Below are 63,982 nucleotides of genomic sequence, written 5' to 3'. Positions count from 1 at the left end.
ACAAAAAAGAGCTTATTGTTTGAGAAAGTCATTTTTTTGATGTGTGCAAGTTTGAGTACATTGAGACATGCAACAGATGGAATATATTCCATTTACATCTCACACAAAAACAAACGTTTTTAGTTACCAACGCCATTGCAGAAATGTGCTATTTGCACTCAGCCATGATTAATTTATTCTGTGAGTGTAAGTGTCCAATAACAGGGAGGCTATATGTAGATAAAGTAAGTAGTATTTTGCTAGTCATGTAATCTCAATATGGTGCTATATTAGAAAAGGAGATCTGAAATTAAAATTTAGCCATTTCTATTTGAGGTGCGCAGAGTATTGGACACAAACAGATTTTTCTGTATAAAATTATTTACCAATTATTGTTTTTTACAAATTCCTATACACACAATTCTATAAGCTAAGTGTCTAATAACAGGGAGACTATAAAGATAAAGTGAAAAGCATTTGGCTGGTTATGTGATCTCAACATGGTGTGCCATTAAAAAAATTAAACATCTACTATTTTAACTGGAGTCTTCATCTGATCTGAACGTACATTAAACATATTTTCAAAAATACTATTCATTTCCTTATGTGTAATGCCGAATGCAACTTTAAGTTCCAAAAAAAATGATATGGTATGTTTTTCAGTTTTCTCCATGATGTGGTTTTGACAATAAAGATGCAGACAGAGAGATACCATCACAAACTCTTCAAAACATCACCTTTTTACACTGGACTGCACTCCAAACACAGACCACCAAAATGTAAAACCATAACACAACTCAGCTGTGAATGCTGCCTCAAGCCTCAAGTGAAGCATTCAGGACTATTTTAAAGTGTTCTGAGTCCTGACTTCTGTTGATGTACAAATGCTACTTTAGAACCGAACTTAATTTGCATGCTTTTATGTTAATACCGCCAAAGGAGGGAGGCCTATAATAATATACTAAGATAATCATCTGCAAGCCTTTCAGAGTTTAAACTGCTGAATATGGCATATTGAAAAGGTTAAAGCTTTAAATTGTGTTTGACTGTTCTGTTAATGTCTACATATTTCCCAGATCATATTACAGATGATCCTCAGGGCAGCTGCAGTCACCGAAAGTGGATAAAAAGAATATTGCTCTGGGAAAAAAAAAAAATCAAAAAAAAAACATGATTTATATCGGAGCATTATAAAAATGTTCTGTTCTTGACATGAAAAAACAATCCCAGAGCAAATCTGATTATAATACATTAAAGCATAATTCTCATACTCTCTCGCATGTTCGATAGTGTCTTACAAATTTGCCTGAAGGTCTTGGAGAGTCTTCTGTGCTAATGCAGCCCTCATATTTTAGGATTTAGCAGCAAGACTAGCTCTATAGCATAGCAATTTATTAAAAGTCCTAACAGGCTGTCATGTCAAAGAAGTCTGCTGGAAAGCTGGAAAGTGAAATACATACACAAACCAAACTCAGCTATACATCCATCTTGGCATTTCTATTTCACCTTCTTTTCCCTTTTTTTATTTTTTATTTTTTGGAGAGTAGAAAGTTCATCTTTTTAAGACTACTTTCAACTTGTCCTTGTAGATGTGCCAATTACACTAATACCTACACAAATTTTACGAATGTTTAGATACATATAAATGCAACTACCCAATCATTTTTTAATTATACAGGGCTGATAACAGGTTGAGCATGAATGTGTGCATGTTCGCACTGATGAAAGCGTGGCATACACAGACTTGAACAACATGTTTGTTTTTTTTTGTTTGTGTTTTTTTTCTTCAATATCATCAATTACACATTCATCTCTGCATTCATCCATTCATTTATTTTCATTTAAGATAAAGAGTACACGAAAGAAAGCAGGAATTGGCTTGTTAATATTGACTTTTATGTTTATCCCTGAGGCATGTCATGTCAAAGTCCTTGTCATTGCTGTCTTGAATGGAAGAAGAAGTGAAAAACATTGAAATGAACTGCGTAGGCAGAGGACCAGTGACATCTCTACAGTTTTCCATAACACTAAACTTGTTTTACATTCCTTACACAATATCAGCAGTGATTTTAGATGCTGAAATTCTATTTGCTAAACCTTGCCAGTTAAGTCTTGATCAGTGAACACACTTATTACAACTAATTTATTACAACTTACAACTTTAATTAATTTTTTCATTTTCATTTATGCCCTTTAAAGGGATAGTTTGAAAAATAAAAATTCTGTTATAATTTACTCACCCTCATGACATTTCAAAACTGCAAGACTGTCTTCGTTCTGTTGAACATAAAAGAAGATATTTTGAGAAATGTGTCTTGTTCTACAATGAAAGTCAATGGTCACCAAAACTGTTTGATTACACAACATTGTTCAAATGATTTTTTGTTTGTGTTTCAGCGGAAGCAAGAACATGATACAAGTTTGAAGCAATATTAGGGTAAATGATGACAGAATTAAATTTTTGGATGAACTATCCCTTTAAAGCATTACCAGATGAGGATGAACTGGACTTGTCCATGTTAAAAAAAAAAATGCAATTGTCATACTGCATTCATATTCTTGTGTATACACATACGCTTGAAGTGCTTATGATAGAAACTTTAACAGCACTAGCTGCTTTCAAATAAATAAATTAAAAAAAGACAAAAAAAAAAGATGACCAGATCTCACATTAAAGGCACAATATGTAAGATTTTCGTAAAATATCCAAAGGAAAAAAAAAAAAACACTTGCACATTGTTATATATTTCATGCAGATAGGTTATCCCAAAAGTTCCCAAGGATTTGTAAATCCAGAGAAATTCCAGTTTTAGATAATGGCTGGTCCCGGTTCATTGTCGCCTATCAATTACAAAGGCCTACTATCCGCGCTAACTATGGCAACATACCTGGACAAAAATGCAGCTGCAGTTAAACTAAATCCATTACGGCAGTAACGAATAAAATGAAAATGAAATGAAAAGTGTAGACTGCAGCATCAAATTTAGATCTGCTCAATGTTGCACCATGAATCTTTTTCCGCGCTTTTACAGTGTTGCGCGTTATAACCAATCACACATGAGTCTGTTGGGTTTATGAACGCACCGACCAATCAGAGATGTTAAGATGAGTCATCGCTGAAACACCTTAAATTCGCACACTCACCAAGCACACTCACTAAAAAACAACAAAAACAACAAATATCATATAAATAATATAATAATTCAACAAACAGTGTAAACACAGACAGCTTTACTGATTATAAGGTGAGTTTTCTGAGAGTGCTTAAACTCACGTTAGACAGGCATACTGTTCTTTGACAATGTAACGTTAAATGTTCTTTGCTCGCTTTCTCTATATAATTTATTCGCTGTTTGAATAACTTTGGAAGGTACAGGTAATAAAAAAATTAATTCATTACATCCGTGAACATGATTCGGACATCTCTGGATGGTGAAAATGACATCACCCATGTTTCACTCTCCTTCCACTCAAGCTTCGCCTTTGTTATTGTTTTTGTTATTGTTTTGAAAACTGCTCAGTTCATCATCAGCTCTGCTACAGACTGTCATGATGGTCTAGATGCAAACTCGTGCATCAGCAACATTTCTGCATACCATGTGTCACAGCAGAACAGACCCTCACAGGCTTGTCACCTAAATTCACAACATTAGGGAGAATACCCTGCTGAAAAAAAACAAAAAAAAAACAGATAAAACCAGCCTATGCTGGTTTGCTGGTCATAGCTGTTTTAAGCTGGCTAGGCTAGTCAATCGGGGGAATTGTGGCCTAATGTTTAGAGAGTTTGACTCCTAACCCTAAGGTTGTGGGTTCCAGTCTCGGGCTGGCAATACCACAACTGAGGTGCCCTTGAACAAGGCGACGAACCCCCAACTGCTCCCCGGGAGCCGCAGCATAAATGGTTGCCCACTGCTCCGGGTGTGTGTTCACTTCTGTGTGTGTGCACTTTGGATGGGTTAAATGCAGAGCACGAATTCTGAGTATGGGTCACGTCACTTTCACTTTTTTTTTTCACTTTTAAGCTGGTTTTAAATTGTTGTTCCAGCTGGTCTCCCAGACTGACCACCTAAGACCACCCTTACCAGCTAAAGAAGTTGTCAAACCCCTCTAAAACCAGCCTGCTGACCAGCAATGACAATGCTAGACGACCAGCTAAAACCAGCTAACCACTTAAGGCTGGTTTTAACTGTTTGTTTGTTGTTTTCAGCAGGGATGTTATTATGACTGGCCCTGTGGCCAATATAAAGATTATAATCTTTTAAAAATGCACAAAATCATCACAATTCTATACCTTTGTGTTGGTGGTTTGCCCGTTTTGTCACATTAAATGAATTTCATTTTATACCTTTGTGTTGGTGGTTTGCTCATGTAACGTGCTTCTTTTCCATTTCAGTCACTTGTTGTGTCCACTTCATCTTTTTCAGACATATATTCATAAACTATTTAGTACTCGAATTTGTATCTTCAAGTGTTCCTTTTTCTTCTTCTTTGACTATGTCTGCAGCTCACGAACGAACTCTAGTAGAGCTTGTCTAGAGTAGTTTCAGGCCCTTGCGTGTTGCTAGGCAGATCAAAGCAATTTACAAAATTCCCTGAAACTAAGGTACATGGTTTATTTGTAGACCATATTTCATATTAAAGTTTTAAGTAGATAAATTTTATTTATAAAATATATTATAAATAATTTACTATATATTAATTTATCATTTATTTCAGTTTCGTAGAAGGACTGTTCCTGTTGTCACCCATCATCAAATGTTACTCACCAAATGCACCACTAGGTGGGGGCAAAACTTAATTTGTTTTCCTCCTTTTTCAGAACTTGGATGCATGGATTTATTGCTCCAAGAAAGTGTTGGTGAATGTACATAATAAATGGAAAAATAAGATAATCTGATCATATTAGTTAATGGACCAGGATCACAAATATTAAATAGATCGTTTGGCTTGGTTTGGATGATGCTATAGTGTATTTTCAAAGGAATGAGAGTAATGGAGGATACTGTGCTATTTATAGGGACTGCCATCTCTCTGAATTAATCTCCATTAAACAGATGTTTTAATTTTCATTAGAGGGTGAATACTTTGGACTCATAGTCAGAGCTCTCAATAATATTCCAGTGTATGTATGCCACATTATCAGGGTTTGTGTGTGTGTGTGTATGCGTGCATATTCACTGCTTTCCACATTACCCATGTGTGCCAGTGTGCCAGAGTTTGTGTTTAAATATATTTCCTTGCATTGCAGATCATTGCAGGACATCTCCCCCATTCCAAAGGAAATGAGAGTTCCTGCAGCTAAGGATACGCTTTTTTATCATGAAAAACAAACAGATAACATCAGTATCAACATCATCCCCAACTATTTTCAATAATCTCACATATAAACTGGGTTTAAATGGCATGTTAGGCTACTTTACAGAGCAAACATCCACACTGACATGATAACAAACCACATACTTAACAACTAGCAACCTATAAAAATATCTAATTTAAACTGATGCTAGTAAGAATATAAGGACTAAAATATCCTAATTGTAAAATTGAGTGCTCTAATCTTGCAACCTAAATACAGTAATGGGAAATAAATTGTTGTATTTTAACAATTATATTTAATTGTTGTAATTTTCAAATATGGCATTTTGACAATTTTACTCTGGAACAAAACTTGTACAGTATGTGCATAGCCCGGGGCAAACACTGTAAAATCACATGTCCTTATTTATGCCTGTGTTTGGCAGCGAGACAGTGGTTAGTTCTTTGATGTTGATGTTCTCAGGAGTTGCAGGCACCAGTAAAGAGTAAGTTTGTGTAAGCACAGCTTCCTCACACAGTAGGAAACAGAGCAGGATAAAACCTCCAATTCACTTACACAAACACCAGATATCAAGTGCACACAGAGGTTATGAGGCAAAAGATGTTTTAAGGAAGTATATGATTCTCATTACAAAATTTACACTGTGGTCTAAAATTCAAAAAGATTTAATTTAAACCAGGAAATAAAATATACTAGCTTGGGGTAAAACATAAAACAAATATAATACATGTTGTATGTAAAATGAAATATATATTGAAGAAGGCATATTCTGCACTCTTTCTAGATAAATCATGCTGGAGAACATGATCAAACCTGTGTTGTTGTAGCTTGAGAGCCTCTTATAAAAAAAAAAAATAGACAAAAACAAAACAAAAACATTAATAAATTAATGTCAATTTTACATGAAACAAAAAAAAATTTTGATCAAAAATGCAAATACTTTTTTTTTTCACTTGTGCAGTTGCACTTGTGTTCATAAGGTTGTTTTCACCATGGGAGTGACACATGATGTGAATCAACTAACCTAGTTTTTCATTATTATTAATACAATAATAAATGTAAACAATAGCTGGATGTAAAGCCAGGCCCAGAGCGCAGCTTTGATGACCTTGTGCATGCTATTCTGGGCAGACATTTTGAGAGCAGCACTCCTAGGAAAACAACCAAGGCTGTGTGAGCATTGTATCCTCAGGCCCAACTACACATACACAAAAAATACAAACGCACGAATCCCAAAATGCACATGCTAGTAGAAAAAAAACAAAAACAAATCTTATTCACAGAGGCTGAAACGCATTGTCCTGTTTTCTCAGATGCACACAAAGAACTGGAGATATGAGTACACTGTCTCATCAGGGTCACTGAGAAACAGATACAGGAAGAGAGGGGTCACAAAAGATTGGTGCAGTCTTGTGCACGCAAACACGCACACGTAAATGTTGTTTTTAACTGGCACGAGTGTTTATTGTAAAAAACTAATCACATTAATGGATGTATAACTAAATAATATAATCATAATGGCAAAATACTGACATTTTTTTTTACAAAGACAAAGGAGGCCCTCATTATAAACTGTACAATCAAAAGGCTTCGAAAACAAAATTCAGACAGACTGTTTGTTGCTTGGGGGAGAACAAGTCTGGTCACGAATCGTTTAAAGACAATGCAAAAGATGAAGAAAAAAAAGAGGAAAACATTCACACACTCAATTGTCTGCCATTCCAGTTGCTATTTCCTGTGTGGTAGGAAGAGGGCATGCATTTGCTCAGGAAGTGGCGTGGACACACTGAGAGACCACTCTTGCTCCGCAGTCTGTGTAAACATGATTGTATTGCTAAGGCTTTCTCAATCTCCAACCCCCCCTGACATTTAGATGAATAAAACTAAAACATACATCTTATCTGCTCCAAAACAGTCTGTTATAAAACAATATATTACATTTATTTCAAAAAGTGAGTGTGAAAAAAGAAATAGTTGACAGTTCAAATGAGTTAGTGTTTCCTTTATGCATACAATCACGAAAGAAGCGATAATGGTGCACCCGGAATCGAAGCTCGACAGCCAATTTAAGAGTTTGTTGTTTTTGGATGATGCAGTCATGTGGTTGGGATACAGGAGTCATTATGAGTAATGGCAGGAAAAACCTAATATGGGATGAAAAGTTTGCTACTCATTTTAGATAGGAAATTGCCTTCTGGCTGGTCTGTCGCATGAGCATGAAAGAAATGTTTGCAAAAGATGAAAAGTAGTCATCATTTATGCACATTCATGTTGTTCTAAACCTGTATGACTTTCTAAGTAACAAAACAGGCTGCATTCTACCAGGCAATGAAAGTGAATGGTGACCAAGGGCTGACAAGCTCCAAAATGTACAAAAACATTGTAAAAGCATCAATAAAGTAGCTCATATGTCTCGTATTATAAATATTCTAATTTATGTGAAAAACAAGGTAAAATTTAAGGTATTATGCATTTAATGAAATCTTGTTGTAGTTCACTTTCATTGTACGGAAAAGAGCAGCTTGGACATTCTGTTATAAATAACTCATTTTGTGTTGCAGACAATAAATAAAATCATACAGGATTTAAAAAGAAATAAGGAAATTATGTCCAAATTTAAATTTTTGGCCAAACTATTACATTGAAGGGATAGTTCAGCAAAAAAATGAAAAATCTGTCGTCATTTACTCACCCTCAATTTGTATTAATTTCTATCTTCGGCTGAACACAAATGAGGATATTTTGAAGAATGCTGGTGACCAAATAGTTGCTGGTAGCCACTTCCACAGTAGTATTTTTTTTCTTCCATACTATGGAAGTCAATGGCTACAGTCAACTGTTTGGTTAACATTCTTCAAAGTATCTTCTTTTATGTTCAGAAGTAGAAAGAAAATATCAGTAAATTATGAAACTGAAATGCTCATTTTTGGCTGAGCTACTACATTAAAGTTGTGAATAACACAAAGAGGAAGACTGTTTGAAGCGCTATAGATGTTACACTGGGGGCACACTATAACGGACCTCTGCGCTAAACTTGTCATTTCTCTTGGGCAGTGGAGGTTTCATCCGAATGTCTCTCTTCAGGATCATCTCCTCGTTGGCGTATATGGGGGCTTCTGCATCATCAGAGTGGTAGCCGGACTGATAGCCGCTGGTCTGATTGGACGATTCAGAAGCTAAAGACTCCTTACTCTTGCATCGCAGTAGTGGGCTGCGGATAACAGCATGAACGTGTTAATATTATGCTGGAATTGTCTTGGATTGTAGTTCTACCGAGATCAGCATGAATGTGTCACCTGAAATGAAGTGGTCTCTGCACTTGATCCAAAGCTTTCATTTGCTCATGTGATAAGCCCACTCCACAGTCCATGTGACCGTTCTGTACAAAGAAAGAACATTTAAAATTGACAGCTTTTATCATTATAAATACTTCTGGGATGCAAGAATCTAAATAAGCTGTTTTTTGGGGGTTTTTTTGTCTGTTTGTTTTTTTAAGTAATATATATATATATATATATATATATATATATATATATATATATATATATATATATATATATATATATATATATATTATATATCTAAAAATACATCTACAATATTTATAAAGTAATTCAATATATTTTACTTAACTTGACTTTTTTAATTACACCAATCAAAATAATTTATTCTAACTGCAGTTTCAATTTGTAATTTCTGCTGAAAGTGTTTTTGGATCATGACATGATCCTAGTTGTAGTATTGTAGAGTTTTATTTACCATCATAGCAGTGTGCTCCAGAGGAATGTCCACAAAAATTGTCCTACTTATTGGCACACCACAACTGTCTATCTGCTGTGGGAACCTGTCAGGAGAAGTATGGGGTGGGACCATTGTTGCATTAGTTTGTCAAAGGAGAGGTTAATCACGTTATATCCACAAATGTCAGATCTTCAGTGTTGTGTGGACATGACAAAAGTCAGATGACTGGGGTGGGGATAAGTATGAGTGCTTGCAAGGATAAAATTAAATCTGATTCGTTTTGAGTCAGTGATCTCAACGACTGCACAAAACAACAACAACAAAAACAACAACAAAAACAACACCAGACAAATAAGTGAGTTTAACTAACCCCAGAGGTGGAGCATTGTCATAGTGGAGCTGGGTTTCTTTGTTGCCTGCATAGAGCGCTCTTTTAGATATCACACTGAGGTGAGGAGCCCCTGATTCCTCTTCCATCTCTCCGTTTGTCAATGGGATGTAGTCCTTTCCATCCTAAAACACAGGTACCAAATGAAAGTTCAATTAAAAGATATAAAATTTGTCACATGACAAATGTTTCATTACATTCTGCAAAAGTCACTTTATTTCTATTTCTGTCTCATTTCAAATAAAAAAAAATTAAAAAATATCTAACCATCCTTAAACAACAACAACAAAAATGTACATGAGATGTGAAATTGTATAAAAAAAAATTTTTTTTAAGAGAATGTATCTTGATACTTACATCTAACTACGTTTGATAAAAAAAAAAAAAAAATAAAAAAAAAAATAAGTAAAAACATTTTAAACCTAAAAATGTTTTTGGTAACTGAAATAAAGCTGAAATTAAATAAAATCAAAATATTAGATAAACTTAAAAAAAAAGGTTTATAAATAAAAATTATAAATGTTGCCTTGGCAACTAACTGAAATAAATAAGTTGGAGTACTTAAATTACTAAAACTAATATCAAAATTAAAGGTGAATAGAAATACAAAAAACTGATATATTAAAAAAAACTGATATATACGAAAACATTAAAAAAATTAAAACTGAAAATATAAAAAAAGCTAATTCTAATTAGTATAGCTTGGCAACAGGAGAAAACTATTAGCCACTGGCGCAAAGAAAATAAAAATTCAAAATATAAATGGAAAAAGTATTAATATCTTATATTAATATATACATATATATACTTCTATACTATACTCCTTTATATACTTCTCAAGTAAATGTACCTTTTTTTTAAAAAGATGTTTAGATCATTTTAATGGAAAACAAGACAAAAATATTTATTTATTTATGTCTCAATTATTAAAAACACATGAAAGAGACAAAATATATACTTGGAGTCAAGTCTAACCTGTTGAGCGCTAGCTTGTAGAAGATTGCCCAGATGTTCAACTAACTGAGTAAAGGTTGGCCTGTCTTTTGGTCGATCAAGCCAGCAATCCAGCATGGTCTGGTATCTGGAAGAATTTCACATTAACAATCAAGAGGTGGGGTTGATCACATTTCTCTACATCTCTCATTTCAATAATAAGAATAGGGTCCATGTGCTATGTAAACAGTATGAAATAGTATGAAAGTACTTATATATTTCTAGTAAAATTAAACAAAATTGTAAGTACTACTACTTTTGCCCATCTTCCATTGGAAACACTATGACTGCTTGTTTTCACAGACCTTTAATTTTACACCAATATTAAAAGTGTGAAGTATATTTACATCTCAGGTGTGGCGTAGTCTGGAGCTCTCATTCTGGTTCCCTCCTTTAGTCGCCTGCAGAAAGACTCATCAATGCACACACCTGGGTATGGAGACGCACCTGCACCAAAGAAGATGGGCCTTCAACACATGCCACCCTACTATAGTAGTTTTATGCTTGTCTAATAAGCTCACTGATAATGTTAATATCAATATTGTGTTACCAAGTGAGAAGATCTCCCAGAGCAGCACACCAAATGACCAAACATCACTCTGTGTGGTGTACACACGGTCAAAGATGGTCTCAGGAGCCATCCACTTCAGAGGAAGACGAGCCTGTGATGATAGAGAGGAAATGCTCAGTCTTTTTTACTGAACAACTGAAATGAAGTTGTCTATGTGTGTAGTTATAGTCCTCACATCTCCTTTGCGGACGTAATCAGGATCTTTATAAACATCTCTGGCCAGCCCAAAGTCACATATCTTCACCACGTTGTTTTCGGAAAGTAGGATGTTTCTGGCTGCCAAATCCCGATGGATACACTACAAACACAAAAAAGCATTATGACTGAAGCAAACATTTGGAATGAATTGTAAATATTAATGACCAAAGAATACACACACACACACACACACAAGCAGACCATGGTGGTGTTTTTCAGTTTTACCTTTCGAGAGGCTAGGAACTCCATGCCTTTGGCCACTTGGAAGCTATAGCTGATGAGATCCTTCATCGTCAAGTGATCCCAGTCTGAACTCTCTATACATCAGAAGATAACACAATATATATATGAAGATATATATATATATATATATACATATATATTTTTTAATATGAAGATTTTAGGTTAACATTTAATGTTAGTTATATAATATATAAATTAAATATAAAATAATTATTTTTTTATTAATTTACAGTGTGATAAAATAGTACTTAAAAGAAAACTATTCTATATATTTTTCAAAATAATATGAGCTTATTAAAGCTGCCTAATAATTATTATTAATAATAATAATAATAAGATATAATAATTATTAGTAATTATAATAAGAAGAATTATTAATAAAATAATTATGCTTTGTTTATATTCTGCAGTTAATTTTATTTGATTTTTTTATTAATTTTTAGCGTGACAAATATATATATATATATATATATATATATATATATATATATATATATATTTTTTTTTTTTTTTCCATCTATTGTCTTAAATAATATGAGCTCATTAAAGCTGCCTAATAATGTGAATAATTATTATTATTGATAAAATAATCATATTGCAATTTATTCAATTATCTATTTATTTATTTTATGTTTTGCGGTTTTTATTATAAAAATACAAATGTTGAATTTATTAATTTACAATGTGACAAATTCTTAAATACTGTAGGTTCTTAAATAATGAGCTCATTAAAGCTGCTTAATAATTTGAATAATTACTATCAATAATAAAATAGTTGTTTATTGGTTTGTTTGTTTGTTTATTCAGCTAAATAAGTTTTAGATGAAGTATAGCATTTAGAGGGAGTTGACAGCACAAGACATGTCAACTTCCCAGGTGTATTTCATGACCTAAAATATATGCTTCATGTGGTAACATCGAACTAAAATGACAATACTAATTTAAACATTTGATTCAGTTTCCATAACTTTGACAAAATGTGACATTGTTATCTTCTTCCAGAGACAATACAGAGTATCCAACAGAGTCAGACTAATATACTGTACCTTGTTCATCCTCCAGCTGGGTCGTGGAGGTCTGTTCTCCCATCCTGGTGCACACAGCGGTGCCGGTGCAGATGTCCAGCCGAGTGCTGGTTCCCAGACCCAGATCCCCCTCATGCAAATCCTCTTCCTGTGGTTCCTCCCTCCTGCACGGTATCCGTGGCATTCGCTTCTGAGAAACAAATACGCATAGATCAGTTTATGTTGTTGTCAGGGTCAAGAAGTGCCAACATGTCAGGTACACTTCATAACACCTTCAACCTTGAGCAACATTTAAAGACCCAGTGTCTTACATAAGGCACTTGAATCAATCTGTCCTCATCAGAGAGCATTGTTAAAAGAGGAGCTGAGATCTTCAAAACCACATCACAGCCTGACTTTACTAGTAGCACAATGTTATGATGGAATTTACCTTGTAGGGACTGTACTCTCCTCGCTTGCTTTTTAAATAGCTCGAGAGGTTACCATGTTTACAGTACTCAACAATCACCATCAAGGGTCCTGAAGTAGGAAACATAGAGATGAAGAAGAGGAAAGGCCTTTAATGTGGGTACATCATGTTCTTCTCAACAATGCACAACCACTTTGTGGCATTTCTGATGCATTTCTTACTATGACTGTGCATTTTGTCACCCATAAATATTCACACACGTTCTACTGAACAGAACGTGCCTTCAGCAAACTTCACAGAAAGGACAACAGTAGTCATTTCTGTCAAAGTTGTAAAAGTATACTCACCTCCTTGTTTGGTGCAAGCTCCTAGAAGGTTAACCACATTGAGATGGTGACCGATGTGAATGAGGATCTTCAGCTCAGACATCAGAGCACGGTACTCACTGGTGGTAGCGCCCTCTGTTGGTGATTGATAATGCTGCAGTCAGTTGTGTTATATGAAAGATAGGTGAAGTCAGTTTAAAAGGTGCCATGTGTAAAAATTGAGGTAAAAATATCCAAAAAATGACCTACACGCATCAAAAGAATGAGAAGAAATAAGGGCGATGATGTCATTAAAAAAATGTCAAGTTATAGTGCTGCAGAGATATCAACCTTAAATTAGCATTAGCATTTCTAGCCACGGCCCGACAGGTGTCGTAATACCAGTTTCGGCCATGGGAGGCGGTATGCGGGCAACATAACCACCAGCCAACCTGCAATACACGAATAACTCGCACGGCTTGTGGGCGTACTTGAACCTGATGTCAAGCAACCGCGCTCGGAATCACAAATCAAATCCGATAAGAAAAGGAGCCGAAACAGAGTAAACAGCGGCACTGCTTTCCATCGCTGGAGACAACTGATGGACTTGAAAGAAATGAGATTTGACTCCGAACTTGCAACATTTCTTTTGGATTGGTAAGTAAGATGCTGTTAGTATTTCGCTAGAAGTTTGTTTTATATGTTTGCGTATTTTTTTTCGGGAAGTTATAACATAGAAATGTATCGAAGGATGTTCGATAAACGTGCTAATGTTAGCAATGGCTAACCGTAGCTGCGTTTGATAGTTAGCTAGCTATAACTTACCCACAGATCCGATCCGGTTTTCACCTGTTATCTACCAAAGCCCGTCTCTACAAAGCTGATGCTAAAATGTAACATTACCTAAGAAGCTTGAAATGTCTTCGATGATAATGAACCCGAGAGAGAGGGAGAGAGGGAGAGAGGGAGAGAGGGAGGGAGAGCGCCCCGGCCGCGCGCGCACTCACTCACTATATTCAGAGCGGTCAAGTTTTTGAAAGCGTGTGAAAAGAGTCAATTGCGTGTGTCTCACGGTGAATGCTTGAGAGTTGGCAGCTCTGGTTACGTTGGTTGGCGCTAGCTTGGTCAACATCAGCTGTCTGATGTTGACCAATGATGTTGACAGAATGCTGTCTGTCAAATTAATTTAATTCAAATAATGTGTATATACAATTCAAAATGTAATATGAACAAAACGAACATGAACATATACACTGGTAAAGGTGAAGGGGAGTAGCTTGAAGATGTCATGTTTTTAAATCACTTGACATCACCCAACGTTCCTCTGGAGGCAAAAACGTCCTTTAGGCTTCGGCTATGGCTCTAGGGTGGTTGTGAAGGTAGGGGCGGAGCATAGATACTATGCCGTTTCTCGTTTGTTACTCTAGAGTAGACCAATTCACTTTATTGAGGCATACTGCCCCCATCTGGTATGGAATGTGGAGTATGACTTGATTTTTTTGCCAGACATCTACACAAGCCTCCTTTAAGGCTAGTGAACAGATGCCTCATACCCTTGAGCATCTTCACTGCTACTGTAGTACAGGTGGTGGCCTTCTCAATACCGTAAGCGGTCGCCTCCACAACTTGGCCAAATGCCCCTCTGCCCAGCGGCTCTCCTGGAAAACATAGTATTATACATTTGTGAACACTTACATGTAGATTTATAGTAACATTTTGTACAAATATTTTTGACAATTACAAAAGAAAAATTGGGACTTGTCGGAAGCCTAAAATCTTATGGTGATTCTAGGCCAGTTTTGATATGCTTAGCTCTCCATCCCCAAGAAGAAAAAAAGATGTATAATATATTCCATAACATTTTGACACCCTGTTATGATGGCACTAAATGCATATATTTGCTCATATTAGAAAACAAAGAAAAAGAACAAAATGATAATTCAAAATGAAATACACACATATACAAATAAATAAAGATATACATGTAAAAATATCCAAATACCTCATAAAATAAATAAATTATATTACACAGATAAATACAGATAAATATAAAAATATCACTGAAGCCTGGTAAATAAGTAAATAAATAAATTCTACACACACAAAAAAGAAAATAGATAAATATAAAATTATCACTGAAGCATAGTAAATAAATAAATAAATAAATGTCATATTACAAAGTATACTTTGGTCCAGTGGTACGATTCTTGCACTTATTGTGTGTTTTTTTATTGTTTTTTTTTTTGTTTTGTTTTTTTATTAAAAGTACTAGAAAGCCATTCCAGACTGTTCTTGGTTAATTTAACCCCTGGGTATTTAAGCTTTTTATTATTCTTATTGTTCTTGTTTTATTTCTCACATTTAGCCAAGCCTCACCTAGCTTCAGTCTATCACGTGGGAATTCCCACTTGTTTGCATCATAGGTCAGTCTCTCACAGTGCTCATCCATTGGCATATCATCTAAGTCCAGAATGATTGACAGGTAGCCAGTTTTCAGATCTCCTTCATTAGGCTGTGAAAGAGGGAAGAGGAATTAGGCTGTGAAAGAGGGAAGAGGAAAGGATGGAAAGGTTGATTGTATGACAAAATGGGATAAGAGTCAAAAGGAGAGAAAGAGCATAACTGAACGACAAACACAGAGCAAGACTTCCAACTTTGTCTTGCTTGAGTCTCCCAGAATCAAGCCCTCATTATAAAGACTCCCACTAATGAGTTACTGGAAGCCACTATGATACTCAGAGGCAGAATTAAGGCTGAGGTACAGCAGGACTAGGGCCCATGGCTGGCTGGTGTACGTGACGCATCGCAGCAGAATGTGGGCTTAGCATACAATAGAGATGACGTACGCCAAGTCCGGGTAGTCAGTTCTGATCAGTCAGGAGAGTGGAGTGTGTGCCTGTGCGTGTAAAAATGAGAGAGGGGAAGCAAACGAGGAAAAGGGAAAGAGATGGAATGTTACCCGCTTCCTGTTACGGATAACGAAGACGATGAGGAGCCAGAGGAACATGGCAATGACCACGGCACCGATAGGCATGATCAATTCCACATTCATCTTTTCTTCTGCACCTGTGAAACAGATCAATAGATCAGAAATCTCAAAAAAAGATGACAAAAAGACATACGATTTAAACTAAAATGGATGGATGAATGGATGGATGGATCGAAAATATCTGAGTTACTTTTTCAAAAAAGTAATGCCAGTTAAAAAGTCCTTTTTAACCAGATAAATATTTTATTTTGGAGAGGAACTGGAAAAATCCTTCTTCATTTTATATTGATAGCAAAGGGAGGCACAAATTGCCTGGAAGAACCTAGTTTACAGGAAATATTTGTATGCTGCTGGGTGTGTATGATGGCTACAAGAGCAAGGAATGTGAATTGTCTGCTGACCTGATATTTCATCCAATCAAAATAAGCGTAAAGAGTGAAAAGCAACATGAAGCCAAAGTCAACCAGCAGGAAACGATTCACATTAGACGAAAAGCACCAAATTCTCTTTTCTATAATAGAACATCCAACTGCTCAGTGGATCACTACATGATTTAGTTTATTTCTCTCTCTCTTCCTAAGTTTTACTCTTTCTTTTTCCTTGTGGGAACAGGGCTGTTAGTGAATGCGACTGTCGCCTTTGCAATGACAACGAGAAACAGTGATGCCGAGAAACGAGTCACGTACACACTGAGTATGTCTCTGTTATCTGTGTGCACTCTCTGTCCTTTATATGTGTGAGGCAAGAGGCGGAACCATACAATGATGTAAGTCACTGGGGAAAATGTGTGTGACAGAGAGTGATATAGAGAGAGTGAGTGTGGGACGCCCCACTCTTCTTTGGTGTTCTGGGATTTTGCTTTGTTTTCTTTTAGCACTCCCTAAAGGACATACACTAACAGAGCCCCCTTCCTGACAGACTAAAAAGAGAGCTATTATTGCCACAAGGCCTTGATTACAACAAAATCTCAATGAGGATAAAAGTGAGCGGGAGACTGAGCTTACCTTACAACCATGACACTTTCAGAGAATGTCTCTTCTTAAAATGGGGTCTTTAACAGTGTGGCTACTACGTGATGTATTACGTGATGTCGATTCATATTTGACAAACAGTTATTTTAAATTGTAATACTATTTCACAATGTTACTGTTATCACTGTATTGTTTTGATCAAATAAATGTAGTCTTGGTAAGCATAAGATCATTTTTTTTAAATATGTATTTCTTAACTTCACAGAAAAAAATGTCCTAACTACCCTTTCTTTAATTCTACAAACCAATGAAATAAAATAAAAAAAAATAAGCAATGAGTTTTATTTACACACTCACCATCTACAGTGATACGAGCCTCGAGAGAGTCACAGCCCTGCTGGTTACAGGCCGTACACATGTAAAGACCACTGTCCTCTTTTTTCACCCGTTGGATGGTTAAGACACGATTTGACTGTTTCAGAATCACACCTACAACACAAAAGCATGAAAAGTGTGAGCATTACTGTCACTGTAAAAATGCTTTGTCAGGTAGCCTAATTAATGTGCTTTTCATAACATCTAAACGAGATAAGCACAAATAATTGAGTAAAATAAAAATAAAAATAAAGAGTTGAGTTCAGAGTTCAACAGCAAACTTAAGGATGGAATACATTACATGACTTTTTAAAATCTGAGCAGATTTTAAAACACTAAGCACTATACATTACTATACCAACTTTCTACATGGTTACAGACACACTATCATCACACACTAATCAACTGAGGATCATCATCACACACTACCAACAAACTCATGCAGAAAACATGTGCCTCATTGGTAAAAGACAACACATGAAGACAATATGCCCTCTAAAAATCATCTCAAAATATCAAACATGACTGATATCCTCCGTGTGATTTGATTTATAGTCTGGAGGTAGAAAATCTGAGTCTGTGGCCATTATACACAACATGATTTTCTGTGAAATCTGTCAACTATGGCAATCCAAAATTTGCATGTTGGCTCTGCCATTTTCAGCTAGTTTTGAAAAAAGCCGCAAAAGCCACATAATGTATTCCAGCCCTAAAGCATTTGTGAATTGATAATACTGCAAACAAAGAGAGTTGCTTATTCTTACACCTATAGTATTTTTGTTCTTTTATAGATAGTTTTATTTAGCTTACCTGATCCCTCTGTGACAGTCTGGTTGTCTTTAGTCCAAACTACATTAGGTGTTGGTGTGCCGGACACTTCACACACTAGAGTGGTAGAGTCACTCACATTTACTCTCTGGGCAGTCAGATTGGTCACAATTCTTGACATCTCAAGAGCTGCAGAAAGATATAAACTAATCTGTGATGAACATTCAAGCTTGTGCATGATTTCTGCAATATATCCCATCTGAACTTAAGTAAATTGAGTAATGAAACTAAATATAGTCCATTAAGTGTGCAATTTATGTACCACTAGCCTCACCAACAAATAAAATGACACCAATAATAACTGTTTTCAAACAAGTTTCCTGACGTCCCTTTGCCATTGAGAAATGGGAAAGGCTGGATCCCCTACACATCACTTCACTTTCACTTTCAAAAACAAGTTTCCTGAAAATATAAAGCTATGGACTAACCTCTGAGTCTGAGGTTGTGAAGTAAGCAGGTTCTCTCACTGGTGCCCACATTCTCTACTTGGCAAGCATACAAGCCTTGGTCCATCAATGTGGCATTGGGTATGGGCAGGTCCAGCGTTGCATTGGTGCCCTGCAGGCCTGATATGGTGACATTGGTCTGGTGGAGAGGTGAAAGGGTAAGGGTATCACAGGGCACGGCTGCTGGAGAGGCATCAGGGTTGGCTGCGCTTGTTACCCGATACCAATGCATGTTAGAGTACAACAGTCGATCGGCTACACAGCGCATTATCACATCCTCTCCCTCAATAGGGCTGCTGGAGGGAAGGATGCTTAGGTTGAGGAAACCTGTGAGGAAGACAAACATTGAAAGTTTGGATTTAAACATTGCTTAAAATTAGATTGCAGTAGTTTAAGTTTGGCTGTAGAGTGGAGACAGTGTCAGGGTTTGAAGGCACTCACGAGCTACTTGAAACACAATGACTCGCTCTTCTGCTCCCATCTTATTGGAGGCAATGCACCTGTAGAGGGCATGATCAACTGCTTTCTGGATCTTCAGTGTGCTGATGGTCTATTGGAGAACAATCAGTGACAAAATGACATCAAAGGCAATAGATGATTTAAAAAATATAATTATAGTCAGATTTACCAAGATTGACCAATAATACAGTGGGGTCCAAAATCTTAGACTTATAGTGAAAATTTTGCATTTTTGATTACAAATTTTAGTAAATAATTGACAATGTTGACAATGTGAATTTCAAACTATCTTCGTATTTGGTTTGTCTCTCTTTTGCTTTAATGACAGTGACACTCATGATCTGATTGATGATCATGTTCTCCAGCAACATTTGTGATGATCCACAGAGAATGTTGAGCTTCAGTGGAAGCAAAAACATATGACCATCTGCATAAAGCACTTCATTTTGTACATTCACTTTTTTGATTAGTGACCTAAAAATAGTACAGAATCTTATTTATTTTACAGTACATCCTAAAATTTCCTTGTTTAATGTTTATTACCAGGTTTAAATTCGATTTTAAATCCTATTCTGAGTATATTTTATGTTTGGAAATAGTGTTTTGCATGTTCTAAACAGCACTGCACTGTACTGGAATTGATGCTTACCTTAAGAGAGCGTTCAGTTACAGATGTCGGGGTGATGATGGAATTCTTCCCTGTGTTGTTTGATATCTCCCTCCACTTGTCACACTTCACCACACTTTGGTCTGACTTAGGTCTGTGAATAACACAGAATAATATGATTTATCAGTTTGTACGCTGTAAAAATCTTATACATTTTTAGAAAGTAATGCATTATGTTTATATTATATTGTAATAAAAATAGTAATAATTGTTATTATACTACAAATATTGTACTATCAATATTGTTCTCTCTTTCTCTCTCTCTCTCTCTCTCTCTCACACACTCAATACATATATATAAATAAATAAATGTATATAAATAAACATAAATAACAACATTTTATATATTCATATTTAACAAAGACATGAGGATCCATATCTCAAAAGAGAACACGCAGACAGCAATATAAACCTCTATCTAGCTACACATCTCCAACAGGAACAGAAAACGCCTGAATCAACAACAACAATGCACCTATTATTAGCGTTCTAAATTTAGACTATCCCACAACTTCCTCTCTTATTCCACTTCCGCCACCAGAGATGTATTTGAGTCAATGTTATTAATTACTGTACTTTATCTTTTTGGATACTCTGTAGTTTTACTGATTATCAGAGATATTAGCAACTTTTACTCTACTTCAATACATTTTTGAATAAGCATCTGTACTCTTTATCCCACTACATTTGTAATGAGTTTTGCAATTACACATTATATTTTGCATGGCACCTAGCTTTTTCTGGCAGTTTATTGCGGCTACAAAAGAAGTGATATTGCCAACTACAGGGCACTTAAAGTACTATATCTTGTGCGTTTTGCTCTTACTCACCCAAACTTGTCAACAAGGCTACTTTACATGTATGCAAGTGCATTAGCAAGTAGTTGTGAATCACATGTGGTTTATATATGAGATGAGGACATGACTGCAGCCGGCAATGAGGCTGAAACCAGTACATTTTACTTATTATTTAATTTATTTGTTATACTGAAGAAACCTTTTTAAAGGATATTGGTTTTTTTTGTTTGTTTGTTATTTGGAGATGTTCAGTTTTATTTTGAATTTAAAAAAAAAAAAAAAAATTTGATTGCTCCCCGTCTCCTAAGAAATCAACTCGTTCTGATTTTTGTTACATGTTCTCTGTGCCTTGTCTTGGACTTTTATGTCACTTCCTGTCTACCGTGGTGTTTGTACTCAGAATGTAGTCCATTTTTTCATTGGTTCTCCTTGATTAGTCTCCCCGCGTGTTTCTTGTTATCTTGTTAGCCCCCTTTATCTATAGCCCTAGTGTTTCTTTAGATCCTTGTGAGTTGTTGAATGTAATGGTTGTCTGTTTGCCTGCCATTCTGTTCCCTGTGGTTTTTGGCTTATTGTTTGTTCTTTTCCATGAAATACCTGCACTTAGATTCTTGCCTCTGCCTGTTTTCCCCAGCTTCTCCACAACATTACAGTTTTGCACTGCCATGTCTCTTTGATTAGTGCATCTTTGAGCCTATATTTAGTATAAGTAAAATACTTAAGTACTGTTAAAATCAGATACTTTAAGGCCTGGTTTCACAGACAGGGTTTTCAGGTAATCTTTACACTTCTGTCTGCCATACATATTTATGAGCGATGGGAATTAATATAAATTTCAATAAACAGACATCAGATTTAAAGATTTAGACTTGGGTTAGACATCAGCACCTTATGTACAGTAGGTCAGCCATGGGATATGAGACAGAGAAAGAGCGGAAAAAAAGATGAAAAAAGACAAACACAAAAATAGGGCACATAAAAGCTGTAATGAAAGGTGAGGACGAGGGTGAACTCTTGTTAGCAGGACACAGTGACAGACAATGTGTTATATTCATGTTTGATCAAGGACACGGGATTTGAATGTGTCTGCTTTTAGAACAACAGGAAGTTGTGATGAGGACTACGGAAGTAGGTGAGGGTGCAATCTGAAGATAAGGCTCGCGTGATGCCTGGCCCTGAACACTCGTTACATGATCACAACATCCTTGGAAGTGATGTTCTGCGAATGCTTGCTGGCAATCAAAGTCACAATTCAACCAAAACTCACAGGAGCTGATTTTTTAGCATAACAGATCTCTCTAACCAAAGCAGTCATACTGGCTGGCCAAATCACAACAGCTGTTTCAGGATGAATGCCCATTTAGAGCACAATATGCTAATGAATTGCACTGTGGAACACTCTTGAACACCGGGAACACATATGCTAGAATAGTTCTGATATGTCTTCTCTTGGAATGAATAGAAAATCCAATCACACAAAAATGCCAAAGTATTGAGCAAACAAGGACATGCAAACATTATACTTTGTGTGCGTGTTTTGTCAGCAAAAACAATGACTAATGATTTTTATCATCAACAGTAACTGACTTCCCCATACAAATACAGGAAGCATATTTGATTTTTAGTTTTCTCTTTAAATGTTGGCAATTAGGAAGTATAATTTTGAAAGGTTTTGCTACAGCAGATTTATTTGGTTTCTGCTGCCTCCTAATAGCTCACTGTCTGTGAGGTCATGAGGAAATTCTGTTTTTGCTGTGATATATGTTTTAACATTTTCATTACATTTCATCCAAATGCAGATAAATAGAGAACAGAGAGAACAAGAAACATACTTCTACATATGTTTGGATATGGTGAGCGGGATTTGACCAAGTACAACAAGTGCACTTTCGCACTGATTTTAAAATTCTTTTATTTGTTTTTAAATGTCTGCATGACCTAGCCCCCCAGTACTTGTCAGATCTGCTCGTGCCTTAAGGCCCATTCACACCAAGGACGATAACTATAAAGATAACGATAAAGATATAGTTCTAAAAATCGTTTTCAGTATTAAAGAACAGCAGCGTCCATACCACAACTATAACGATAAAGACAAAGAAAAATGATATCGTTGGAATCACTTTCAAAACTATTTTTTTCCAGCTGTTGAACGATAAAAAATTGACAGCCAATCAGAATCCATCCTGCTGTAACGAGCTCGAGAACTTAAAGCGGCAGACGAGCGTGTGCTTAGAATAAACAGAAGATATCGTTCGCTGGTGTGGACACTAATATCGTTATCTTTATAGTTATCTTTATAGTTATCGTTCTTGGTGTGAACGGGCCTTTACACCCCACTTCGTTCGCTCCGGTCAGCTGGCCAGGCACTGCTGGTCGTCCCCAAGACTAAACGAAAATCCAGAGGTGACCGTGCGTTTGCCGTGGCAGCTCCGAGACTCTGGAATGAGCTGCCTTTGCACATCAGATTGATTGAGTCTCTTCCTGTTTTTAAATCCCATCTTAAGACTTATTTATTTTCTTTGGCTTTTACCTCAGTGTGAGGGTTTGACTTTCTAGTTTTGTATTATTGTTGCATTTATTGTTATGTTTATCAATTGTTTTATTATTTTTGTTGTGCTTCTGTTGTATGTTATTGTTTATTTATAGACTGTGTTCAGCACTTTGGTCAACACTGTTGTTATTAAGGTGCTTTATAAATAAAGGTGGATTGGATTGGATTGGATTGGAACATGTTCCTGGATTAACATCCTTATTGATCCTGGAACATCATTCCAATCAACCAATCAGAACTGAGATATAACTTTTCAGCAAATGTCAGTTTTAGGCTTACAATCAGGATTAGGTGCTTCTATACCCTTGTTAATCAACTATTATTTCCCTCTGATTTTAGGAATAAATTATGGGTAAGGTTAGGTTTAGGGTAGGGACTGGGTTAAGTCCCAACCTGGTTATATAATGACAATTGAGTTATACTAATTAATTGTTTTTAATAAATTTACTTGAATAAAACTAGTTCATTTAGATGTTACCACATGAATGACACATTTATCCAACATTAAGTTTCTATTTTTAACAGTCTACATTCTTGGCAGTATTACACAGGTTACATTTGAAGCAAAACAAGAATATATCATTAAACCATGTGACACATGACTTACAGAAATCGGAGTGGGCAGTCCTCTCTCGGCATCCACTGCCATTGTATTGTGACAGGGCTGGATCCTCCTCTAGCTGTGCATCTGAGTGTAGGGCTACTGCCATACATATGAACATCTCTATCCAACGGAACTTCCTTCTCAAAGATCTTAGGGTGAACTGTATATATAAACACACAAGTTAACAGTCAAATAGAGGAGAGGAGAGGAGAGGAGAGGAGAGGAGAGGAGAGGAGAGGAGAGGAGAGGAGAGGAGAGAAGAGAAGAGAAGAGAAGAGAAGAAGAGAAGAGAGAGAGAAGAGAAGAGGAAGAGAAGAGATGAGAGAAAGAGAAGAGAAAGAAGAGAAGAGAAGAAGAGAAGAGAAGAGAAGAGAGAGAGAGAGAAGAGAGAAGAGAAGAGAAGAGAAGAGAAGAGAGATACCATTAACCAATAGTTGAAATGTTCTTCTCTGCTCCTCCTTGGTAATCTTATTTGTCATGACAACAGTGTAATTCCCAGCATCCTTCTCTGTAACACCATATATTGTGAGAGATCCTCTGCTGGGCTTTATCCTGTACTCATCCTTCGCCACTATCAGCTGATCATTCTTATACCTGGATTGACAAGGGTGAAAAAAAAAAACTTCATGCAAGTTCAGTCTGACTTGCACAGAATCCTAATCTTCTCTTTATAGACACATTAAATAATATAATATAATATATAAGTCACACTCTATTTACACTAATCACATACCACTTGACGGAGGGCTCTGGATAAGCATAATATTTAACCAGGATTTTTGCCTCTTCCTGGCCAGCAGTTGCCTCCACAGTCTGCAACATCTGATCATTGAGCGCTATAAATGATCACTCAAAAATATATATTAAAAAATTTATATTGTTTGTATTGTAAAACATATGGTCTTTATGCTACTTATGCCAGGAGCTTATAACTGGCTTAGATGTGCCAGCAGCACTGAAATGTAGATGTTTTCAATTATATAATGCTCTATCTACAAAAAAGCACATACCATAGACGATGAGGACTGCTCGGGCAATTTTCTGCATCTGACCACTAGAGGCTGTGCAGATGTACTCTCCTGTGTCATTTACGGTCACATTCTTTACAATGAGAGTATTGGACAGTTCTAAGGAGTTCCACAGCTTCTTCTTGTATGAGCTGGTCTCATAGCGTGACCTTGGTATTGAGCTGTTGACGCCTCTCTGCAAGAGGAGACAGAGGGTGTAAAACCAGCCTGAGAAATGCACAATGTTCCTATGGAACTGCAATCCAACAAAATCAGCCGGACTGGACTGGACTGAATCTAACTGATCAAATCATAAATTCTTGATTATGATTAAAGTGTCTCAAGTAACACATCAATGTCAACATAGCTAAGCAGCCAGATATTGCCACAGAAAAGATTAGCCGATGATAAATTTGAAACGAATGTTCTGGGGTCAGTACAAGTTATGCTTGTGTTACAAAATGTAACTTACCACAGAAATATTAGGGTTTTTTTTTTACTTTTAATTTTGCCACAACATGAATTAATTATATATTAATATATATATATATAAAAAAAACAGAAAACAATGTCATTTAAAATTGTAAAATAAAATTATTAATAAATTGTAATAATATTAATATAGGTGAAGATCTAGTTATTTGTCACCATTTATGGTTCATACATCAGCAGAGGCAAGCTGTCACACACCTGCTATCAAATAAAGACGCAAAAGACTGCTTCTGTTTAGACTGTGTTTTTGGCTGTTTTTCATCACCGGACATTGTGAACTTATGTAGAGAACAGGAAGGAGACGAGTAAAAAAAAAAAAAAAACTCCAGGGGCTAGTCCAGTTTTTTTTTTTTTTCTGTGGTAATTAAGATTATGTCACAAATGCTGAATATTGAGGTTAAACTTTTCTGAACAAGTGACTGACCTTCTCATGAGGAAAAATCCATTGAAAGTCAATTCCCACATTGAGTTCGGTGTGAGCGGTGCAGTTTAGCATTAGCCTCTCCCCTACCGTTAGCCTCTCATGAGGTGGACTCAGGGTGAGGTCATGGATCTTGTATCCTGCGGAAGAGGGAAGGGGAGTAAGGGACGTGCCGGGTGGAGCATTGTTCTCTTGAGACCAGGGCAGCTGATCTCACACCAGATTGTTCTAAAGTCTCAAATAATGCAGTCTTGCCTCCTCAAAAACAGTTTTATAATTTCTGACATGCTTACAAAACTGAAATAAATAATAACTCAGATGCACAAATCATGGTTGTATCATATTTCTTAATTACAGAACTTCATGCAACATTCACCTTTCCAAATAAACTTTTTTTTTTTTTTTTGCTTACCTACGACAGCCACAATGTAAGGTGAGGACTGATAGGTCTCATTTCGAATAGTGGTTTGGCAGTAGACCACCCCAGCATAGCTGACCACATGACTAGGCAGGACGAAACCCCTCTTGCTATCCCAGATGACGTCTTTCCCATCAGTGGCCAGTTCTTTTACTGGATACTTCTGGTGAAGGCAAACACCATAAACACACTGTTCACATCATATCACCAGCGGCAACACAACACAACACAACACAGGGATCTTGACGAGTAAACGTCATGTTAAAATATTAGTTTAATACTTTATAGTCACATCTTTTCATATAGTCACATTTATTACAGATATGTAGTCAAGAGAAAAAACTAAATACATAATGTCCATTAGTATTTTTTGAAAGAAACTAATACTTTTATTCAGTAAGAATGAATCCAATTGATCAAACAGGAAAGTAAAGACATTTAAAATGTTACAAATAATTTCTCTAAATCAAAGAATCGTAAAAAAAGTTTATTACAATTTCCATAAAAATATTAAGCAGCACAACTATTTATTTCAACATTAATTTTAATAATAAGAAGAAGAAAAAAATGTTTCTTGAGCAGCAAATCAGCATATTAGAATGATTTCTGAAGGATTATGTGACACTAAAGACTGGAGTAATGATGCTGAAAATTCAGCTTTGCCATTACAAGAATAAATTACATTTTAAAATATATTCAAATAGAAAAGTGGTAATTAAAATTGTTATTATATTATTTCAGTATTATTTATTTATTTTTATTATTTCACAATATCTCTGTTTTTACTGTATTTTTTTGTCATAAAATAAATGCAGCCTTAGTGAGATATAAGGGACTTGTTTCAAAAACACAAAAAGATTTAACAGTAGTGTAGTTTGCTGATACAGAGAACTCACTCAAAGTTATGCAAACAACTTAACAACATCTAAACTAATTGCTTTTATTTAAAGGTGCCATAGTATGCGAAAATCACTTTTATAAGGTGTTTGAACAGTTGTGTGGCCGCAGTGTGTGAAAACAACCAGCCTATAATGGTAAAAATCCACCCACTCATTGTTTTTATAATCCTAATAAATCATAAACTGTCTCTAAAGACACAGTGGTTAAATTTCAATTTGGAAGGAAATGTCCCGGAAAAAAACTGAAATTCAGCACAGCAGACATTTTACGCCTGACTGCCTCACAAACAAGGGTCAGTTCAGCGCTGGAGTTGTGCAAAGTTTGCTTCTGAAAGAAGGATCGATACTAACGCTATGTGCGCAAACGTCCAGACTCCAGACAAAGTAAGCATCACACCTCATATTTGGTTTCCAAAAGAGCTCAATGTGAGGATCAGTAACACGGCCACCACCAGTTAAAACATTCTCTGACAGTTTGGCAGTTTTCACCAATGCTGCCTTCACGTGCTACCAGAATGATCGTAAATAGGAATGTGGTAGTTAAAATTTTGGAAGCAATGTGAGGATCAGTAACACGGCCACCACCAGTTAAACCATAACACCGGTAACGTTATGCCCGAGAGCATGGGCTCTTGAAGCTCTGCACTCTTCTGAAAAGGGAGGCGGGAGCACCAGCACATTTTTATTTTTTAAGGATAAACAAAAAAACGTGTTTTGCCTCATACCCTAAAAGTGGCTATTTCAAAATATAAAAAATTATCAGTGGGATATTTTGAGATAAAACTTCACATACCCACTCTGGGGACATAAGAGAACAATTTAAAATATTGTATCAATGCATTCTATGGCACCTTTAAGTCAAAAATATTATTTGACATCACTGAACCATCCTTAACACATAAAAATGATGCCAACAAAATTTTTGGTTTAGATCAAATAGAAATAGAAGGTTACCAAAAAGGGCAGGAGAATATGTGTGTTTATAAACACTCACTGTGTACAGTGTGACGTTTAGGTTCTCCACAGATACCAGACAGGGAATGACCACCTGTTCTCCCTCCCGAATGAACACCACATCATAATCTTGAGCCATTCGTACAAATGGTGTACGGTAATCTAAAAACATAGGCATGCATTGTATATTCTGGATTTACAACCAGATATTTACAAAAACAAATGCAGAAAAGATAATGTTGTCAAAATCAAGTATAATTTTACTTAACTAACACTACACTAAATAAACTATTCAGATTACATGAGAGATATGACAGTACTTACAAACTGTTATATTTGATAGTCGAGTTTCATAGGTATGGAATAAAGTAACTTCACACTTAAAATCACACTTAAAACAACCCATTTCCTTTATTTTGTATGTCTGGACAAGCAGTTTACAGCTAAGGTTGAAAAGGGAAGTAAAATGTGGTGGCTCCACAAGAATGAAGAGGTTATAAAGTTTGAAGATGTCAAGAGGTTGTCCCGAAGGATAATAGAGGAAGTATGCAATGAACACATTTTTGTAACATTCCAACTCTCGCTCACACTTTCTTCAGAAGAGAGTAGGGGAAAGGGTCAGAAAGTTATGAAAACCGTGTATCTATTTGTTGAAAACTTATGTAACAAAATTACACTCGAAAATCATACCTTGTATGAAGACATATACAGAAGTAGAAGTCTTTCCATCCTCTATAGGCAGGTTTTTATAGAAGCAGCGATACTCTCCAGTCTCATTGGCTACTGCTTTGGAGAGCGTTAAAGTGCTACAGAACAGTCCATTGCCACTACAGTCTGTTTTGATGAGCCGGGTTTCAGAACGGGTTCGGTTTTTGTGAGGCGTAGACCATTCCAGGATTTGACGCCCCCTGTGTAACAGGGTGAAAAAGACAGTCAGCAGAGTAAACTGACAACGTTTAGCTGACATTTGTTTAGTACATCACCCTTCTGATAAAAAAAAAATTGCTTCAGAATGAAAATGAATGTACATTTGAAGACAGAACTGCTTTTCTTCAGAAGCAAAGCTTACCTGCACGTGATCTCCAGTGTATCTGAAGCATTGATTTTGAGAGTCTTCTCAGTGATGTTTAAGGTTGGAGGATCAGGCACAAACATGAGCTCTATCCCTGCAAGTAATAAAAAAAACAGCCAGAAGGTTTTGATCAGAAAAGCTGTTGATATTGACATGAATACATTAATACATGAGTGATTTTAATGAGTCCTTAACTCTTATTCTGACTTTAGATCGATTTTATACGTGCCATTTATTACAAGTGCAAATAACTTATTTCTGGTTGAAACATTTATGGTTTTATTTTTTATTTGGTTTTATTTGGGGGTTCTGTAAGTACTGAGTAATATTAATTAACTACATGTACATTTACTCTAGTTGCTTATTTATGCATATTTATGCTAATTATGCATAATTAACTGTTATTACTATCGTGAGTACATTTAACTAGTGTGATTATGTGTAATAATACTGTTACCATTTTTTGAGTTTTGTTGATGAAAAATAGTCTTATAAAATTAAATAAAGATACAGATGTTACCAGATTGCACTAAACATTATGACCAACCATCCTCAGCATATTAAACCACTGCAAATATGACTGCAAAACATCACATCAACCTCAAGACAAAATATACACCTTTCCTAAGATCTCCCTAACATGGTTAACTTTAAGCACAGAATACTTTTGTTCAATCCTAAACATCACTTTATCTCCAACTTCAGCTCCCTTTTCCCTTTTTTTTAACCTCTATGCAAGTGCATTTGCAACACACAAAGAGACTGTATGATCAACAAACCACAACAATTCATGTTCAAAAAAGGTATGTGCGGTAAAAAGAAAGACTGTGCTGCTCTGCCACTCAAACAAACGGTCAAACTACTGCTTGTCTCTGTACATGAGCATGGATACACAGCCTACTGGGAAAGCCCAAGAGTGGTGGGACCATGAATGCCTGCCCATAGCCTGGCCTGGTTTTACACTGGATATAAAAGGGATGCAGACGTGTATATCACAGAATGGCACAGTGCATTGTGGAGCAGTGCGATGTGGGACACTGCCATATTTTTCCACTGGAGCTGCAAAAGCAGCACGGAGGCCTGGATGTGTCAAAACAGGAAGCCTGGGCAGATGGGCCGGGGCCGGGCTAAATGGCCCCGTGCTCCACAGCCTGAGGTGGGATTCCTGCTCCAGAGGAACTATGGGAACACACACACTCTTATGGGCACACACAATCATGCTAAAACACATGCACTCCATGGAGACTAACTTATTCAACTGTTTGTTTTAACATTTAAATTGCCAGGAACTGAAAGCATTTGAAACAACAATGGTGGCGAGGGCTTGATTGTATCTGATGAATAAGAGTGAACTGAGGGAATTACAACATAAGGGCAAGAAAGAATAGGAGGTTTATTTTTAACTTCTAAAAGCAAACATCTCTCTGAAATCTTGAAACTATACTTTTAATTTGAATAAGTTTCATTTTAGCAGTGGTGGAGCAGACTGGAAAAAAAAAAGGTACCATTGATTAATGCAGTTATTATATAATGTATACAGCATAGAGTTGTGAATACCATGTTGAAATTCAAAATCAATCAACAAAGACATTTTGCAATTTTATACTGAAACAACTCTCTACTATACATTTATGTTAAATTAATAAAATCAAGCTTTTTAAATTTGGTTTATAAATTAAAGCTCTGGATACTAAAGCTTTAATAAGCAGCAGCACAGTGACAATATTTAACTGTTTTCAATTAATATAATATACTAACCACTACATGCTACTAAACAATGTGCTGACAATAATATTGATTCAATTCTATAAAACTACATAATGACTTACATCATCTAATATTAAGAAAGGGTATAATTTTACCCACACAAACACAAAACACCATTAAAAAACAACAAAGCAATGCTATAACTAAAAATTACATAAATGCAACTTAAAAATGCACATAGCCTAAATGACAGCCAATAACAATCTATACAAATGTTATGGTTTGTCCAGGTTTTTTGGACAAATTATAATGCGACAAAATAAATAATAATAGATTTTTATTGTCTAATTTTTTTTTTTTTACAATTATTTCTCTTAAATCTATTTTTTTTTTTTTTTTTTACAGTTATTTCTCTTAAATCGATATATATATATATATATATATATATATATATATATATATATATATATATATATATATATATACACACACACAGAGAGAGAGAGAGATAAAGGACAAAGTGAGAAGAGAAAAATCATAAAAGTTATTTCAAATCAGTAACAGGTGTACAGTTTTCATATAAATGAATATTTTAATAAAGCTTTTACAATGCGTATAACATTATGAGCTGAAACTCAATCAATCACCAATTAGGATGAGTTGCCTGTTAACGTTTATGTCATACAGCCTAATGATGATGTGAGTATTTGAATATTTAATATTAGAGTAGGCTATATTTTGCATATTTAGAGAAGTTTATGTCATACCTATAACCAAGTTGATGGTAAAGAGTATGTCGACGAGAGAAAGCACATGAGATGTCTTTGCCATCGTCCGTTACGCTTGACCGACCCGACATGAAACCAAAATTCAGAAGCTCCTTAACTCCTCATCACGATAATACGACACAGTTGTCCTCTTTAAAGATGCGTTTTTGTTTTAATCTTTAAATCCTTAAACTTGCAAAGGCGAATATACTATCGAGACAGAAATCCTTGCGCTCTTCGGGCTTGACAATGATAGAGACCTGTTGCGCGCTCACGGATAGACGCGTGACTGAAGTGCGCTGATAGAGAGGAAGGCGAGGGAGGGAGGAGCGCAACACTAATCAAAGACATTGGGCTACTGTTCATTTAATGTCTGTAGACTCCAGAGGCCGAGGTCAGAAGAACATAGATCCCAGGACTAAACAGAACAGTCTAAATCACTTTATCAGAGATCAATTAGGCAGGGACCTAATTCAATCAAGAACTGAAGATATGCAAAATGCACAATTTCCACTAGCATTTGAAAATCATGGTGGGTTAGGGGGCATGGTGACCCCATAATTAAGAAAGTTGTGTTGAGTCTTAAAAGTATTATGATTAATTTTTTGGATGGATTTTTTTAAAGAGCAGTACAGAAAGTGTAATGGAATAAGAAAATGATATTTTTTTATTAGTTGGATCAATTCATTTTAATTGTAATTAAAAATCACAATTAAACATAATATATCTTTCTTAGCTTGGCATGCTGAATATCTGGGCCACTTTTGAGTAACTTATAAAAATGCTACATTTATGGCTTGTTTGTAAAAGCACTAGCAGATTAAATTTTGCAGAGGAAAGACACTTTTGACTATTCCATTGTCTGTAAACAATCTGGTGGCCATGTTTCCTGTACTTTAAAGTGTTACAGCACTACAGTCATTAATAGTATTTCTTTCCCCCTCCCTCTCTGGAGGTAAGGAGGTTGGTGGAGTAATGGTAACCTCCCTTGTTTTTCGTGTTCCAGCAGGCTGGAGGATAGAATGTCCCCAGAGAAGCTGCCAGTGGGATATGGGTGGATCCAAAGGATAAAAAACTGGGAAGGGGAGGGTGGTGTATCTTTTGTTGTGTAACATTAAGTAAGCAAGCCATATGAACACAGGACATCTCCAGGCAAACAATGCACGTAGGCCCCCCTTGTGTACGAGTGATGGACAATATCAGGGAGGCCTTGGGTCGACTGTTTGGTTTGTTACAGTGGTTACACATTTTCTTGAGTAGAAAAGTGGCTGAACATTTAGTTATGGGGCAAGACCTTTACATTTGTTGCCCCATTATGCAACTGCTGTGTGCAGAACAGAACTGTAATCATGGATAGCAGTGAAATGTTGTGCATATGTAACGGGAGGCTTAATTATAGGAATACTAATAGGGCATAGGGTGAATACTATATCACTGTTAAAGTGGGACCAATGGGTAAAGTGGGACAGTTAAGCTTAATTATTCATATTCTTTACATGGATATGTTTTTTTTTACTAAAAAACAAACACTGAGCTCATCAGTAGCAAGTATGTGATAAAAAAAAAAAAATATTCTGTGGCTAATGACATCACTTCGGGGGGTGTGGCACATCATATTTTAAAAACAACCCCTTTGCAGTGTGAACTGTGATGGTAAGTAAAAATGACATAGCATTCTGAGGTAATGTCTTGGTAAAATAAATGTTAAGGTTATAAAAATAAAAACAACTCATGGGAACGGGTCATTTGTAATGGTTGCATTTTTTGTTATATAGGATGTAATGGTGAAATCAGAATTTTTAAAAAATAATCACCTTTATATTAATCTTTATCTTCTTCTTGGGGGTTTTTTATGGCGATTTTTGACACTGTCCCCTTTGACTCAGTTTGCCAATAGCATATTGTTAAATTGGGACAGGGGTATATTACTGGCAAACTGGGGGGGGACAGCCATTCAAGTCATTCTAATGGAGGAATTGAGTTACCTTTTTATATGTCCCTCATACATAGCTAGTAAGCTAGATATTTCAACAAAGACTTGACTTAAAACTATGCCCCCGCCTCTAACGCATTCACCGTGAGACACCAGACAACGCAATTAAACACTTTTCACACGCTCTCCGACGCCACACATCCATTTTTTCTCACGCACAGAAAAAATCGCGAAGCAAAGAGGGACACGGAGATACCCGACATACTAGACAGAGCGGGTTTACTTAGATATAAAAAAATCTCAGCTCTCAGATTCTGTCACTTTTAATTACGAAAATTGCCCTTTCCCCACAACAATAAATACCATTGTAGATTAACCCTACCATACAGAAAATTACAATTAAGCCTGTGTGCAATCAATTAATTCCTACAAGAAGAGATGTTAATGAAAGGTTATTATTTTTTCTTTTTTTTTTTACTTTGTAATTTGATGTAAATAAATTTAACCCAATATAAAAATTTTGTGGGGCAGGCGAGGGAGGAGTTGGGGTTGAATTTGCTTGTTAACCTGCACCCCTTCTTAAAATAAGTGATGTTTATATTATTGTTGTTGTTGTTTATATTTTTGTTTAATATTGGTTGATTGTGTATTTAATTTATAAGGGCCTTAGCTACACCTTGAATAACAACCTGAATGTTGTTTTAAGTGTCCCAGTTTTCAATTAAGGTGTCCATTTTCACAGTTGACAGTTTCTCCCCAGTTTCGGACAGTGAAAAAGATGTGGTTTGGGGTCATTGTGTGTTTGAGGAAGAGAGTCGTCATCCATCCCCTGTGTTCAATGTTTTTTTTCTTTTTTCTTTTTCCTTTTTTTTTAATTGTCTATAGTATAGTAGAGCTTCCTAAGCTCTTTAGAATAGTATCATATGAGTGGCTAAGACATTTGGATCATAATAAAAAAATGTATGCAGAATAATATAATATCAGAAAGTGGTCCCACTTTTACCACCAGTATTTACCCTAGTATAAAAAAAGTGTTTTTTTAAAAAGTCCCTGTATTGTGTGAAATTAATCTTGTCTGAGAAGACAATTTCTGGGCCTGTATTTGCCTGATTTATGCTTTTGAAGCAGCAAATTTACATTTTGGTATATTCATTTAGTCTCTTTTTGGTTGTTGCTGGTATATAGGGACATTGAACTGATGCATTATGGGTCTTAAAAAGCCTTGGTTTTTCAGGTGGGGGGTTTGATTGAAAGGGTTAGAGTTTGAGTCTCCAACCACCACATGTTTCCTGTCCTGGTCATTTCTGCTGGGAGTCGTAGTACCTACAACACTTCCCGCTCTGAGCAGGGGATCAGGAAAACGAGAGCACTTCCTATCTTTCGGACTCATGCGAACAGCATGCATGGAAAGCCCTCAAAGGGAACTCTGTACTTCGCATTGCTTTTTAGCAACATAGGCAAGAGAAATACAAAAAAGGATAAAAAGGGATGGAGAAGAATTGTATCATTTATTAAGCTACCATAAGTTCTTGTAATATTGCGAGATGCTGCTCTATAGACAGATAGATAGAATTCTTTATTAAAATACTTTCTTCTGTTACAGTTTCACAATGAATACTACAAGTAAGCTTCATTATTACACTAGGTTGATTTTTGTGAAAAGTGTAGACATTACATGTGTTCGAAATTTCATACTGTGTAAAAGGTAGGCAACTACATTTGGTTTGAAACTTGCTTCGTATGCATGTGTGTATCTATGTAGGAAATTTAGATGTAGCCGTGGTTTCACTGTCACGTGACTTGCGGCATTAGTTAGGGAATGGCTTCCCTGCCATTCACAACTCCTCTCCCGTGGCCTCATGGGATAGTAAAGTGTCCATCGAATGTTCACTTCAGAATCTTGCTAGAAGTTGTAAGTTATCCAGAGAAAACTGAACTGTTTTTATGAATACTATGACATACTACTCATGTCACATAATGTTTTTTGCCTATATGGACACAGACATATTTATACACAGGGATTGTTTATTTGAGCTTAATTTTTAGTTTGGGATGGAATATTTGTTTATCCAAAACCATTGGAAGATTTGAAACAATCAAACCAATTTAATTTGGTGACAGAAAAGCCTCAGAAATACACACTTCAGCTTTAAAAACATTCAAAACTCCTTTTAAGTTTTCAAATTCTGACTTGATTCTGAGTTAAAAACATACATTTTCTTCTCTTTATTTTTTGGTATTTAAATAGTAGCTAACCCACAATATAATAATTGAATACTTTATTTATTACATACCACATGTCAATGGGCCTGGCCAAGGTGTGCCAGTTCCTGCTCTGTCATCAGCGTTGGGTACTGGAAAAGAAAACATGGAAAAGCCATGGAAAAAGAACCTGCAGCCATCCAGACAATAGAGTGCGAAAGCAATATAATCAACAGAATCAAACGCATGAACACTTTGAAACATAAATGCACACAATTATACCCGCCATGTTTATGGCTTATCCCAGCAGTTTGCATTCTGAAATGTCGTTAAGAGAATTAAGAGAAATTGTTTTAACATATCTAACTTTCTTCTGAAGATCACGATTCAAGACTATGTGAATGGTCAAGCGTTCTTAGAGAGTGCACATGTGCATGCTGGGGTTAGGGTATCTTTAAGGTGGGGTTAGGGTACCACCTTCAATCGATATATCGATATGATATTAATATAGGCTTATAGAGGAGGAGGAGGTAAAGAGACAGACAATGTCCAGTAGAAGAATCAGTGCATACGAGTTCCCCATATTATACACTACTGATTCCAGAATGTATATATAAATATATATATATATATATATATATATATATATATATATATATATATATATATATATATATATATATATATATATAATTGTTCTTTTATGACTCACAAAATAAACATATGCAGCAAAAATACTCACGTTATTTAGTTATAATCATTATGATATGATTATGCATTTCCATCTTATGACCCTACAGATGACATGCGGTTTGGCAAACGAATGGATGGATGGATGGATGGATGGATGGATAAATTTCCATGTGAGAGAACAATGAAAAATAAATCCAAGGTATTGTGAGAAATGGGGGTAGTGTGTGTTTGGGGAACACAAAGTGGAAGATGCAAAGGAGGCCATTGAAAAATAGGTGTAGAAGCCGCATGGAGGAATGGGCAGGGGGATAAAAGGATGGAAAGAGGAGGGGAATGACAATAAGGGAGGCTAATGAGGGTCCAGCACTGGGGACAGTGAGGAAGAGTCGGGAGGGGGCAGGAAACACTGCACACATCCTCAGATAGGAAACCTGCCTTTTCTATGAGGCATCCTGGAGTCAAATACTTTAGAGGCTCTGGTTTACTCTCTTTCACACACACTCTTTTATTGACTGAACACATATGGTATAGTTAATGGCTCAAGTGAGGAATGAGGCTTCCTTCCATTGGCAGACAAACTGTACAAGCAAACAGACAAACGCATACTGTCCTAGTCTGGTTATTGTGTTACTTCCTGTTATAAATCCGAATCCCGTTAATGGTAAGATAATGAGTGGAATGTTAACTTCAAAAACATTTGAAATCCACAAGGCCACAGGCCGAGTACCGTAGGTAATCACAACCGTGCTGATATAGAGCCATATTGCACGTCTACGAGTGTGATATTGCTTTCATACAACAGTTTAAACAGTGTAAATAAAAAACAACAGAGTGCCATTAAAAAAATCCTCAAGTGCATAAGTACTTCCTTCCGCCATAGATTCAAATCTCAAGTTGACAGTTTTTTTAAAAGTATTTTTCAGCTATAGTATATATATTAATATTTAAGAAATAACATCTATTAAAGAGTTATTGTTTTTACTACTAATCAGAACCCCATTAAGAGTAAAATATATATATATATATATATGTATATATATATATATATATATATATATATATATATATATATATATATATATATATATATATATTGTATACTGAATTACAATAATTAGACACACAAACATACATACATACATATATATTGTGGCACAATTTAGCCCACTCTCTCCTATAGACATGTACAGACTATTATGAGTCAATGCAAAACATCCTCAAACCAGTTATTCCAGTGAACCAATGAATTTCTGTAAGAATACTGACAAAATATATTTTGCCTGCTGCCCCCCTGTGTTGATAGGTAGAACTGCAAATGGCGGTTTTGAAACTACATTTTAAAGATGTCTACAATGAAGGTTTGAATGGGCTCCGATTCATCTTGTTCAAATCAGTCAGTACAAATTAATCGTATATATCTATTTATATTACAACTCAAAAGGTTTCCCCTAATGAGTGCTGAGTCCGGCTTCAGATCACTGCTAGTGCTTATACACACCGCTGGACATTTTAACAAATAGTTTAGAAACATGGTACCATGTAATGTTTTTGCTATCAGTGGCGCTGTGATAGCTGTTTATCCACGTTTGTACAGTATGACAACAGTGAGGAATAAAGTCAGCGAAAGCTCATTTTAATTAAACATTCATATTCATACTCGTAGCTGCAGATTTTGTAGAGATTTTGTATATAGAGAGACATGCAGAAGTGTTTCTTTTTGGGTTTTATATGGCACATATTACCTGACCATGAAGCGGAGGTATCAAGCAGCAAATTAATGTGAGTGGAACCTAAAATACCTACTATTTGTTTCACTCGGTATCTTTACACGACAACCTACAGCAATGTTTTTTGTTAGCGCTGTGTTTTAAAATAGCCTGTTTTTCTCTGTAAGTTTTCAATGAAACTACCTCGCAGCCTCGAGCACGTGTTTCAGGATTTAATCCGATATGGAAAAACTAAAGACATCAAGCGCCCTAACTGGCAGCTCGTTTTTAACGTATCAAGGAGGTGACTCGGAATTAAGTGACTTTGTGTATTCCTCAGATATCATGTTTTAATAATAATAATTCCTTACATTTATATAGCTCTTTTCTGGGCACTCAAAGCGCTTTACATAGAAGGGGGTAATCTCCTCAACCACCACCAGTGTGCAGCATCCACCTGGATGAATGCGAACCACACACCAGTTTTGAGCATGTCAAGACCATAGACTGTATAAAAACAGACTCAAGGCGATTATGCAGGAAACATTTTCTCTGATGCTGTCTGTAGGTGTTTCTATCATTTCTACGCGGTGTCTGTCATATGGAATGGGCTCCTCCTACTTTTCTCCTTACGTTGTGTCGTCATGAATGAGGCTCTCCCTGATTGGCTAATTGACGTGCTTTGGTGTTTGACTGGCAGACCAAGAGCTGCTTGGAAAGGTACTTAATAATGTTTTTTCCCTCCCACTTCATCTTTCTTTTTCAAACAATGGCAACCAGTTTGTTACTATAGTAAAACCGTGCTAATATAGTTACCAACTCAGGAAGATTCTGAATTCTCTGTATATACACTGTTTAAGGAAGATCCTGTATTTTTTTTTTTTTTTTACTTTACATTTTTAATATTTTCCTGCTTTAATTTGTTGCAATATGCTTTACATTTACCTTCCAAAAAAAATTCACACGGTTAATTATGTGTGCTTTTGAGAGTTACATCTCTCCATTCTGCTTTTACAAGTGATATATGGGTCCATTCCCATATGCATTTGGCTTGGGTTACTACTGTATGTCCTACTCTCCCCAACAGTCATGTCTATAAAATTCCCCTATACCACACCCACCATAATACAATCACATATATCTTACAAAACACAACTCAAAAATATAAACGTCAACATCTATTTCAAATAAACTTAACACCAAAAATATTTCAGTACTTATCAGCCCAAATGTATCTTGACGTTTTCCTGAATTTGACTAACTGTTTGTGTATTTGTCTCTGAAGTGCCAGGGTCTCTCTTTAATCAGCTCACGTGGCATCAGGTGATGGGGACTCTTCTTTTCATCTGGGCAGCACTCCTCCAGAACCGGTCCCTCTCACTGCTGGCCAAGATGAGCACTGACAGCTCAGGTAGAAAGCTGCTGGATTTTCCTTCAGAAAAAAAGTTTAAACTTATTCTTCTTATAACTGTATATTATAACTAATATTTATAAACTAATATTAAATCTTTGTTCCCTCTATCCAGTATAGGGGGCTGGTTTATGGTCTCTTATGGATTCAATATAATGGCTGGTTTATGGTCTCTTGTCCACATTACCTGGCTGAGCTTCTGATTTATGTGGCCATGCGTGTGTTTTGTCCTGTGATTTTTGTGTAATAAGCTCTTTTATATGGAAATAAGAATCAAATGAATAAATTATTAACTAAACAAAAACATAGATAATCTTAAATGTCTTTCTTTTAAATGGGACCAGCTGACACATTGATCATGCATGTTCAATAAGGAACAGGGCAAGGAGTGAAGTACACACGACACGGACTGACCTCAGAAGGTGATCGACTACAGCTACTTGCTAAAGATGTTAATGTGAGGTGTCAGCAAATTACTTAAAAAGGAAGTGGCTCTTACGACATATTAGCTATCTAAAGCCAACTTCCTCAGCGTCTAGAATTAAGACTTGTTAAAACAAAAGAATCAACTGAGAGAAATATTTTCTGCCTGTTTCCTGCAATTGATCACCTGGTTACAGTGTTGTTTATTTGTTTGTTTGTTTTACTTTATATGCACTTGCATGTGTACAAGGATATAGGACAAGCCATAAGCAAATACAAACAGAGAAAGGTTAACAAATATAAAATTTCAATGATTAAACAGCAGTGCTAATAATGATTAAACAAATGGGCATTTACAAGTATTTCAAGATTTTACACGTTTATGAATTAGTTTCTGCATTAGTTTCAATAATCTTGAGGACAGTATTGCAAACCAGTGTATAGAAGTGTTTATATACCCACCATTGTTCAGACAATTTTTCCTTTAGAGAAAAATAGATTTTATTTACTATTTACATTATGTGAATAACGTCTATCAATATTTGAACTTCGTGTAAACAAGATGGAATTTGCACTTTAAGCAAACCATATCTACTACCATTTAAAATCAGCTTCTAATAATTACATTTCAGAAATGTGTAACAAAGAGAAGGCAAACTCATGTCTATAAATTATTCTTTGAGCTGAGTGAGTCTGTAATCTCATACTTCCCTTTCGCGTTGCCACTCTACCTACCTTGAAGGCGTTCTTAACACACGTCATTGGGAAGCACGTTTCGACCAATAGTCTATCTCAGTTTAAGTGACGTATGTCTCACGGTACACGTTTATGTCCCAGGTGACCAATCGCAATCAGTTTTCAACCGATAAGTTTGTCTTAGCCTTGGTATTGGTCTCTCCGGGAAGATGGCTACGGTGGGCTAGCTGGATCATAACGACGCTACGTTAATGTATATAAATTAGCGATTTTATTAGCTTGATTTGCAAAGTATTACCACGGCAGAAGTCATATAAGGCAGCCCTTAAAAATGCTTCTTCGGGCCGGCGAGCGGCATGGCGGTGGCCGGTTTATATGCCTCATTATTCTGCTGAACGTCGTGTTGTTTTCAGCCGGAGTTACAGCAACTCAAGAAGAGAATAAAATCATTCACGAGGAGCAGCCCGCCGAGGTTCGTATGGGACATTTATCTTCTTTGCTAGATAACATAACAAAACATAAATTTGTCAAAGAGGACTTTGGTAGGCTGGTGGCATTCAAGGGAAACTGGTTTGAGTAATAGATTTGTCCACTTATTAAACGGATGAATGTAATTTTGACAAGCAAGGGTCATTCAGGAGATTCTGATGTCGAGATCATCGACATTTTTATAATTTGGTATTATATTTTTATGTGAAGAATTAACCTATTCTTCACAAACATAAGCGGGACCTTTTTATTGGTCAGAGACCCATTGTGAAGACACATTAAGCTTTGACTCTGAGGGTTTGAGAGCAGATCAAATGAAAAACCCAGGTGCATCGGTTTGTATTAAGTGTTTTTGTAGTCTATGTTGCTGCTTTTCTTAAGTTTTAACATGTTAAGTTGATCGTCTAAGTCAGTGGTTCTCCAGCAGGGCCTCAGCAGAATTCCAAGGGGGCCCCAATAGGTCTGGAAATTATTTATATTTAGTTTTAATAACAATCAACTTAACTGATTGAACATTTTCATATTTTCAGTTTATTTGTTTGTAATCGGGGGGCCTTGGAATAAAAAAAAGGTTGAGAACTACAATGAAAGTACAGTAGTATCATATTGACATTCATTCACAGCACACATATATGAAATAAAAATAGAGTAAGTTTGAAAGGTTAACTTGCTGGACTGAATTTACTGGTTTACCTGAAGCATTTGGGAAACTGATAGAAAGTTGAACATTCATAACATTCTTGTTAAATTCTTTACATTTCTATATTTAACTCTACAATATATTTCTTCAGGCAAGCTGTTTGGATGAATAAGCAATCGTACTACTGCAGTAGTTGACAAAATCTCAGGAACTGCTCTTCTGAACAGTTCAGTTTTCCCAACATTAAAGGGGTCATGAACTGAGAAATCTAAATTCCCTTGATCTTTTGATGTATAAAAGGTCATTGTACTTAAAAAAAAAAAAACAGGACAGAAAATAGCCTATTCTAAATTGTTTTTTTTTTATGTAAAAATCTTGATAGCATTATAAGTGGACCATAGAGAACAGTACAGAATAATAAAAAAGCCAGTTCATGATCCCTTTAATCCTTGCTTTATAGATAAAAATACATAAATTCTTATATTAAAATGCCGAATTGTATCTGTAATTGTTGTAAATGTTTATATTGCTCCATGTTTTGAATAAATGTGTTGCCTTTTGTAACATCTGAATTAATGTAACTGTATCTGAATCATAATTTCTGTCCAGCTGCAGAAGGCAACCGTCGGTCACGCACCCGGCCCGGCAGTGCGAGTCGATGAACCCAATAAGGGAAACCTGGGCTTTATTCATGCCTTTGTGGCAGCCCTCTCAGTCATCATTGTCTCTGAACTGGGAGACAAGACATTCTTCATCGCAGCCATCATGGCTATGCGCTACAATCGCCTCACTGTTTTGGTGCCAGTATTTTAGACTTTTGGTGTCACATGACTTTGTCACAAATCCCATGTTGAATAAACTGTTATCAGACTTTTGGTGTCACATGACTTTGTCACAAATCCCATGTTGAATAAACTGTTATCTGGCATAAAATGAAGCTAGCATTAAAAGTAGCTAGATTTAAACAAAATCAAGACACTCCTCTTTTAAACCGGGATATTGTCCTGTCCCACCTTAGAGTTAAAATTATAATAATTTAATAATAATGTTACTCTGTCATGTTTTCTCCCCTATCTTCCAAACCGTGACTCATTATCATTGTCACCCCCGCCAAAAAAAAGTGCTTTGAATACACCTGGCATCCTAGTTTTCCTTCAACACTAGTAATAATATTAAACAGTGCTTTGAATACACCTGGCATCCTAGTTTTCCTTCCTCTTTACTACTAGTTTTAACGTGAAATAAACATGAATGAACATCACATGCCTCATGTAATCGCTCAATCAGCGTTGATCAGACTGTAATGCAGCATTTCATTTACCTCAGGAAGTCATCTGTGTCCATAGCTCGTTAGTGCGATATAAATGAAGTGCAGAGAAGAGCAATTCGCGAAATATTAAGACTATTATATTTTACTTTACCTGTTAGTGATGTCTTAATTATATTGTTTAAATAAATCTGTTATGAAACAATTTGTGAGAGGCATTGTGTAAATTGATATATTTCAACAACAAATAGAATTTTTATAATTTAGAACATATATATATATATATATATATATATATATATATATATATTATATTTAAAAATAAATAGTAATTACATTTAAGTTTGGGCTCTGTTGTTAACGGTAACCTAGGCCTAATGTAAAAGGGCTCACTGTAGTTTAGAGCGTATGCCATTACACCCTTAGTTTTTATAATAAAACTCTGAAAATCAAAATCTGGATTTGAATTTTTAATGTTATTATAACCTAAAGATGCTATATGAAAGTTTGAAACAGAAAATAGTGGTTTTCATCTTGCCACTTTCTTGGTAAAGAAAACACATTTTAACTCAAATTAATCAAAACGGATTTATAGTGTTTTGGAACCAAACTCTTCATTTGCATCCATCCAAAACAATATCATCATTGTCACAATATCATCTTCTAATGACAGGCCTCTTTACCACTGTCTTATATAATTATAAGGGTTATATTTTAGTTTATAATTCAGTGCTTAGACCACCGAATGTTTATCTACCATGTGTTATTTATAAAATCCTTTGAATGCACGAATGACCTAATTTTCTGTCTGTCTTCTCTTTAGTCCTGTTTGGTTATGCCACCACCATTATCCCACGGATCTACACCTACTACATATCGACAGCGCTGTTTGCCATATTTGGTTTGAGGATGCTGAGGGAGGGACTGAGGATGAGTCCCGATGAAGGGCAAAAATCTTCAGAGGAGCTGGAGGAGGTCCAGGCTGAGATAAAGAAAAAGGATGAGGAGGTAAAGCTTTCTAACTCAAGTGTGTTTGTTTACAGGTGTGGCTAAATAACATCCCCTGCATAATTGAAGCATCTTATCTGACCTTTGATTGGTTTCCTCTCCTCTCGCAGCTTCAGCGCTATAAGCTAGCCAATGGAGCACCTGACGTGGAAGCAGGGACGGCGACCATATCACCTCAGAGGAAGTGGCACAGCGTGATCTCACCTATATTCATTCAGGCACTCACCCTCACCTTCCTCGCAGAGTGGGGCGACCGCTCTCAGCTTGCCACTATTGTGCTGGCTGCAAGAGAGGTATGTACACAGGATCCAAATTAGACCTTATATAATTAAAAAAAAAAAAAAAAAAAAAATAAATATTATATATAATATATATATATATATATATATATATTTATATATATATATATATATATATATATTAATATAATGATTTTAAATATATTTTATTCTTAATTAAGTCTTATTCTACGTTATAAGTTATTAACTTAAAATAATCCATCACTCCATATTGCTCATTATTAGCAGCTAGCTTTAGTGTTGTTAACTGTTAATAACTGGTTGGGTTTGTGCTGCAGGATCCATTTGGAGTAGCAGTTGGAGGAACACTGGGACACTGTCTGTGCACAGGCCTGGCTGTTATCGGCGGAAGGATGGTGGCTCAGAAGATCTCCGTTAGAACCGGGTGAGTCATTAGTGCAGTACATTATGCTCTGTTGGTTTGCATAAGCACTGACCTATAGCCAGATTTATTTAATGATGTTTCCTGTTGCTTTCTCTACAGTTACAATCATTGGTGGAATCGTTTTCCTTGCCTTTGCGTTCTCCGCCCTCTTTATCAAGCCCGATTCTGGAATTCTGATTGGAAGAATTGACTCTTGGTTTCATTTTGTATATATACAACCCAGACCAAGTGGAACAGAGAGAGACTGCACAAAGACTGCAGATGGCTTGTTTATATGTTTGAGTGAATCTCTTTTGTGTAAGTAAAGTATGACTGATTGAATGAAAGAAAAATCATTTACTGCTCATGTCTTAATGAGCATTTCATTTTTTTTTTTTTTTTTTTCTTAATCCCTCCTTGTTTTTGTCTTTCTTTACTTTCAAACGGACACTGTTCTATTTTTAGATGATCGTTATATTTCTCCTGACTGTATGCCGCCTAACAATTTACTTTCCTGTAAATTCCAGGCATATAGTAACATTTTAAAATAACAAATCATGAATCTTGTTTCCTTATTGTTTTACACATTTGAGCAGTGTGCTATGGGTAAATGCTGGCCTGGTTCCATTCTGCTTAAATTCAAGTTCAAGCTTACTTGACTATAACGGCTCTAAAACTAAAACCAGATGAAGCACTGTCCACTCTTCTCTACGACTGTCTACCCACTGCACAGCAGTAAATCTATTCACATCTCAGGAGTATTTAGTGGTGTAAGAGCCTCTTAGCAATATAACACACTCCAGTTCCCTCATCATTGATTGAATGCTGAATTATAGAACCTGCCTGTTGTCTAAACTGCCTGTTCATGGTTTGTCCTTTATTCATACCATATTCAAAGGCTTGAAATTGTAATATGAAATAATGTCAGATCTGATTGCAATCATCACATGTGGCCTTTAAACCCCCAGTCCCAGTATTTATTAGTCATCATTGTGTGCTCATAAAATGCATTTGTGCTTCTGCGTTCTCACTGGTCCTAAAGTGTTAAGGACAGTCATGCTTTCACAAGCTCCCCTGAAAGAAGCACACCAGCATACATTTGCTCTCTCATTGTCGATTGCTCTAGGAAAGACTATAATTTCTTAAGTCTGCCCTTTTCTTCTGAATGGCTTTTATTTATTCTACTAAGGAGCAGAGATACTGATATTTTCGTCATGGTTGAAGAATTTGTTCTATGAGGAGATTTGGTACTTGTGTGTGTGTGTTTTATTAGTATATATATAAACATTTTCAGGGTGACTGTCATATTTGACAGGGGTTAAACTTTGGATCAAGATATAGAAGAACTGGAAAAATTATTATTCCTGTAAATATGAATAAAAAGGTCAGTCTCAAGTCTGTCAGATGTGGTTATTTTTTCACCCATACGGGAGGAAACAATATTAAATCAAGGAGCAGATGTAATAACTCTACACTGTTATGAAGCACAAATTTCAAAGATGTTAACATGAATATCCAAAAAACGTTATGAGGCATGAGTCACGCACTGCATTAGATGCAAAAGATCAAACCACTGCATCTCCAAACAAAAGACACCTCAGCTTTCCTCAGAACTAACCTCACTTTCTTTTAGCCAAATTTTATTATTTATTATTTATTGTAACCAACTGGTCTCAAGGTATTAATTTTTCACAGCCATTAAGTTAATTCAGGTGTGTCCTAGAGGAATAATCGCCGGTATAGTTCAACATCATTAACGTTTTCTAGTGAAAGTGGTTCCACAGAGTCTGACAACCAGAGCGTACTGTATCACGATTTGTCTTACTTTCGAATAAAATTCCTATGCTTTATATTTTTGAAACTTAAGAAACATTGTAACATATTTTGATTAACCTGTGTGCTTGTGCTTATATTTAAATAAAATACCGCTCGTTGCATAGTGATGTGTCATATATACATTTTTAATGAGGGATGCGAAAACATGTAGCATTCTACTTTTTGGGGGCCACTGTAAATCTTTATTATAGATAATTCAGAGAATTTTTCTCTGGTCCATACATTATTTTTTCTGTGTTGTTTTTATACAACGGTTCAATAAAACAAAGAAGTTAAGGTGCGTTCATGCACAAGATCCCAATTTGTAAAAAAGGTTCACGTCCTCGTGAACACGTAAATTACTTGTGAACCGGGGATTTTCTCATCTCATTCTAGTAATTGCTTTCTGAAAGTATAAATATTAATAGTCGAAGACAGCAGTTTCGCCAAACATTGTTGTGTCCCATTTTGCTAAAGGGGCTATTACCACTGATCTATAATAGAGAACATTATAAACATCAGTTGCTATTACCCACCTTATTCCAGTGAATAGCTACCGCCTTTTCAGCACAACACCCTTAATACAAGCAAGGGACTGAAGAGTAAAGACTTCATTTATTACCCTTGGTACTTACACTCTTCACAACAAACACAATAGAGCAGCACAATATATTAATTAAAATAATATTTAGTATAGAAATTGTGAATGGAATAAATTAGCATTTTACAAATGTAGATGGACGTAAAACTTAAACATAAATAACTTTTGATACTATAGTGTTATCTGCAATGTTGTATTGTTAACTTGAATATACAATTTGATTCAGTGTTACCTGAACTGGGGTTATGCAAAACATAAAAATATGAATCAAACTTTATTACCCATGCACTTTGGTAAACATATGGGTCAAGGCTTCCAGCACTGCATCAGATGTAACTAAGCTGGCTGCTGAGGCAAATCGTGGAAGTGATTGCGCAAAGTCTATTAACGACATGGCGAGGAGAATGCAGCCATAAGTTAGATTTTTAACAGGATGTTTAATTGTCTGTTTTCCAAGTTCAGATCTGGTGATCGTCTCCTAGAAAACAGTGGCGTAGTTATTCCTGATTTGAATCTTTACTTGAATGAATCGGTTGAGTGACTGATTAATTGACTCACCTGGAAAAATCCTTCAACCAAAGCCACAGATCTAATTTATGAAACCTTATTTAGAGGAAAACCAATCACACCCAAAAAATACAGGAATATAAAAACAGTCAATACAATGTATATGTATCTATATTATATATATATTTTTTTTTAAATAATTTTATTTTCAAAATTGAATAAGGGGAGAGTAAACGGCACTGTTTGTTTAAAAAGGTTCCATCATTTCAATGTTAAATGTAAGAATGGCCTGGCTCACAAAATGAACCCAATACAGCACACTGTTTTCTGATATTACAGATTTCTTTTTCTTTTAAAAACTGCGTTCAGGAAAACGGGAGCCATGCTCTGGTTAAAATTGAATGAAACCTAACAAATGGTGAGAGTTTAAACCTACTTATAGGTATATTTAAGTACTTTTCTATTTTTCCTCCACATTAACGTGTACTGACCAGATCAATTTCATGAGCCAAACACAAGTGCTCTGCAAAGAGTACATCCACACGTACAACGATTAAATGATAGCCAAGAGAACACTGATAGACATTCAGAACTTCTAGTGCGTACATCAGAACTACAAAAACATTTAACATGGTTCACCACCCTCCTTTTCCACTGGGTGCTTTTAATATTTCAAAAACAAATTGAAACAGGATTTCGCCAGCGCTTGCCCATCTTTCCTCAGAGCTCTTGGGTTAAACGCCAGCTGAGGTGCTTCGAGCACCACAGACAATTCAGAGGTACATAGAGGGCAAACTATTTTGTATCATCCATTCTTTTTTTTCTTTTTTTGTGGCTCTTTACGGTAAAATGCAGAGAAGATGTGTTGTTATTTGAAGAGGTCACTATCACAAGATCAAAGTAAGGAAGAGAAAGGAGGGGCAAGATTGATGTGGATTTGTTATTATTCTGAACCATCCCGAGGAAGCTGTAGTATTTTCTGTTACCTAGGGCTGACCATACACAAATCAGTGCAGAAAAAAACAGAAAAACAAACCCTTACACTCTTAAACATTACATCATGTGTCAACAAACTGACAAAGCTGATGCCTGGCAAGCGGGAATTGCACTATGTATCAGCAGAAGGTCATTTTTTGACAGCCAGAACCAGAATTTGTACAGGTGTCTTTACTTTTTAAGCAAGACTGACTTTAAACAACAAAAAAAAAAAAAAAAAATATTACCTTCAAGTAGCCCCGAAGTCTGCAGCAAAAAATGAATGACCTTCTTACTCGGGCAAAGAGCTTAAAAATAACCACTTCCTGAATCCAACTGCATTTTGGGGAGAAAGTTCAACTGGGTCCTCCCGTGTGTCACGTTTGTTTAAAATCCTTCGTTTGAGGTTACAATATGGAGTAAGCTTATACTTTCCGGTCCTCGTTTTCCTAGCAAAAGGTGCATAAGAGTTGTTTTAACACATATAACTATAGTCTATCTGCATAAATTCTCTGTTCTGACCGCTATGCTGTAGAAAAATAAGAACATCTCATTTTCTATATATTCCTCTTTAAAATATGTTACTATAAAGCTATGTGACAGTTTTACCATCAATCAATAATCTCGCCTTGCTCATTCTAGCCGTGCCGTCATAAAATTTTCTGTGGTACTGAAATGTACAGCAATCCATTATTTTAAACATGACCACAAAACACCAACACATCACCATTAATGACCGTCCATATCCGTAGGACTGCTCGAAGGGGTAAAAGAAAACAGGGTGAGCTAGATTACATACTGCATTTATCATAGATCTCTTGAGTTTTATTCTGCTATTGTGTGGATACTGCAAACATGAACTGTGATTGGACCAGCACTCCAGGGTGGTTTGGCTTAACATCCCGTACAACCGAATCTGATATGGAAAAGTATTGGAATAAAACTACACCTGTCTACTTGTACAAACACTGCAGAGGTAATGTATTAATCGGGCCTAGAGTCGGACCTTAGAGAGTCGCGGGTTCGAGTCTCGGTACTGGCAGCGAATCTAGGTGGGGGGGAGTGAATGACCAATGCTCTCTTCCACCCTCGATTACCACAGTGAGGTTGTGCAGCTTTGAGCAAGGCACCGAACCCCAACTGCTCCCTGGGGCGCCACAGCAAAAAAGGGCTGCCGACTGCTCTGGTGTGTGTCTGTGTGTGTTCACTGCTCACACTACTGTGTGTGTGTCCACTCGGATGGGTGTTAAATGCAGAGCACAAATTCTGAGTATGGGACACCATACGTGGCTACACATCACATCACTCAATATTTGTCATTAGTGCTCTAATTTCTGATGATTAGTATAATAATAATTAAAAAAAATTAATATAAAGACTCACAAGACCAATACATTAAATAAAAAAACCTGTCCTCCATAAGTGCTACCCTGTTGATTAAACTAAGCTAAAAAAAAAAAAAGTGTTTAAGTTTTCTTCACAAGGATAAAAAGGTTTTCTCTCTCTCTCTTTTCTTCTCTCTCTCTCTCTCTCTCTCTCTCTCTCTATATCTATAATATATTATATAGATATGAAAAAAAAAAACAACGGTATTGATGGACTGGGAAAACATTACTTTAAAACATTATGCATGGCTACACTGACTAACGTCTCAAGAGCAACTTTGTGGAAACTTGTCTGCTGTCCAACATTATTAATCAACCATACAATCTGGCATATCTGATCTGTAATACTACAGGGGCCAACAAACAGAATCAGATTATCAACATTAGAGCTGCTTTCTGTGCTTGGGGCAAAGAGCTAGAAGTGGCTGTGACTATGTCAGCGTTACAGAGGTACTAGTGAACCGATACATTTCTGCTTTTCCAAAGCTGAGTGGAAGAAGGTTGCAAGTCAAGTCATTATCATTGAAATGTCATTGTTTGTCAACGAGTGGAGACCCAAGAAGGCAAGTGAACGTATTCCTTGCATTAAAGCTGTGCAAATATGTGATAATTTTCTATCTTAGGTGATAGAGAGGTTTGGTTGTGTAAATTTATATTTCTTGTTATTCCAAACCTATTTAACTGAATTATACCTAAAACACTGTTATAACAGTGTAAACAAACTATGTAAACCATTGTAAAACTAGAGGAAGCTATGGCTTAGCCTTATGCTAATTTACCTGTATCATTTAGGATCAAATATACTATGCGATTATATTTCTTCCTCATCATAACCCTGCTGTGTTTAAGCTTCAGTTCCAGTTCAAGCAGAGTGCGTAAATTCTTAATAGCGAATGGCCGCTGAAAGCTGTAATGATTGCGCTGCGCTAAACAGTCAAAGCAACCGTTCTATTTCTTTTTTTTTTTTTTTTTTGATAACTGCATGATATACTAAATCTGAAGCCTTCTCTTTAAATATTTACAAATGTTAAAACATCTCTCTGAAATATCAATATCTATATATTTTCACTTACTAAGGGTGTATAACACGATGCAAAAACATCTAAAGATTGCCTGGTTCCTTTAACAGTTTTACTAAAACACGAAGGCCGTTTTAAAACCACTGTGACACCAATCTGTGGGATCCAGCATTGCCATGCTTGGCAGCCACACATAATACATACAACACATGTGCGCAAGCACAATACACACACTCACGCTCCATCCCACTGGAAAAAGGAAGTCTGTGAAGAGATCAACCATTATGTGTATTAAGTTTAGCTTTTTTCCTCAGAATATTAGAAAAAAAAAAAAGTATATTCAAAGCTACAAATAACAGACTACGCTTTTTCGTCTTCATGCATCATATAAAATAGCTAGTTCTCTTTCCTTTTGTCCATAGTATTTACACATTATGTTACAGGTGAACTGTACAATAAAAGTTGTGAATCCACGTGACAATCTTAAACATATTTTCTGACCCAATAATTACTTGCGACAAGTAAAATGAGGAGGAAAGAGGAAGAGAAAGAGAGACCCGAGGAGAAAGAGGAGAGGTTGCAGTTTGGTCCTTCTTCAGGTCTGCGGCTCCTGCATAAATAAAACCTGTGAAAAGAGGGATGACGGCACACACTGGGCCTACGAGACAAGGGGGAAATGGTTATTGTGGAGGAGATAGTTGCATGGAAAACCCAGATGCCGCTGATTCCTTGCCAGCTCGACAGAAAGTTCAGCAGTCCATTAGGTTGGCCCTCCCAGCATTTCAGTTGCAAGCAGCTGTTGAATCAACATACCTACAGGTCGGATTAGGGCACGGGGTTTAAGAAAACGGACACCTGTTTTAGGTTCTGGCCCTTCACTATGTATAAGCGTGGGAAGGGTATCTGAGAGGGTACAGTAACATACTGCAATTTTTTTTTTTTAGCTCCAACACATCACCCTCAGAAGCCCCTCAGCTTGCAGGACTGCTCAATGGTGATCTGGTTGTGTCTCTGACGTGCGGTCAGGCTACTGAGGTGGTGCGTTGGGACCGGTCCATGCTGTCTGAGCGAGAGAGCTGCCAGTTTGCTGCTTCGCAGCTGCTGCTGTTGTTGCTGCTGTTGCTGCTGCAGCTGCTGCTGCTGTTGTTGATGTTGCTGCTGCAGCTGTTGTTGTTGCTGTTGATGCTGCTGCTGCAGTTGTTTGCTGCTGCTGTTGGCAGTTGCTTAGCTGGTGTTGGTGTTGTGTTGCGGCTGCACACTGTACCTTGCTGCTGCAGGGGCAACGCTGCTTGGAAAGGATCAGCTGGGGCAGATTGGTTGCTAGTGTAAAAGGCGAGGGAGCCTGCAGGCATGAAATGCAAATACCAATAATCTATGTATCGATATATTAGAGAGAGGCGAGAGAGAGAGAGCGAATTTATGTAATATATGTTACTAATATTTTTTAACTATTAACATCACATGATTTGAATACATGGATAATTTTAAAATGAATTAAAATATATTCCATTTATACATTGTAAATGTGTGTGTCCTGATCGTCCTTTAAAAAACATGTTGATCTATTCTATTCTATTTTTTATTCTATTCTATTAACTTAAGGGCAAGGAAGTCATTTTCAAGTACAACAGATAAGGAAAAACTTTCAATAAAGGAATAGCGGGTCACAACTTTTTAATAACTTTTTTAACATTTTTGGAATAAATTGGCAGACTTCTTTCATTCAGCTCTTAAGCTTCAAACCACGATGCCGAAGCACTAAAAAAGTTGTCCAAGAAGAACATCTGTGCTGTATTCAAAGTCTTCTCGAGTCACCTGATAGTGGGTTGTGTGAGGAAAAGGCCGGGATCTAGGTCAGGATCATAGCAAATCTTCACAACCACACTAGCTCCTCAATTTTCATCCAAAAGTGTCAGTATGAACGTGACATTGTGGACCAGTGTGTCCTCACTTTTCCCTCACTTTGTGACACCCATACACCTGAAATGGCTGATCAAAATGAGAAAAAAAAAAGAAAAATGTAGGACAGGACGTGATTTTGGTCCATCTGGAATTGCTTTGTTGTCCAGTACTAGAACTGATCCTGGAAGTTGATACTGGAATTGGATCAATAGAACGTAGAAAGTAAAGGAATGGACCTTCATCGGTTGTAAATGTTCATTTTGAAGCTTCCAGTCCTAATTGATCGGACACTGTCTGTGAAAAGACCCACCAGCACATGCTTCCAGGGTTCACTTTTCATGACATGAGGTAAATGACTAAAGAGGTTTTCATTTTTGCCCGGAGCTCTTTAATCAATAAGGGACTAAAAATACGCTATAGTATAACTGCAAACGGAGTCCTAATTCTCAGTGTGGGAGGATTAACTGTGAGGAACTGCGTTTGCGCGTGGGCAAGCTGAGCTGTTGCCGTGTCCTGCTGTGGGGCGGTTACTGTAGCTGTCTGTGACTGGGTCTGAGCCTGCTTGCTCCTGCACTCTGCGAAGATGGCGTCTGGTGATGCTGATTGGTTTGACCTGGCCCTGCTGCGGAGCACAAAGCAGTCACAACCTGCCACCATGAACATGGTTGTATGGACACATAACTGACACCACACTCCATTGAGACCCGTTACTAGCTTAGTGAGGAGCTTTGGGGCAGCATGGAACCTGTGGGAGGCCAGGAACAAAATGGTATTAGATAGCTTTGTTATGAGTTTATGTGTGGGACTCATTTGTACCATGACATGGGCAGGAATGAATGTTTATTGTTCATAGTCAATAACCAAAAAAAAGAGTTTGTAATAGCTGCAAAGAAGCTTAGATATTACATGAAGGAGAATGCGGGACGGGTTGTACTAGTGTTTCATGTACCGTATCTGCCGGTTCTTGTGAGAAGGTGCGCACTCGCGGCTCCGCTGTGGGCTGCTGTTTTCCCTGGTCTTCTGGGCTCGGCTTGTGGAGATCTGCACACACGTTTGGCCTGCGCCCGCCTGAGAGATCATCATGGAATTTATACAAGATGCCGGGCAAGTGCTCCCTGATGGATGCTGCAGACAGTGTGTGAACGTCATCTGGAGACTGTTAAGAAACAGACAGAGATACACATGATGTTAGATATATTATGTAACACATTTATATATGCACATAATATGGACACAGCATATCTATCCTGTGTTATGTACCTATACTTTTACATTTAACCAGAAGGCTGTTTTATTCTTTTGTTTATCTGAAACATACCACAGATTTTATTATATCAGAGACGTTTTTTGGACATTTGTAGATTTATAAGGTTTTGAATATATCAGCGCAAAACAGGGCCAGCATTGTCACTCTTCTAAACATACGTAAGTAGTGAGCGGTGTGTCCTTTTAGGATTATTGGTTCGTACTATCCTATTTTTCATATGATTGGTTAAATTAGCTTGTTATTTTTCATCTTTGCAGTTTTTGTATTTGAGTTGGTTAATTTGTGTTCATTTGTGTTATGTGCTTTTTCATTTTTTTTGTTTTTTACATAGTATATTCTGTATTCAGGTTTAATTCAGTTTTTATTAGTCAGCTCAGGGTGTATAGCGAAAGTATTCGTTCGGTTTTCACAGATAAACATTTCTCTAATGTTGTTGTTTTATCTAATATCTTACAATATATATGATCAACGCAGCCTTATTCAAATTTTGTTTTTAGTTAAGGACAATCAGATGGCATTTTCTGGTCATAAAGTAAGATAACGGGACTAAAACTATATATCTATAGGTATATATGTCAATAATATATATAGATTATATATATGATCTATCTATTATAATATATACGAAATTATACGAAGTAATATGGAAAACAAATCCTGCTTTGATGAATAATGTGCATCGGGTCAGGCTGGGATGTGTGTAAAATCGAGCCCAGTGTGTTACAAATAACTGTTAATTCATAGTAGCATTTTTTGCGATGTCTGTTGCTATATTTTTTTTTCGGATGCATTTTCATCGGACAAGCTCACTGTCTCACCTGAGGTTAGTATTGGAGCTACGGATCTCTGAGAAGGTTTAGTTGTTGTGGCCGGTGCCTGCTGAGGATGCTTCAGCGAAGTAGCACGGAACAGTGGGTTGTGTCCCTGTATGTGGGGATTGCAGGGTCCAATGTCGGCCCCACCGCCGACCCAGCGCGCATCCACTGAGAGTCCGCTGGACCACAACTGAGCATGATCAAGAGAGGTGTTGAGCACTGCACTGCCTCCGCGGCGCCGAAAGACTGTTACCGTAAGCCCCCCACAAACACGGCACACGGAGTGGTGCACACACGAATTTGAGAGCGAAGCGAAAGTAGAGGCGGGAGAGTGCACCTTTAATCCCCCAAAAGTGGAGGGCACAGCGACTCTGACATGTTCAGCTAGTCTGGCCTGGCAACGCCTCTGCAGCTAACTGACTGGAGATTTGCCGCCGTTTCCACTTTGTTGTCTTTTCTGTTGGCCCGTAAATTCATGCGGTGGTGCGCTGTGTGCAAAGGCTGCCTCAACGCATTAAGCGAGGACATTCCCAGTGAGAACTCCATAGGAGCACGGACAAGCGTGAGAACAACTGCATAAAGTCAACGTGCTACACAAACGAGGAACAGCACCATGGATAACCCTTTCATGTTAAGCCTCAGAAGTTTTCAAAGCTACCAGAAACACTTAAAGTTCTTCGCCGATGCAAAATGGTTCTGTGCGAACATGCTGCTTTAACACGGTCACGAATAGGCTTTTGAGAAGCGAGGGCCTTTGATAATAAAATTACTTCTTATTTATTGAAACAACCATTATGATAATTCGCTTGGGAAGATGATAGGCACCATGTAGAATATCTAGGACTGTAGAATCAAATGTACTTTATCCTGTGAGCCCACAGCCGTCCCATTCACTCCAGTCTCAAAGGGAAACCGTAGCACGAATCCATCAGAAATCATCCTTTTATCTAGCCGCTTTTAGTGCTAAGTAAACGAGAGGTTGAATTACCTAGCTACACTGGGCTGAAGTGGGTGAGGCTGCTGAGGCTGATACACAGAGTAATGTTGCCATCGTCTGTCTCTTTGGTTCTGAGGGACCCTACAGTGACTGAAGAGAGGGAAGCAGCACCCACAAGGACACTACTCAGAGTGGGACAATTTCATGTTACTTTATAATTCGTCTCTAAGCGGTATCCGAGTAAGAACATTGGGGTGAATGTTAGAGGGATGTGATGCCGCCATGTATTGTACGATGAGGTTTTGTGATGTGACACGCTATTGCACCGAATTCAAGTGCATCATGACCATTGTACAAACCTTGAGCTGGCGTGAATACAGGGAGAACCTCACGCTGTGATTGTCAATGTCATGGGCTGACAACTGATTAGCGCACGGCGGGTGGGGGGGTGTTCTCTGGTCTGCTGCCGCGTTCGTTCGTCTGTGTTGGTCCAGACACCCCCAAAATATATGGGTTGAGTCACCAGCACTGGAAATGTGCTTGTACAACCATCCTGTAAAATCTGCATGGCTGGGTTTTTTTGAGCAAACAGCGTCTCTCTTTGGACTGTAATCAACGTACAACGTAGGGTCCTAGACGGCATGTGTGTGAGGAGGACTTTACGGGAGCTCCGTGCTGAAGCGGGCGAAGTTGTGCGGCGCGAGACGAATCGCGTTTTTCTAGCGCCTCCTTCAGGTTGGAGAGGGTTCAAAGGGGACTACTAGACGGAGTCCTGCGGGATTGGAGCAGACGGGAAACAGAGTGGGATTAAAGGATTGTTCGAGCTTCAGTGCAAATTACAATCTATCAACAGCATCTGTGGTCCAGAATTCAATTAACCACATCTAACTGTGGGGGGGGGGGGATAGCCTTCGTTAAAAATAAAAACGGGTAATTGTAGGCACAGAGTATTGATTATCACAGAAGCAGCTAATAGGGGCAAAAAAACCTCTTTGAAACAAAAGTTGGGTGTGTCCACGGGCATCAGGTTGCATATCAACTATCAGAGTGCTTACTAATGTATTCAATTAACACAATGAATAGTAGTACCTGTGAATGATAACTATAAAACATGAACAATATTTTTTTTATGAATGATGAATCTTAGATTTTATTAGACATGATTTGTGGTATAATACAATAAGGGATAGTTATTGGCATCTTCAAAATGTAAATAAATTATATAATTAAAGAGAACAAAATTATTTAAATAAAAGTAATAAATATTATGAAACAAAATATTCAAATATAGTTATAAATTAAATTGAATTTTTTATTATATTTGGAGGAGTATGGACATTCAGCAATGAATCTTAAATAATAACTGGTAAACACAATCTATATGAATACAAATGATAAATATTAGAATTACATTATTTACACATTAAAATAAACCAGCTCTTTAAGTTCAGAATATTAATAGCATAATACTTAATCAAATTTTATACAAAAATGTCTGTGTAAATAAATCAGTATCTATGAAGACTTTACACATACTTGGCGTTATAGTTGGTGGACTAAATGGGGAGTCAGAACGGAATACAGAAAAGTCGAACCTTGTTGACTGGGGGGGGGGGTGAGGGTCCTTTCCTCTCTTCTATCTTGGAATCTCAGGAGTCCTCCCCCAATGCCCAGCTCCATGCGCTGTTGCAGCCCCCACTTCAGCAATAAACTGAGACCAAACAAAAGCATTATTTACAAAAGATAAATAAATACGGACTAAAGAATTATCTACGAAAAACAGAAGTGCCACATCCTCGTCTGTAGTATGACAGCAAGGTCTTTCGGGTTAGTAGTTCAAAAACGTTACGTGGTCGAAACTTCTCAACTGAGCACAAGTGGGCTGTGCAGACGAGGGGAGACTGCCGGCCAGGTGGAGTTACAATGGTGGTAGGTGCTATAGTTAGGGAGTTCTGCAGCCAGATCAACTGCTGAAAAACCGTATATTCAGGAAAACGAGTAATAGCATGACTTCACTTACCGTACTGCCTCACTGCAGCAGAAGAGAAGTACTTATCTTTCGTAAAAGTCAAAACTCAAGACAGTGCCATTCAATTCATCAATTTCAAACATTGTCCATTTTTAAAAGTGGGGGGAGACACGAGTTCCACACCAAAGAGTAGTTGACTCAACACAGTGTTCATGGCACTTGGCCAGGGTATCCAGGTCATCAATCAATGATTACATAAGTCCATAACCTGAAAGTAACCGAAACCTCAAGAGGGATAGGTAGGCCTCTGGATCTGGGAGTGCCCTGCCAAAATAACAATAATCCAACTTCACATCATATGCTATACCATGCATTTAGTGGGGTAATTCTCAAAATCGTATGACAAATATCTAGCAAAATATATCTGGGAAATTAATTCAAATGGTTGAAAAAATGCGCTATATAAACTGCCTTTTATAATCTAACAGTTTGATATTATACTGAAGATAAAATACTGAATTCACAACTCACTGAAAACAATCCTAAAAATGATTGCATGTTGTCAAGTGTCTGAAAACGAAAACATTTGTGGCCCTGTATCCGGATAGGAAAACTACGGTCTATGGCAAGTTATTGTTAATAATTATTATTACAATTTTATTTATTTAGATTTGTAAATTAAATTTTTTTAAGTGAATCTTTATAATTTTTCGCCCCCAAGGTAGACATTAGTTCAACGTTCACATATAACTGAATCCCCTAAATCCGTTTTTCCATTGAATAATCTTGTCTTGGGGCATAATCAAAATGTTGACACACATGGTTGAACTTGTGTAAAAAACAACACTACATCTATGGTGGTGGTATAGACCTATATTATGACGGTCATTTTTTTCTTTCTCAGGTCAAAGCTTCAGAGGGCTTCACATGTGGCGATGGTGATTTTCCCATCCCGTTGCCAGTATAGTCAAGTTCTGTTCATTTACCTGTAAAATGCCTTTCACCTGGTGAGAAGCTCACATTAACAATGTTCCAATTATAACGTTGAAAACGTGTATAGTGCTTGCTTGTTTGCAGGATTTAGTGAGAGTATATTAAAAACTAGTAGGTGGGGTCAGGGTGCTATTCAAAAACTGCCACGACACACACGGTTCGTTTTAACAGGAAATCCCCAACGCATTGTCCTTCATGGTAAAGTAACAACTACGTATTTACTTTCAGTGACTCAGTGTAGACCCGACGTATTTTGTGCCTATGTCATAGACACTCAAATGATGAAATGAATTGCAGGAAAACAAGCTGCCCCTTCATTTTTAAAATATCCTGATACATCAATTAAGTGTTAAGTAAGAATTGTTGCCAGAAATGTGATTAAGGGAAAATGAAACTTAGTGCCTTTTTTTATTTGATGTTTGCAAAAAACAGGTAGAGTTCTTGAAAACAGCTTTTCATGGCGATTCCCTGAGTTATATGAAATTTTTGGGGGGATTGTAACAAAACTAGCCATTACAAAGATCTGAAGTGCACTCTAGTTTCTGTCTAAAACAGATGATACAAATGTGGCATAATCATTTGCTAGTTCATATCTAGCATCTGTGCCCAATTTTCACCAGTAATCCGTGATGATTCAGCAGCGGTACGCAGTAGACTATGAAGATCAAGCGGAGAGATGGTGCGAAATGGTAGGGAATAAATCAGTCACAGAAAACCTTGATCCAAGCCAAAATGAGCATTAAAGCTGTCAATCCATGTGATGCCAGATGTACAGTATTAAGCCTTGTATGCGACCTGTGGGGAAGAACTAACGTGAGCTATTGATTAGCCTCCATTCGGACAATTCTGTGCAAGGCACACATGAGCCGCACCAAACATGGTCCTTCCAACACACTGAAAACATTATGACCATCACCACGCTCACACAGCCGGGCACAAGCAGTACTGTCAAGAATTTAACTAGTTCAGCCCGTGTTTCTAGCCTTTTTCGAGATTCAAGGCTCCCATACCTGTCCAACAACATATTCATATGGGAAGAAGTGCAAACTTCAGATCCTAGAGGGCCACTGTTCTGCCAAAGTCAGTACCAACCAGCCCCAAAACACCGAGTGCCTGCACATTTCTAGTAACCTGAAATTGGAGCCCAAACAGTCTGCAGTACAGTGGCCCTCCCAAAGAAAAGTGAATTTGAACCACCCCTGTTGTAGGGGTGGCCCCACGACTTTTCCATTTGTTTGCTGATTTAATGATTAGGATTGTTTGGTTTTTTGCCCCCTATCCCAGAAACCACTGCACTTCAAGTTCAAATAGTCAAAATGTAGAGTGGCACGTAGCATTGGCCCCAGTGTCAATGCTTAATCTGTCACCAACTCCCTGTCAATCAAAACCATTGTGCATCCAATAATGGGGGGTTTTAAAACCTGATTGGTTCACACGACTTAAAGGCAAAATATGTAAAGTTTTGCCGCTAGAGGTCCTCATTTTCAAACAATAACAAAAGGACGAAGCTTGATGACAAGGAGAGTGGAACATGGGAGATGACGTTTTCACCATCCAGAGATGTCCAACTCCTGTTCACGGAGGATGTAATGAATAATTTTTTTTTTATAACCTGTTACCTTGCAAAGTTATTTAAACAATGAATAAATTATATGGAGAAAGTGAAGCAAAGACCATTTTAACATACATTGTCCCAGAACAGTAACTTATGCCTGACCCTTTAGTCTAGCGCGAGTTTAGCACTCTCAAAAACTCCCCTTATAATCAGTAAAGCTGTCTATACACGGTTTTATGAATGAATCTCCTAGTTACATCATACATACATCTGCACCCAGTTTGTTACTGTATTGATGAAAGAATACATTCAGTGAGTGCGCAATGAACAAATCTCCGGTGTTTCAACGATGACTCATCTTAACGCCTCTGATTGGTCACGCATGTATAAACTCAAACAGATTCGTGTGTGATTTGGTTTATAAACGCGCCAACACTGTAAAAGTGCGGAAAAACGGATTCATGGTGCAACATTGAGCCAGATCTCAATTTAATGCTGCCCCATCTACACTTTTCATTTCATTGTCATTTTTATTCACGACTTTATAAAGCGGAAAACCGATAATGCGGTCCATTATGGGTACATGGATAGGCAAACAGGATTAGAGACCAGGACGAGCCCATTAAGATAAGATTGGATTTCTCTGGATTTCCATAGTAATACCTGACATCTGAAATGCTGCACGTTAGTACCTTACATATATTCAGCTTGTAATATCAAGTAACATTATAGTTTAAAATTATAATAAAGTACTTTACGTATCAAAAATCATCTTGTGAATTGACCAAGAAGCTGCTGTGATAATTCATGATGATTCTCCTACGTTAACCCTGTTAAACTGTCACCCCCTGATGTTTTTAAAATACGGCAAGATGTGAGAAGTGTGTAGAGGAACAGTGCCCTATGCCAACACTTAAATGTTGTAAGTTAGAACACTTTGGAATATAGACTACGGTGGTCTCTTTTAAAGAAGAAATTAGCAGATTTTTAAAAATATAATTAAAGTATCAAAAAGTTACGCAGTTTAAATTTAACTGTAAAATAAAATATCCTATAGTCAGTGTAGTATTTTTAGTTTATGATAAAAATTTTACATACAGGTGTACTCTAAAATTGTGTCTAAAATTAAAAGCCTTGTGTCTAATTAGTGTATGGTTCCAAATTTGAGGTGATATGAAAAAATTTGAGGTTCCTGTGAGATTTATATTTATGGGCTCATCCACTAAACAGCCAACTGGGATCCATCAATAACTCCTTTGAATTTTGTTTAATGATTTTGTCTCCTCTAGATTCTCGTCCTTTGACTTCTATCTCAAATACTTTTACGATGATTCCACAGAAAAGATTTTAAGAGCACAAAGGGCAACAAAAAAGAGCGCCAAGCTTGCCGAAAGAGAGGGGGAAACATGGGACGGTGAAGTAAAGCTTTTAAGTTGACAATATAAAAGTACACTTTTTTAACAAAAAAAAGTTGTATGCAATTGTTTCAGAAACAGTCATGCGAGTGTACTGTATGTACAGTATGTATGTACAGTACACTGTAGTAAGACATTTCATTAATATTCTGAGTACCACTTAAAAAAAAAACTTATTTGTAAGCACACACTTTTTTTGTTTTGTACCAATCAATGACATGTCTATTTTTCTTTCGTTCTTTTCACTTGCTTTTCATTCCCGTCCGTAGATCAGTGTCTTCTCATTTAATGAGTCCTCAGGCTTTGCTAACGTCTGGCTGCGTGTTTTAATTCTTCGGTTCCTTCTTTTTTTCTTTCTTTCTTCGCTGCCTTCCATTTTTTGATTTTTGCTATTCTGTCTGTCCTTCGGTGTCTTGTAGTACAGTAGTAGTACCCTCACTGGAGTCACCAGTGACAGTGGATGTACAGTAGAATAATCACAGTCCATGACATCCGAGTGATCCTCTCTCTGCAATCCAAATGCGCAAGTGGTCACAGGTGAGCACATTCTATCCATAGTAAAATCTCGTCGGACCTCTAGTGAATCAGATCACCTGAGACAGGTAAGATCCGTGCGCCTAAGTGAATCAGACTAGACAGAGCAACTCTTTAGTTTTCCGTAAGAGGAACGGTGAGTTGTTTCTGTCGTGAGAACAGATGACTATCATACCTCTTTGGTCTCGCAGAAAGAGGAATTTCCACTCTAACTATTTCCTGGAGGTGAATTCCTCATTGGGCTCCGCCACAAAACACATTTCCTGTGAACGTAGGTTTATAACAAAGACTGTTCTTACACTTTTAGCATTACAAAAACTAAATCAAAAGAAAACCTAAACCACAGTGACCTACTTCTCACAACTGAGTCTTTGCAATGCTGTCCTGTTATCAGTGTACTTCAAAAACAAAGGCCATTCTTGCACAAACATGTACCGTTTGTCTAATCCACACGCCACTGACCAATACATTTACCTGGGTCAACGTGAATATTGGTCATAACAAGATCTGATTGAAGTTGTCACGTGTCCTGTCAGGCAACTATTTATAAATTCCCAGGACCAATGAGAAGGTGGCAAATCGGCTTTGGCTCAACCTAACCTGATAAACTGAATGCTTGCTTAACCTGCACAGTTGCTTATGAAACACCCTCGGTCCCCTTGCAACATGGGCCGCTTCACCGATCCGCTGGATCACGTCCCTCAACAGCCGTTACTCGTGTTGACGTTAGGCCACTACAACGGATAAAATAATCAACAAAACCTCCATGAATGGAAGTGTTGTTTGAGAGATTTGCAATAAACAATAATCAGATATTTTCTCTTAGTCATTACACGAGGGGGCAATCAAACCTGCGGAGATACATTAAATTCCAGATATCGAAACTCTTTGTATCTAAAACAGGCATTTTTTTTGCAGTTTTTTAATTTTTAAAATATAGTTTTTTGTCTTTTGACAAGAACATTTGAAAACGAAAATACATTAAGATCAAAGATACTATTGTTAACTGTCTATTTATACTCATTTTAGTCCCCATTTTATTCAGACAACTAAGAGTAATAGTTAACTGAAAATTAAATATGATCATTAGTCTTAATAGTTTATTTTAGAGGAATTAAAAGTGACAATGATCAATAGTGATAGTACAATGTTACAGATTGTTTTAATACATGTTAACCAAATGAACCAAATACATTTGGTCAACACTGGATAATAATAACTGTCTGAAGCCTCTTGAAGACCAAACCACGGACTTTGAAATGATTTCTGAAGGATCCTCAAATACTTTTTCAAAATAGTAGCAAAAACAAAAGTTTAAGCAAAATTTTGCAAACTGGACCAAATTTTCATCAATTTATGACAAATGACACTTTTACACCATTAACACGTGTATTAGTATACTTTAAGCATTTAAAAGGATTTATTAACCCCTTACTTCGTGAAGATAGAATCATAATGAATCATCCTTATATGTCATCTCCTTTTAAATTAAAGTGGGTGTAAATCATCGTCATCCTTGTTACCAGCTACATCTTAATCTTTATTTTTGCAGAAATAATAATAATAATA

General features: G+C 36.8%; 3 protein-coding genes across 3 annotated transcripts; 2 read left to right on the top strand and 1 right to left on the bottom strand.

The window, feature by feature from the left end:
• Window positions 1-6,735: 6,735 nt before the first annotated feature.
• On the bottom strand, window positions 6,736-31,744 carry LOC109058092 (vascular endothelial growth factor receptor 2-like). The gene is given in 30 exon segments (XM_042777646.1): window positions 6,736-8,507; window positions 8,593-8,675; window positions 9,056-9,140; window positions 9,408-9,550; window positions 10,401-10,506; window positions 10,766-10,865; window positions 10,969-11,080; window positions 11,165-11,287; window positions 11,413-11,504; window positions 12,477-12,645; window positions 12,886-12,974; window positions 13,212-13,325; window positions 14,723-14,827; window positions 15,546-15,681; window positions 16,129-16,235; window positions 17,487-17,618; window positions 18,315-18,461; window positions 18,761-19,105; window positions 19,220-19,328; window positions 19,887-19,998; window positions 23,860-24,016; window positions 24,278-24,450; window positions 24,590-24,705; window positions 24,853-25,059; window positions 25,780-25,916; window positions 26,189-26,357; window positions 28,088-28,209; window positions 28,738-28,955; window positions 29,117-29,213; window positions 31,594-31,744. Coding segments are annotated over 30 exon segments (4,086 nt in total). The 5' UTR covers window positions 31,658-31,744; the 3' UTR covers window positions 6,736-8,290.
• A 5,846-nt stretch (window positions 31,745-37,590) lies between these two features.
• LOC109113398 (polyprenol reductase-like) lies at window positions 37,591-39,653 on the top strand. Its single transcript, XM_042777645.1, has 3 exons — window positions 37,591-38,200; window positions 38,696-38,847; window positions 39,413-39,653. The coding sequence occupies exons 1-3, from the start codon at window positions 38,121-38,123 to the stop codon at window positions 39,610-39,612; spliced, it is 432 nt and encodes a 143-aa protein (XP_042633579.1). The 5' UTR covers window positions 37,591-38,120; the 3' UTR covers window positions 39,613-39,653.
• Window positions 39,654-40,819: 1,166 nt separating this feature from the next.
• On the top strand, window positions 40,820-45,355 carry LOC109113402 (transmembrane protein 165). Its single transcript, XM_042777243.1, has 6 exons — window positions 40,820-41,129; window positions 42,396-42,590; window positions 43,849-44,061; window positions 44,172-44,354; window positions 44,639-44,744; window positions 44,845-45,355. Exons 1-6 carry the CDS (start codon window positions 40,989-40,991, stop codon window positions 45,048-45,050), a joined length of 1,044 nt encoding a protein of 347 aa, XP_042633177.1. The 5' UTR covers window positions 40,820-40,988; the 3' UTR covers window positions 45,051-45,355.
• Window positions 45,356-63,982: the final 18,627 nt, after the last annotated feature.

This window comes from Cyprinus carpio, chromosome A20, assembly GCF_018340385.1.
Source record: "Cyprinus carpio isolate SPL01 chromosome A20, ASM1834038v1, whole genome shotgun sequence".
Taxonomy (NCBI): domain Eukaryota; kingdom Metazoa; phylum Chordata; class Actinopteri; order Cypriniformes; family Cyprinidae; genus Cyprinus; species Cyprinus carpio.
The sequence above is the reverse complement of the archived record's forward strand: the minus strand, read 5'-3'. Positions and strand labels throughout refer to the sequence as shown.

Excerpts from the sequence above, each read along its gene's own strand:
- LOC109113398 (XM_042777645.1), top strand. The coding sequence starts at position 38,121 with ATGCAGAAGTGTTTCTTTTTGGGTTTTATATGGCACATATTACCTGAC. Across the intron at positions 38,201-38,695 it reads GTATCAAGCAGCAAATTAAT|GTGTTTCTATCATTTCTACG; the intron begins GTGAGTGGAACC and ends TGCTGTCTGTAG. Across the intron at positions 38,848-39,412 it reads ACCAAGAGCTGCTTGGAAAG|TGCCAGGGTCTCTCTTTAAT; the intron begins GTACTTAATAAT and ends TTGTCTCTGAAG.
- LOC109113402 (XM_042777243.1), top strand. The coding sequence starts at position 40,989 with ATGCTTCTTCGGGCCGGCGAGCGGCATGGCGGTGGCCGGTTTATATGC. Across the intron at positions 42,591-43,848 it reads GCCTCACTGTTTTGGTGCCA|CCTAATTTTCTGTCTGTCTT; the intron begins GTATTTTAGACT and ends ATGCACGAATGA. Across the intron at positions 44,355-44,638 it reads TTGTGCTGGCTGCAAGAGAG|GATCCATTTGGAGTAGCAGT; the intron begins GTATGTACACAG and ends TTTGTGCTGCAG.